This window comes from Schistocerca piceifrons, chromosome 9 (assembly GCF_021461385.2).
Source record: "Schistocerca piceifrons isolate TAMUIC-IGC-003096 chromosome 9, iqSchPice1.1, whole genome shotgun sequence".
NCBI classification, from domain to species: Eukaryota; Metazoa; Arthropoda; class Insecta; order Orthoptera; family Acrididae; genus Schistocerca; species Schistocerca piceifrons.
In genome coordinates this window covers 135569652-135641740 of record NC_060146.1, presented here as the reverse complement: position 1 = coordinate 135641740, position 72089 = coordinate 135569652, and the positions used below count along the sequence as shown (strand labels likewise).

The following is a 72089-nucleotide window of genomic DNA, read 5'->3' as shown; positions in this document are numbered from 1 at the left end:
ATTAAATCTTTAGTGCCGGGCCAGGATTCGATCCCATTCACGCGTAATATGTGAAGGTGTTGAGGAATCTGCAGTTTTGAACAAACAACAAATTGTAGCCGAGCTGTATTGCCACGAAGGGATCAAATTCCGCGTTAAGGGCGGTCTGAGTTGCATTCCCAGTTTAGAACCAATTTTATCGACATACAGAAGCTCAAATAAAAGATGGAATAAGTGTCCTGTGGCCATACATAGCGTTTGTGTCGTCACTTGAAATAAATAACTAGTATAAGAAAGGTTACTGGTGATAGAGTTTCTACATGTCGCCACTCCAGACTTTATTGTGGTTCAACCTACCGCCTACTTGGTAAAGAAGGAATATCATCTTTAATGTGAATTTTCAGACCACGCAGCCATTATATCTCCTCACTTGGTGTAGCCAGGAGAGAATGGAATCTGTCTCTCCCTATCTAAAATCATTGACGGAAGTGGGAATCGAACCCAGACCATAGGTATAACAACCTACCATCCGTCCAACAGACCACGAAATCCTCTTCTCTACGAGTCATTTTTCTATCGTAACGCAGTTGCGCCACACTGGATGAGAATTCTGACACACAGGCTCCCTGTAGTAATTTGCAGCATGCTCAGTAAATTCATTTACTTGGCTGACCGAATCACCATGAACTAGCTGCCTCGGCTACCCAGTGCATACATTCGACTATTTTGTAATCACAGAAATAAAATCACGTAACTGCCACCTACACACAACTGCCAACAGTGTAGGATGCAGAAGTTTAAATAGGAAGAGTTCCTTTCCACTTGAGCTATTCTATTGCGCTATCTGTTACTAGAAATCGTCGTTCAGTCCAAAAGAAAAGCTGTAACTGTTTGTCTCTCAGAAGTCAAGACCTGGCCATATGCATAATCTCACAGTGCTGTGGAATCCAAAAGTTCTGGAGGAATAGTTACCGAGCTATGGAGCTGCTGTAGCTACGTGTCAGCTTGTAGCATAGATAAGATGTCGCGAGTTCGAATACATTCAGTGCTACATTTTTTAAAACGCAATTCTGCTCTCTGCTGAAGGTATCAATCTAATGGAACTTTGAACATAATTCCCTTCACTTCTCAACCCAAAGTAGTCGCATGTGGAAAAAGGGCTAACTACTGTGACATTTTGTTCTATTCAGGTTTAATAGACAGCAGGCAGCAGATGCATCTCGAAGATGTGCAGGGAGAGCGCATCGTGCCATAATATGTCAGAAAAGTATTTTCTATATTAGCCGTCGTGTGGTAGTGATATTTTATTCTTCTTCAAACTTTGTTTGACAGCTTTAACTCAGAACAAGTTTTCTACATGCATGTAATCAATAAACTGCATGTGCATTGTCAGACTGTCATAGGTAACATCTGAGAATTCGCATATATCGTTGATGATTAATTTCTCTCTCATGTTTACTATTGTTTTAACAACACTAAAGGAAACCTTACGAAAATTGTGCACTGTATTATAAGAAATGAAATAAAACTAACCATGGTAACCTTACGACGAAAGTATCTGTAAACAAGCACGCCTCTATCGACACGAGTTAGTAAAATACTACTCACTTAGATTTTGATTGGGTCTGTGTTTAATTGGTATGCTGTGTCATACTCAAGAGGTATGCAAATGTGGCATTTCATAAATATAGTTACGTATTCCTAGAAACCCAAAATTCGCTTGTCAGCAGCGGAAAGAGGCGTTACCTGTTGTGCAGCATTGTAAGTTTTTCAACATTGCACTATGAGCTGAAAGCATTTTCTTGCGATTTCCTTATTGATGTTTGATCTGACTGCTTGTAGCTCTTTCACAGAAGGGATAAAAACGTTACAGTCGGTGAGACTGGAACTGCGAACCGTAACAGACGCTTTTTCACAGCTCAGCACGTTACCACAGAGCTGGCGAGGAGGTATGGGTCTTAGTTTCCTATTACGACGGCAATAGTAACTAGAACTCGTAAACCGCTATTTGAATGTCGAGATTAGTTGCGGTTTCCACCTGCAACGACTTTCCTGGGCTGGAAACCGTAAATTTTCAATCTTTTGTTACCCTGCAAGCGATAATAACTCGGATTATTCAATGGAAATGACAGGTAAAATCAAGTGAACTTTGAGGCTTAATTCCGTGCACACCAGGAAGTAACTCGTCGATCACAGGGTTGCCAAACATACGTTGCCTTGTTGCCAAATCTCAGTTACAGTACCAGCAGGAAGAAGACGAACCGATGTGATCCTACAGCGGTCTGGGAAGTGACCATAGCTGGTGTCTCCAAGTCACGGCTGCTACGGCCTGGAATACGTAATGCGTCTGATTCGCTTTCTGTAACTAGGTTTAGTGACTGGAGCGTAGTTACTGATAATACTCAGAACTGACTGCAAACTGAGCATCATAAATCAGTAACTCTCATTGTTGTTTTTATATTTCTTTCGTAAGTGTACTCAAAACTAAGAAAGTCATTCACAGGCGTTTTCGTGCCTCGCCGATAGTCGAGCACAACATACAAATAAAAATAAAAAAGAATGTGTGTGTGTGTGTGTGTGTGTGTGTGTGTGTGTGTTTGTGAGAGAGAGAGAGAGAGAAATAAAAAGCAATGAGAGAGAGTGTAAAAAATTGTTGTAAAGAAATTGAATCAAGGTATTTAAAGAAATCTTTCATTAAAATGACACGTTCCATATCATTACGAAATGTCGTATTCATGATCTATGGAACAAGAGTTAATCTAATGTAATCTAATCTAATCTAATCACATCATATTGATGATTAGCCATGAAGAGTCATTAATTACCGAAATTTTGGCCAATACCAGTAACCAAATCTATACTTGAAAATAAAAGACGACAATTTTTGTAATAAACCGTGACTCCTATCAAGACCCTTTCGTCCCTGTTATCGAACCACGAAAGATGTCTGATATACCTCCATTCTGAAGTAACAAAGTGTGCATGCATTTAAAGATGAAGTGCATGATGTGAAGTTCTGTGACGGAGATACGAACCCAACACGTAATCCGATTGTTAACTAAGAAAAATCAAATGTTACGTATCGGTTTTTCTTACGAGCCGCTAGGTGTCTGAATCTAAAATAAGGATACAAACTTTTGTGCCTAAGCGACAATCGAACTGCACACCTACCGTGCATCCACGAATATAGCTTAAGTTTCAGTTGCTTACTCATGAACAGTAAGATGTGTGCGTGTTTGACCAGAAATAACGACACCTGTTGCCATTGTTGGAAACACATGAACAGACATTGAAATTGCGCGTTAATTTTCACTAGCAGGTGGGTGTGCACTTGATAAAGCTAGAAATGAAATTATGAATATTGTTGTACTGGATCAGGTTTCACCCACATACTTACCTTTGGAGGAGACCTAGAGAAGATTGCAGTCTTGGGAAAAGGAACGAAATGACTGAACTATACTGTTCCGAGAGATTCAGATCCTCGAAAGAGGAGATACGAATTCGAATCACAGTTCAGCACCAAATTTTTAAACGTCTCTAGTTCAATCAAGTACAAGTAAAATAAGAGCCCTGTCCCTTTAAATGGCTATCGGTTCATCAAATAAAATAAAATTTTCTAATGTAAGTAAGCTTACTGGCGACTGTATTTCTGTTTACCATGACTTCCGCTGTGTCATTTCCCAACGTAAACCGGCTCTGCCCAGTTGGTAATGAAGGAACGTGATGTTTAATGCGGATTCTGGATTATAACGTCTTTCTCTTGAGGTTACCAGAGGTAAAATAAATCTGTTTGTGCCTCTTAAAAGTAAATGCCTGAACCCACGCATTGCACCTGTGATAGCTCGTTCCACCATACCATTGTGGCCACATTACCCAGCCCCAAGAGTGTGCTGTAACGGATGATGTGCTTAGCTTACAAAATTAGTCACGGTGGAAAAAATGCGAGTCTATTAAATGGTCGAGTAGAAGCAAGCTTCTGACGCAGAGATTATGCTATTCTCATGTCATCAGGATGTAAAGACTCTTCTAGGCATCATAGGCTGGATGTGAAGCCATTTTGATTTTTCACAAATTCAGCAAATTTCTTAGTTCGAGAAAATCCACTGTGAAGTGTGAAGTTGCCGGATAATTCGATTATTACTGTTATTATTACTATCATTTTATTCAAACCGCTGCTGGAACACGACCGTAGTCTTCAGGTAAAACGCGAGACCAGCTAATATGACGTCTGGCGACCGAAAGCACATATCGACAAAATATTTATCGCCCCTTTCCTCTCGGTGCTGAAGCTATGAGTGTAATTCAAGCGAATCTACAATATCATATTAGCTGGTCTCGCGTTTTACCTCAAGACTACGGTCGTAGTCAAGAGTAATGTACTAAGACTGGAGTCAAGACTTCCTCTGGGAAGTGCCGCAGTCTACATGTTGCTAGATCGAGCATATTGCCAGACATAGAATTCTGAGAGGAGCACGACTGTGTTGTCCACCTTACGTGAACGACTTGGTGGTCAATTTTTTGGTCTGAGACTGTATCTACAACACATATTGCACGCTTAAGACCCAGAAGAATTTAAAACAAAATGTATTTTTTAAGAGAGCAACGTTAACCATACCGTTCGAAGTATTCATAGTATTGTATACGTGTGTGTAAACGCCTTCCAATGACCACTCAAGAAAGACAAGGATACACAGTCTAGCTCCAATATTATAAATATGCCTCAGTTTGTGGATGAACTCAGACTTAGGTTGATAATAATTGTGAAAATTTAGCAGCACTGTACCCATTGGTGTTAAACTCGTTTTCAACCAATGATTCCCACAGCTACAAGGATACTACTTGTGATACCTCTTAGACAAAATACTTAAGCAGTGTTATCAGACGAAAAGATCAACCTGACACAAACTGTGGGAAGTTTGTTTTACAACCTTCGTACCTGGATATTCAGCTTTTTCCTAATTGAGATATCTGTGATTGTTGCTGCTTAAGACGATTTAAGCAGAAACTAAATTCCCTCAGCTTCGACAATGTTTAAAGAAATCGTCTTATTGGCACTAAATCGTGGTTTGTGAATTGTTTACCGGCCGTACTCTGCCGTATTTTGCCGGTTGGAAGGCAAAAGCTTACTGACGAATTTCACACAGAAATTACTGTTACAGTGTACTTACGGAGCCAAATGAGTGAATTGCGTATTTTCCGGTGAGAAAGAGCACTGGCAAACAGTCTTCACTACATTAGGTTATTTAAACTGGTGTCACTCTGAGCTAGAATTTATGGTCAGCGACTAAGTGTAAGGTCAACGTTTCGGATGCGAGTTTTGCGACTGTGAAATACTTTCCTACATTATAGAAGCGAATATTAAATTTGAAATAATATTGCGAAACTTTGTACTTGGGCAGCTTAGAATGAAAATACTTCTGTTTATTTCAAAGGGAAACAATAGATTTTCTAAAACACTGTCTGTCATACACAACTTGAAACAGGTCATGTCGACCAAATCATGTGGAAGAACTAACAGCAACGTATATCGGAAGGCAGTAAGATCTCTTGCCTTTTGGTTTGTCAGTACTCGATAGCTATTTCTAGGCGAAAGTAAGTGAAGAAAGGCAGTGCGTTTTTGTTACCAAGTAACGTCTTCGTCAATTACTTTAGTTTTAAAGTAATCTACGAGTAATTGCTGGTGTTTGATATTAACATGAAAAGGATTCCGTAGACAGGGAAAGAACCTGTTCATGAGAAACTAGATCTATAGTGACCAAAAGGCATTAAATGATGTTCAAGCACTTGTGTTACAGCAGCGGTATGAATAAAATGATATTAATAATAACAGTAATAATCGAATTATCCGGCAACTTCACACTTCACAGTGGATTTTCTCGAACTAAGAAATTTGCTGAATTTGTGAAAAATCAAAATGGCTTCACATCCAGCCTATGATGCCTAGAAGAGTCTTTACATCCTGATGACATGAGAATAGCATAATCTCTGCGTCAGAAGCTTGCTTCTACTCGACCATTTAATAGACTCGCATTTTTTCCACCGTGACTAATTTTGTAAGCTAAGCACATCATCCGTTACAGCACACTCTTGGGGCTGGGTAATGTGGCCACAATGGTATGGTGGAACGAGCTATCACAGGTGCAATGCGTGGGTTCAGGCATTTACTTTTAAGAGGCACAAACAGATTTATTTTACCTCTGGTAACCTCAAGAGAAAGACGTTATAATCCAGAATCCGCATTAAACATCACGTTCCTTCATTACCAACTGGGCAGAGCCGGTTTACGTTGGGAAATGACACAGCGGAAGTCATGGTAAACAGAAATACAGTCGCCAGTAAGCTTACTTACATTAGAAAATTTTATTTTATTTGATGAACCGATAGCCATTTAAAGGGACAGGGCTCTTATTTTACTTGTACTTGATTGAACTAGAGACGTTTAAAAATTTGGTGCTGAACTGTGATTCGAATTCGTATCTCCTCTTTCGAGGATCTGAATCTCTCGGAACAGTATAGTTCAGTCATTTCGTTCCTTTTCCCAAGACTGCAATCTTCTCTAGGTCTCCTCCAAAGGTAAGTATGTGGGTCTGAAACCTGATCCAGTACAAAAATATTCATAATTTCATTTCTAGCTTTATCAAGTGCACACCCACCTGCGCAATTTCAATGTCTGTTCATGTGTTTCCAACAATGGCAACAGGTGTCGTTATTTCTGGTCAAACACGCACACATCTTACTGTTCATGAGTAAGCAACTGAAACTTAAGCTATATTCGTGGATGCACGGTAGGTGTGCAGTTCGATTGTCGCTTAGGCACAAAAGTTTGTATCCTTATTTTAGATTCAGACACCCAGCGGCTCGTAAGAAAAACCGATACGTAACATTTGATTTTTCTTAGTTAACAATCGGATTACGTGTTGGGTTCGTATCTCCGTCACAGAACTTCACATCATGCACTTCATCTTTAAATGCATGCACACTTTGTTACTTCAGAATGGAGGTATATCAGACATCTTTCGTGGTTCGATAACAGGGACGAAAGGGTCTTGATAGGAGTCACGGTTTATTACAAAAATTGTCGTCTTTTATTTTCAAGTATAGATTTGGTTACTGGTATTGGCCAAAATTTCGGTAATTAATGACTCTTCATGGCTAATCATCAATATGATGTGATTAGATTAGATTAGATTACATTAGATTAACTCTTGTTCCATAGATCATGAATACGACATTTCGTAATGATATGGAACGTGTCATTTTAATGAAAGATTTCTTTAAATACCTTGATTCAATTTCTTTACAACAATTTTTTACACTCTCTCTCATTGCTTTTTATTTCTCTCTCTCTCTCTCTCACAAACACACACACACACACACACACACACACACACACACATTCTTTTTTATTTTTATTTGTATGTTGTGCTCGACTATCGGCGAGGCACGAAAACGCCTGTGAATGACTTTCTTAGTTTTGAGTACACTTACGAAAGAAATATAAAAACAACAATGAGAGTTACTGATTTATGATGCTCAGTTTGCAGTCAGTTCTGAGTATTATCAGTAACTACGCTCCAGTCACTAAACCTAGTTACAGAAAGCGAATCAGACGCATTACGTATTCCAGGCCGTAGCAGCCGTGACTTGGAGACACCAGCTATGGTCACTTCCCAGACCGCTGTAGGATCACATCGGTTCGTCTTCTTCCTGCTGGTACTGTAACTGAGATTTGGCAACAAGGCAACGTATGTTTGGCAACCCTGTGATCGACGAGTTACTTCCTGGTGTGCACGGAATTAAGCCTCAAAGTTCACTTGATTTTACCTGTCATTTCCATTGAATAATCCGAGTTATTATCGCTTGCAGGGTAACAAAAGATTGAAAATTTACGGTTTCCAGCCCAGGAAAGTCGTTGCAGGTGGAAACCGCAACTAATCTCGACATTCAAATAGCGGTTTACGAGTTCTAGTTACTATTGCCGTCGTAATAGGAAACTAAGACCCATACCTCCTCGCCAGCTCTGTGGTAACGTGCTGAGCTGTGAAAAAGCGTCTGTTACGGTTCGCAGTTCCAGTCTCACCGACTGTAACGTTTTTATCCCTTCTGTGAAAGAGCTACAAGCAGTCAGATCAAACATCAATAAGGAAATCGCAAGAAAATGCTTTCAGCTCATAGTGCAATGTTGAAAAACTTACAATGCTGCACAACAGGTAACGCCTCTTTCCGCTGCTGACAAGCGAATTTTGGGTTTCTAGGAATACGTAACTATATTTATGAAATGCCACATTTGCATACCTCTTGAGTATGACACAGCATACCAATTAAACACAGACCCAATCAAAATCTAAGTGAGTAGTATTTTACTAACTCGTGTCGATAGAGGCGTGCTTGTTTACAGATACTTTCGTCGTAAGGTTACCATGGTTAGTTTTATTTCATTTCTTATAATACAGTGCACAATTTTCGTAAGGTTTCCTTTAGTGTTGTTAAAACAATAGTAAACATGAGAGAGAAATTAATCATCAACGATATATGCGAATTCTCAGATGTTACCTATGACAGTCTGACAATGCACATGCAGTTTATTGATTACATGCATGTAGAAAACTTGTTCTGAGTTAAAGCTGTCAAACAAAGTTTGAAGAAGAATAAAATATCACTACCACACGACGGCTAATATAGAAAATACTTTTCTGACATATTATGGCACGATGCGCTCTCCCTGCACATCTTCGAGATGCATCTGCTGCCTGCTGTCTATTAAACCTGAATAGAACAAAATGTCACAGTAGTTAGCCCTTTTTCCACATGCGACTACTTTGGGTTGAGAAGTGAAGGGAATTATGTTCAAAGTTCCATTAGATTGATACCTTCAGCAGAGAGCAGAATTGCGTTTTAAAAAATGTAGCACTGAATGTATTCGAACTCGCGACATCTTATCTATGCTACAAGCTGACACGTAGCTACAGCAGCTCCATAGCTCGGTAACTATTCCTCCAGAACTTTTGGATTCCACAGCACTGTGAGATTATGCATATGGCCAGGTCTTGACTTCTGAGAGACAAACAGTTACAGCTTTTCTTTTGGACTGAACGACGATTTCTAGTAACAGATAGCGCAATAGAATAGCTCAAGTGGAAAGGAACTCTTCCTATTTAAACTTCTGCATCCTACACTGTTGGCAGTTGTGTGTAGGTGGCAGTTACGTGATTTTATTTCTGTGATTACAAAATAGTCGAATGTATGCACTGGGTAGCCGAGGCAGCTAGTTCATGGTGATTCGGTCAGCCAAGTAAATGAATTTACTGAGCATGCTGCAAATTACTACAGGGAGCCTGTGTGTCAGAATTCTCATCCAGTGTGGCGCAACTGCGTTACGATAGAAAAATGACTCGTAGAGAAGAGGATTTCGTGGTCTGTTGGACGGATGGTAGGTTGTTATACCTATGGTCTGGGTTCGATTCCCACTTCCGTCAATGATTTTAGATAGGGAGAGACAGATTCCATTCTCTCCTGGCTACACCAAGTGAGGAGATATAATGGCTGCGTGGTCTGAAAATTCACATTAAAGATGATATTCCTTCTTTACCAAGTAGGCGGTAGGTTGAACCACAATAAAGTCTGGAGTGGCGACATGTAGAAACTCTATCACCAGTAACCTTTCTTATACTAGTTATTTATTTCAAGTGACGACACAAACGCTATGTATGGCCACAGGACACTTATTCCATCTTTTATTTGAGCTTCTGTATGTCGATAAAATTGGTTCTAAACTGGGAATGCAACTCAGACCGCCCTTAACGCGGAATTTGATCCCTTCGTGGCAATACAGCTCGGCTACAATTTGTTGTTTGTTCAAAACTGCAGATTCCTCAACACCTTCACATATTACGCGTGAATGGGATCGAATCCTGGCCCGGCACTAAAGATTTAATTATGTATTATCAAGCTCTATCATGAGAACACCTATCTGCTGGTGGATAATAATTTTGATTTTTAATGTATTTTCATTCGTTGTCAACACTAACGATATCTGACGTTTTTAACTCCCAGTGAGACACAGAACTATTTGCGAGATGACTGTAAGTTCAAGATGCTATTCTGAGCAGCTGGTGGAGAAAAATTCGGTAGCTGACGTCTCTTTGTGTGTAGTCAACAACGATATGTGTGGGGCTCTATTCCCAGTGAGCGCTGAACTCTTCGTCATATTATTTCAGTTCGTCGTGTCATTTAATGTTCATACATATTCTCAACTAGCTGCTCGTGAATAACTTTAATTTTTAATGTCATTTTGTGTTAAATAGTTCAAATGGTTCAAATGGCTCTGAGCACTATGGGACTTAACTTCTAAGGTCATCAGTCCCCTACAACTTAGAACTACTTAAACCAAACTAACCTAAGGACATCACTCACATCCATGCCCGAGGCAGGATTCGAACCTGCGACCGTAGCGGTCACGCGGTTGCAGACTGAAGCGCCTAGAACCGCACGGCCATACCGGCCGGCCCCCACCATCTGGTATCAATGCATTACCCTATCATCCATTATATATAATCATTTTCATAGTACACTTGATATTATAGATGAGTAGGACACAAGACAGGACATAGATAATGTCCGTTTGACGTCAACAGTGTGTAACATTTTACTTTTTTTGAATAGGACAATGTTCCCCTCCAATAATTTTTAGATTAGTTACAATAAGCTTACGCTGCAAGAGAATTCGCTTGTATTTTTCAATATGTGGTCTGTTGTCGGTTTGAAGGCCTTCCATAACATCGGCAACGTAGTACAACTCCACCGAGGGCTGTCTGGAGTAGGGTGGAGATAGCAATGTGAAAGTTGAGAGCTGTCGAAGACGATCTTCATATTCCTAATGCGATTAGGACATCGTATATTCTTGACGACGTTTAGCACCTGTGCAGTCAGTCACCCAATTTCAGAATTCATTTTGAGTAATCCTGCTAAATTCCCTAAATATTGTCTTTTTATATTGATGAGTAATATGGATAGTCGTCACGTTCATGTGCCGTCTACAACGCAAATTTAATGTTACTATCCTAGGAACTAACCTGCAATACGTTTTGTATTTCATAATCGGAACTATCTGCATTAACCGTCATCAGAGCAATGTCAGGGAACAGAATGCAGCAGTGCCTTGCTACCTACTTGAGGACCTGCTTGAGTCGTGTTCTAAGGAAAGGGTAGTTGCTGGTTCACATTATATTACACTAGCGAGAAGTACCGACTTTTCCTTTTCTCTGCAAACATCCAGAACTAAATTCAGTAACTAAATGCTAAGAATATATTTGCATTGTGCCAACTCAAAGATCAATAGATATGGATATAGATATAGATACAGATTTTTATATTTAAAGCCATTCTCGTTCTGCGTTGGAATAAACATCATTCATTATTTGCTTGTTCTTGTTACGATTGTTATTGTCATTCTCTCACTCGCAAGAGTTTTCGCATTCCTATTTGGTATCGATGCACATGAAGAGTGGCTATGAAAGAAGGGAATACTGAATGTTACGTCATGCAGAATACACTCATTTACTTCGGCTCCTCGTGATCTACGCTACAGGAGAAGTGAGATACATAAAGTTGACAGTGTGAGGACAGACCTGGTAGCACAACTGTGCAACTACACAGTGTTACCAGATAAAATGGTGCTGCGGAATCGACAGTGTAGTACGGACTTTGCCACAGTAGCAGACAGCTGGTAATTTAGGACCATGACCGTGGATTACACTTTGGTCAGTGCTGGTTAGAGTGCTGCAACTGTAAATGGAAGGCTTTGTTTGATAGTCTTATGCTGATGCTGTCTGAATAAATTATGCCATTGGATACAAAGCGGTTTAGTTTTGAGACCTAACCCACGAGGGGGGAAGGCACAGTGGTCTGCTTCAGGAATTCCAAGCAATAAAACACAAAAAACAACCCAGGAAGGGAGACATGCATTTGGAATCTGTTCATCGTTACGGGGTCAAACAAGAGGGTAACATTACTGAAACAATGATCGGGCTACTTAGTATATAATAGAGCATACAGATTTCAAGGAGGAAACGATGAAGACGCAGACTTCCTCGTTATCAATATGTGCGGCATATCTTTCGTGTTAACGAAAGTAAATTCCCGCTTTACCTCTTCTTACGTGTCAAATGAAATGAATGCCATGAGGAATAGAATATTTGTTGACTGCGTCTCTTCTTGCTTCCATCCTTACCAACATATTTCTTCATTCTCGTGGTAATCATGACATTCTATGTGTATGTTGCAAAAGATTGCAAGTGGACAAATTCGACATCGAGGTGCAAAGCGTTATATTCAATTCGAATAAGCTTCCGGTGTATTTTTACTTCGTTTGTATTTTTAGATGATTATGAACGTTACGGAAAATTATCTCACATGCTTTATGTTGAATGAGAAACATTGAATGATCCGTTTTGCTTTCCCTACGTTGAAATGATATAATGTCGGCGTCAACAGCCTTCTTCCACGCCGGAAGCTGAAACTTGTATCATTCTGGATTAATGATAATTGAATGTCTCATATGTATACATAGCCCAGAAGGCGACGTCAGAAACCATCAGGGGAGAACGCCGCATAAAAACCAAACGTGCGCGCGCGTCTCCACTCTGAAGTACCGTATCGGAGAATCACGGCAAGCATTTCGCTGAAGAGCTGCCTCGTCAGAGAGCCTAGAAATGGCAGCGTCGTAGCAAGTATTTGTCAACACTCTGATAGTGCATTTACTTCCGGGTGTAGGTCGGCGTTACCTCGCTAAATTCACTTGACATTCGTTTTCCACATCGAAGACTCGTACGATATAATCCACTGCATGATGACACAATTAGAAAGTATATTTAATTTCTGGACTCCAAGAATGGCGTTCTTCACATAAGTAACACCTGTTTGTGTGTGCATTCGGGAGGACGACGGTGCAATCCCGTGCCCGGCCATCCTGATTTAGGTTTTCAATGATTTCCCTAAATCGCTTCAGGCAAATGCCGGGATGGTTCCTTAGGAAGGGCACGGCCGATTTCCTTCCCCATCCTTCCCTAATCCGAGCTTGTGCTCCGTCTCTAATGACATCGTTGTCGACGGGACGTTAAAACAGTAATCTCCACCTCCTCTGTTCGTGTGTTTAAGGTTGCGTTTTGAGGCTCAGGCAACATCGCAGTGACTATATTCCGCCTCTGGCCGCCAGTGTGTCGTTAGCTCAGAGGTTCCCTTGTGCGTTGCAGTGCTTGTACTATAAGACATAGCAGTTCGAATCACGGTAGAAGCCGCTGAGTACAACCTTTTATTTTCCATTTTAATTAATGGAGTTGCAAACTGCTAGTAAAAATTTCTTATGCGAAATCTGAAGAATGCCTTTAAACATCAATCTTCGTCCGATTTCGACTTAGTAAATTAAGTTAATATCATGGATTTCTGCTTTGCGAATTCCAAGGTGCTTCACTGTAAAATAGACCCTGAAAAGATTCAAACCGACTGTCAACGATATAAATTTGAGCTTTGTTCGTCATATAGGTCTAACATGTCAGAAGGTTGTTTATGAAGTGCACATGTTCATTAATGTAGTTCCCTTCTTCTAAATTTTTGCAATAGCATTTAACTGTAGACGTTTTCTAACACCGGCGTTAGCAATTCCTTTCCGTTCTCTGAAACCTTCAAAACGACAAATTTTTCTGGTTTAAATCTGATGACCTTAACTATCACTTCCGATCAACAATAAATACTTCATGAACCCATACATGGAACTCCAAATGTGCAGTGTTCCTGCACTGCTACAGAGCATGCATTGCAAGGTATTCACACAGTTTATCGCATAGACTTACCATAAGGAATGAAACAAGAACTGTAATACACTTTACACCACAGACGCTCACTCTGGCTTGACGAAATCATCCAAACATTGACCAAAAGTTGCACAAATAATTGAGTTTGAAAGGAAAAGAAACGAGGTATGAAGCATTTATAAATTCATCGAATGTAGTGAGGTGGTTTAATTTCGTCCCAGTCTATAAAATTAATTTCGGGCCATACTCAGCTCTTGCCGATTAATGTAATATAATACCCGCCTACTAATCAGGGCGTCTGTCTCCGTTGCTTTTGAGCGTGAATGGAAATTGTAGAAATTTTCTGTGGAGCAACATTTAATAATAAAGCGTTTTAAATCATCAAAAGCGATGAGCGGTAGCAGGCGCTTTCGATAAAGAACGGGGGAGTGCAGCGCCGCTGCTGTCGCCACGGCCGCTGCCAGTAGCCAGCAAATGGATCCCGGAGCTTTGCCGCATACGGCGTCCAGAGGAGGACAGTCTGCAGGAAATCTGCCGCAAAATCGTTACTGGATAAAATTTTGATATCGGTGTGTCACAAAGCGAAATAGATTGAATCTGCGCTACCATTACATTCACGTCTTCAGCATTCAGACAGAAGAGGCTATAAAAGTATTTTATACCACCTGCTCTCGATCCACTGACATTATGAACAGAAACAACGCATGCTACCGCTAGACCAGAGGCGTAATCAGCCTAGCGTTTCTCTATCATGGGACAAGTTTTCCTCCAGGAAGTGCCGCAGTCTACGGTGTTGCCAGATTGTGCAGATAACCGGACTTAGAGAATTTGCGAGTTGGCCAGTTTTTTTGTCCCATGTCGCAATCGGCGCGGACTTAGCCTCTGAAGCGGCCGGCCGCCGTCAAGTTTTATGTCAAAGAGTGTACGTCCTCCCCACAGTCGAGCATATACGACACCGCACATCCCATTGAACTCATCTTGCAGAAACGCTAATAGTTCATCTACCACTGCTTTCTCATTCCTTGGATTCCTTTCTGACGAAATGTCAACTTCGACAACTGTTGTAGACATAACGCAATGTTTGCCTTGTTTGTCTCTGCCCTTGCTGTGCTTCGTATCGACATCACTAGCGCTGTATCACTGATGCGAGTTTCTTCCTGACTAAGCAGTTTATCTACCCGTGTAACCTGAAGCTGTGCTCACCACTGACTACCCACAGTCCCTCCCTCTGCTACCATTAACAATCAATACCTTGGTTGCGTTGTAGACAATATGTGGGGCGTAAACATCATTGGCCTTTAGCGACCTCCCAATCAAGGGGTTCCTTGTTAGACATATGATGTGAGCTCCAGAAGCTCGATTATGTTCCTAGGATTATGGGTTGTATGCTAAAATATACTGGTCGACTCATCTGAATAATTCGTATTCGGTGCTGATCAGTCACCGATTGGTAGTGGAGTATTGGGAAAAATAAGTAAACGCAAGTATTTGTTAATAAAAGGTGTTATATTTGGATTACTGGTAAAAAAATCAGTATCGATATATACAATTTCAATGATTGTAGAACACATGAAAAGTAGATACTGTCTCTGGCAGATTAATTTCAGTTTTTAATAATTCTTCACTTTACAAAATTTCTTTGAAGACTATTTGATCTGTTAAAATGTGATCACCGTTTATTTTTTGGCTGAATGTGTCTCTAGCACAAACATAAATATCACTGTATTTGCGGACTCGTGAAAAACCCACGTATAACGGTCGGTGCGAAATAAACAAATTCTGGTAAATACGATCCTGCTTTTTAAAGGGCCCGACCTCGTGCTTTATTAGATTTTAAAATATAGCGAAGGATACTGTTGCTGGCAATTGCTTTCTCAATATTTTGGAAAGGCATGTTTGTATCAAGAAGAGTGAGGTTAGTGCAGTGTATGGGCACACTTTTACCAGACTCAATGAATTTAGCAATGATGATGTACCACTAATCTTACAACACTGATTAAGCGTCAACGTCTCTAATTAACATAATAATAACATTTTTCTTTAAATTCATAAATTTGTTGTACGGTTTTCACAATAAAGCCCCGAACTTCGAGAAAAAACTACGGAAGCAAAGTTGTAGATCTAGTAGATACACTGATTTTGAAGGACAGATGGAAGCTGAATCTGGTGGTCGGTGTTCAAGCAGACAAGACGTTCGTCTCCAGAGCAACATGGAGAGTCCGGTCAAAATGAGTGCAAACAGTCTCCTCCCAGACAGTCGAGGTCCAGTGTTTTAGAAGATACTGATGACAGCGTACTAGAGAACATTCATAAAGACTGTTGAAGCGTAGATTTAAATTTCTATATCCAACTAATGAGGCACTACAAGTCCTTTAAAAGTAAATCAAATTGCAGATTATTTTTAAATTATGCGTCTAGCAAAAGGCGAGCAGGAGATCGTTTCAAAGGAAACAGACTGTCGCTATTACAAACCGTAAAATAGCGTGTAATATCCAAATTTGATAGAGCAAGATGGTATGCATCTACAATATTGGCATCTGCAAATGTGGGCACTAGAAGCGTCTAAAATGATTGGCTTGGACAATTTCAAAGCTTCAGTATTGTTTTGTCGTCAGCCTTAAAGCTGAATATGGCAATTGATCAGGCATTTTACTACCTTTGGCACCCGCTAGGACATAGAACACAATGATAGCATACGTCAGAAGTCACAACAGTCTGTAGAGGCAGTGATCACGTATCTGCCAGAGCAGAGTGTCGAGAAAGGAAATCTTTGGAATGATGACCCGAGTCATCATTCCAGTACGAAAGATCATCATCAGCACTGTCCCATAGAGGAGGGGAAACTGCAGCTAGTTAGTTGCAGTCTGTGCGTAACTCTGAACACAACTACACAATTGGAGTGATAGAAAAACTGACAGACAAGGCGTACATCTGCTTTCAGGAGGGATAAGGCAATTTGCCCGAATGTTTCAAACAAACTTCAAACAACCTGCCCATGAAACATTCATGTGGCGGCAGGCAAAATTGGAAAAATGAATAAAAAACACAGTAAATGTTTTCTAACTTCATTCCTTGGCAACAATGCCACAAGTGAAAAGAGCCTGTTGTTGTGTGATTCCTGGTCGGATACAAGTTTTACGAACAAACTTGTTACGCTGAAGATACTGCCACCGAAAACAACAAAATATTGCCAACCCTGACGTTTACTTCTTTCGCCAATATGAGTTCTATATCAGGAGGACTGCTGATTTTGTAACGCTACAACGCGCCAAACCACAAGTGAAAATACATGATCGTTATTTCATAATCAAACTTTACTCTCCGATTTACAGTCCATTTTTTTGCAGCAAAGAATTCACAATACGTTTGGCGAAAGGTAGGTAATGACATTGACATACCCGTATCATGATTTGAAAATGTAATTAGTGTGGCTCTTGCTATCGGACCACTTGCTTGCGAAATTGACCTCAAATGTAAAAAATATGGTTTTAGTGAGTTGTGGAAATTGTTCTCTTCCACTTCATCGAAATTCCACATATGCTCCAGTAATGGTACTTGAATTACGTAACCATTACTGCACCTCAACTCAACCTCTCGATACCAGCAATATTCTACTGTTTTTCTGTAAAATAGTTAACATATTTCTGTGACAACATTCAGATTCGATTTCATTAATGTAGAGGTACTTCGATACATCGATATGTATACATTGCCATGGTATTATTCTTACGTGTATTCTTTCTTTTGTCATCTCGGTAAGTGACGTACTTGTAACTCTGATTTTTGGGCACGTAAGCGGTTATTAGAGAGTCGAGTTTTGCTCGTCATGTTAAAAAGACGCAAGTTGTAGTCAGTTTATGAAATGTGAACTTTAACAGTGAGGAAGATATTTTCAAGTATGTTTTATATTGTGAAGTGATGTTTTGGAGCGAGTTACGTGATATTTGCAACAAAAGCAATAAAAAAAGAAGTGTAACTTAAGTTCGGAGTGCTGATTGCTTTTTTACATCACCATTGTCCTAACTTGCAAAAGTTTAATCTTCAAAAATGGTTTATGAAACACATCTATAAAACTTTTGAATATCGCAGAATAGCACCTAGGCCTCTTTGCATCCGAGCTTGGAATCATCACTACCTAGATTTTCGACGATTGAGCCATGAGTTCACAACGAGACCAGCGTGGGAATCACGAAAAGATGAGTGCCTACTTTATCCATTATTTCAAGAAATGACTTTATTAACTGTGCTCTAATGACACCTGCCACATAATATAACTTCGTTGTTGCCCGAAATTGCAATATTTAGCAGCGTGAGCAACACTACAATCTCAATTAATTTTTGACCTTGTAGGGTTGTTAGAAGTTGCAACGTAAAGTTAAAGCAATAAACATCCCTCTGTCGCAAAATGAAGTCTTTTTAACCTAGGTTCCGGCCACTTCTAAGAGTATCTTCATCAGAAATAAAACATTGAAACTGGCCTGTAACATAAGTACGAAGTTCTAGGGAAAAGAATGTTTTTTACAAGTGTAAATACTGACTAGCAGTATAAAAAGAAAAGGCATAGTACTTACATGTCACGTATAACTATCAAGCGATAAAGCTTTAGTCACAGAATTTTAAAATAGAAAACACAGAAGGCAAGGAGCCGCAAATACAAACAGGCTACTTAACAGTTAAAATATAGGCAGGCGAATATTGTGATGAACATTATCTGATACATGAAGTAAGAAGCAATACTTTATCTGTCAGCAGCACATGGTAACAATTTGTCTACATAAGAGCTTACAAGTACTGTTCAAAGGCTGAAATCGCCATTACAGAATTACAAAGGGAGCTGAATAACTCAGCGAGTAGAAATAACGATATAATATGGAATGTAGATAAGATAAACCATTTAATGAACAAGAAATTATAAATCGACTTAGAAAAAACATTTCGGTAACTGCACGAAGGAACACGAAATCAAATATCAAGCAACGGCTTCATACCGTTGAAGAAGCTTCTATTACGTAGTTGTAGCTGCTCATTAAGAAGGAGGCCATCATTTCGAGAAAGATGTTTAAAAATTTTCATTAACTCTCTAAAAGTAAAGGTCTTCAACCGTTTCTCAGCTACAGCGATAGGCATTCTCTCTTATTTCAGATATGTCGATGATATTTTAGTCATCTACAAAGGAGTTTTTGATGGCATCAACCGTATTTTCAATATCTTCAAAGAACTTGAACGAGAAAATATCCTTCACCAGTGAATTCGAAAACGAGGCCCTTCAATTGAATTTTCTTGACTTTACGCTTACGGTAGAAGAAAATAAAATCTCAGTTAATATTTCTCGTAAAGAAACATAAACCAATCGGATCGTACCTGCGTCTTCTATGCACCCACAATCTCATAAGAACGCTTTCTTTGACCCGGCTATTCACGGAGCTGCTTCTGTTCTATTGTCGAAAGAAAAATTCGAGGAAGGAATTAATTTAATCAAAACGATAGGAGTTAATAACGAATACGAACCTGCCATAGTGAATAGCATTCTTAAAAAGAAAACTGTTAAAAGAGTTACTACACTCGGCACCTCTATCATTGAGTCCAGTCTAAAGAAGAAGTTCTCTATCCCTTTCTTGGGGTCCATCTTCTGTCAGATACAACGCCTTCTTCGTAATGAATACAACTGTAATGTTGCCTTTTCAACCAATAATAGTTTGAAAAAAATGTGTTCATAATTTAAAATCGACCCGTTCCCCTTTGAAAGACTCTGGTGTCTACAAAATTCTTTGCGACACCTGCTCTTCTTACTACGTAGGACAAACAATACGTGCTTTTACAGTCAGATACAAATATCTTTAAAGAAAAAATGGTACTAGCACTCAGAATTAGTCTTTTGCCGACCACCTTCTGATTACAGGTCACTCGCCTAAGCATTCTGCACACTGAGAAGAAAGGCGTAGATTAAATGTTCTCGAAGAATTATAAAGTTTTTAAACATCTTTCTCGAAATGGCCACCTTCTTAATGAGCAGCTACAGCTACGTAATAGAAGCTTCTTCAACGGTATAAAGCCGTTGCTTGATATTTGATTTCGTGTTCCTTCGTGCAGTTACCGAAATGTTTTTTCTAAGTCGATTTATAATTTCTTGTTCATTAAATGGTTTATATTATCTACATTCCATATTACATTGTTATTTCTACTCGCTGAGTTATTCAGATCCCTTTGTAATTCTTATGGCGTTTTCAGGCTTTAAACTGTACTTCTAAGCTCTTATGTAGACAAATTGTTACCACGTCTGCTGCTGACAGATAAAATATTGCCTCTTACTTCATATATTAAATAATGCTCCTCACAATATTCGCCTGTCTATATTTCGAATGTTAAGAAGCCTGTTTGTATTTGCGGCTATTGGATGGCACTTTTGGCGTAATGTTCACCTGCCTGGCGCCTAAGTATGATGCTACTGCAGCTCGATAGGTGTGAGCAGCCTACAGTGGGTTGCCTTCTATGTTTTCTACTTTAGAATTCTGTGACTAAAGCTTTATCGCTTAATATTTACTTTATACGTGACATGTAAGTACTGTGCCTTTTCTTTTTATACTACTAGCCAGTACTTAAACTTATAAAGACATGTTTCCCTAAAACTTTGCGCATATGTTATAGGCCAGTTTCAATGTTTTATTTCTGATGAAGGCACTCTTAGAAGGGGCCAAAACCTAGGTCAAATAATTTTGCGACCGAGCGCTGTTTATTGGTTTAATTTTAAGGAGAGGGTTTTTTGCACCGTTGATTGGAAAATGTAATGATACACTGACGTCATTGAGTAACGCATAATTTTCCTCGTCTGGTACTGATATCTTGTTACTTTGTTTCTCTCTGTTAAGATGTCACCCGTGGCAGAAACACAGATCGAGTGTTATTCTGTGGTTTTTGCGAGCTTCCGTTCCGGCTTGCCTAAAGGACGGTGCGGTCTTTGATCGCGTGAGTCTGCCAGTTATCCGCTCCGCAATGAAATAAGTCTGCTGACCTCAGTAGCGGGGTGTGTTATCGCCTCGCGAGAGATGAGATTACAGGTTTTCCTGCTTGACACCGAGTCACCTCGTCGCAGCTGCGAATCGCGGGTGAGGGTCTGCTCCCGCGTATCTACACAACACCCGTCGGTGACGTTTTGTTTCCTTTCCGACGCACACCAGCCGGCGGGCAGCGTATAAATGGACAGAGCTGCCGTTCCCTGGACTGTCGCCGCCGCCACACCGCCAAGATGTTTCTGCCACGGGGTGTTCTCTCTGCGTTCGGTCTCGCCATCTTGTTTCACGCACAAGTAAGTACCTCCCAATGTCTTCCTTCGTTCCTTAGCAGGAAATTCGAGGATCACTGTAAGAGTGATGAGCGCTTGTTTCTCCATACAATTTTATAAAGACAATGAAAAAAAAAATTACAAGATACTTGATGCCTAACAAACGGGTCCTCATGGATTCGCATAATCAAATTTACTTCCTATAGAATTAGATTAGTGCCCATACATCTATTTTCTAATGCAGTATGCAGCAGATCTAAAATGAATAAATACACTACTGGCCATTAAAATTGCTACACCAAGAAGAAATGTAGATGATAAAGGGGTATTCACTGGACAAAAATATTATACTAGAACTGACATGTGATAAGATTTTCACACAATTTGGGTGCGTAGATCCTGAGAAATCAGTACCCAGAACAACCAGCTCTGGCCGTAATAACGGTCTTGATACGCCTGGGCATTGAGTCAAACAGAGCTCGGATGGCGTGTACAGGTACAGCTGTCCATGCAGATTCAACACGATACCACAGTTCATCCAGCACGGCGTTCCGAATTACTCTCCTGATCCCACCGATTCCATATTCTGCTAACAGTCATTGGATCTCGACCAACGCGAACAGCAATGTCGCGATACGATAAACTGCAATCACGATAGGCTACAATCCGACCTTTACCAAAGTCGGAAACTTAATGGTACGCATTTGTCCTCCTTACACCAGGCATCACAACAACGTTTCACTAGGCAACGTCGGTCAACTGCTGTTTGTGTATGAGAAATCGGATGGAAACTTTCCTCATGTCAGCACGTTGTAGGTGTCGCCACCGGATCCAACCTTGTGTGAATGCTCTGAAAAGCTAATCATTTGCATATCACATCATCTTCTTCTTGTCGGTTAAATTTCGTATCTGTAGCACAACTATGTGGTGTAGCAATTTTAATGGCCAGTAGTGAAAAAAAAGGAAGTAAAATGAAAGTACGGAAAAGTCGGAATTGAAGATTAAAAGATTTCCTATCACTGCTAAGTATCCAGCAACCAAAACTGGCGAATGGTTTCTTGATCAGAAATAAAGAAATACGTGTTTTAGCAATTGTGGAAATTTAACTCCTATGGAGGTAAATGGAACCGTCGTGTGACCAGGGCCTCCCGTGGGTAGACCGGTCGCCTGGTGCAAGTCTTTTGAGTTGACGCCGGTTCGGCGATTTGCGCGTCGATGGGGATTAGATGACGATGATAGAGACAACACGACACCCAGTCCCTGAGCCGACAAAATCTCCGAACCAGGCCCCTTGGTATGACAGTCCGTTGCGCTGACCACCCAGCTAACGGGGCGGATGTCGTATGGAGGTCTAACTGTGAATGAAAGCTTTCTTGAAAATAAATCGTTATTAAAGAAGTACTAGAGCAATTTAAATCAATGAAAATTGGAGTTTGACTTGTAAGTTAGAACTAAAAAATAAGTGTTTCTGTCTGTTTCGAAGTTCAACCCCTAAACTTTTATGGGAATATAGCGTGTCACTATGAAAACATTTTCAAAGCTAAAGCTGTGAAAATTTGTATTGCGCTTGTCAGTTGCAAATAACAATATACGTGTTTCAGAATTTTTTTTTTTTTGGAAATACAACCTCTGACACAGGGATGTATGCACTCCGTCTTCAGGGCACAAGTGGCCCATCGGGACCATCCGACCGCCGTGTCATCCGCAGTGGAGGATGCGGATAGGAGGGGCGCGGGTAAGCACAACCCTCTCCCGGTCGTTATGATGGTTTTCTTTGACCGGAGCCGCTACTATTCGGTCGAGTAGCTCCTCAATTGGCATCACGAGGCTGAGTGCAACCCGACAAATGGCAACAGCACATGGCGGCTGGATGGTCACCCATCAAAGTGCCAGCCACGCCCGACAGCGCTTATCTTCGGTGATCTCACGGGATTTGGTGTATCCACTGCGGCAAGGCCGTTGCCGACACAGTGATATAGGGAATGAAATTTTTATGAAAGTATTTCGTCATATAAAAAATTTTCTTTTAATTTAAATTTATGAAAATCGGTTTGTGACTTGTAAGAAAACGTTTGTTAGGGGATGAGACTTTCTATGCAACTGCCACCACGAGAACTCATAAGGCAAGTTTAACAAGGAGCTCCGGCTCCAGCTACCAGAACCGCTTTTTGGTCAGAAGTACATCCGGAAAAGACTCTGCTTCTATGGCCTTAATTAGCGTGGAAAGTTTAGGTGATGTTGCGTTTTGTGAAAAACATAGTTCCATCAAATAAAAAAAAAAAAAAAATGAGACCATGCAGTCTACATAAGCAAAGCAGCGGGTGGTAAGCTAGTTTACTATAAAATAGAAATTTCAACCAAAGATATTGTGTCATAAATGTCTAAATGAAGCCGCACGGAGTGGCCGCGTGGTTTGAGGCGCCGTGTCACGGTTTACACAGCCCCTCCCGGAGGTTCGAGTCCTCCATCGGGCATGGGTGTGTGTGTGTGTGTGTGTGTGTGTGTGTGTGTGTGTGTGTGTGTGTGTGTGTGTTGTTCATAGCATAAGTTAGTTTAAGTAATGTGTAAGTCTAGGGACTAATGACCTCAGCAGTTTGGTCCCTTAGAAATTCACACACATTTGAACATTTTTGTCTAAATGAAAGTAAAATGTTTTTGTTTCCACTCACTAATCGCATGAAAATGAACTACAATTTTCAGAGAGATAAGAAACGATATATCCTGAAAAACGTAGGTACATAAAGAAATAAAAAAAGAATTTTTTCTATTTGATCTTACACATTTTGGTAAGGAATTTTAATTTGTTTTAACGACTTGCATTTTCATACAATTAATAACTGAAATTGACAAAATGTTTTGTTTATTAAAAATGATTCAAGAATATGAAGAAATCGCATTACGTAACAATTTGATCTGCTTTACAGTATGGTCTATTTTGGTCGAAGATCATTTTCCAGCACAGACTCCTACGAACAGTCTAACATTCTGCGTGGTGTCTGTTTGTTCTAAGTCGTGTCTCCCTACTACTTTCGCGCAACGACGCTCTGAGCGTGTTTTTTAGGGAATTGACTAGTTTGAACGTGGGACCTGTTGCTGGTAAGGAGACGCCAGACCACACATGACATGTAGAGTTCAGAAGAGTTCAGTGAGACTAGCGATGATATAATCAAATACTTAATTATTTCAGCGTCAGCTCCACTGCACTCCCTGTAAAAGAATCTTAATACTTGTCGTGTCACCGCCAGACACCACACTTGCTAGGTGGTAGTTTAAATCGGCCGCGGTCCATTTAGTACATGTCGGACCCGCGTGTCGCCACTGAGTGATCGCAGACCTAGCGCCACCACAAGGCAAGTCTCGATATACGATAGAGCTCTCGCCCCAGTTGTACGACGACACTGCTAGCGACAATACGGACGAAGCCTTCCTCTCATTTGCCGAGAGACAGTTAGAATAGCCTTCTGCTAAGTCCATGGCTACGACCTAGCAAGGCGCCAATTGTAACAGTGCATGTATCTTACGAGTCGCATTTGTATAGTCAAGAGAGATGTATCACAAGGAAACAGTAAAGTTAAGTATAAAGCAGCTACGTACTTTTCTTGCTACCATTCAATAGTTATCCTGTTCCAGACCTGACGCAAGTCGGCGTGTGTGTACGCGTGCCTTTCTTCCGGCTACTTCAAGTGGCGTAACAGTCTTGTTACGTCACTACAATACTAATTAAATTTAGTGGAACGGGTTCAAGGCTTTCCTATTTTTAGTTAGCTGGTAAAATAACGTCGAAAAAGCAGTTAAGTTTACCATTGGAAATTTTATTCTACTCACAAAACATTGTTTATAAATTGCACTATTGATAAAAGGAAATATTTTAATACAGGATGATAAAAAGCAACTGCATTCAACAAAAATGTGAACGAATATTCCCTGAATGGGTTTCCAAGTTCTACAATGGATTGAAGGATGACCTATGCCATATCACATCTATAATCTATGTTTAAGTTAAGTTTCATAAAAGAGAAAACTATCAAAACGGTCTACAGTGACCCTCAATTATCTTTAATTACTTATTTAACTTGTCGTAAATTACAGTGGCTGATGTGGCTTCTCAATAATTATATAACAGAAAAATCATCGGGTTTCAGATTTTAACTTCTAGTAGCAAATGTGAATACCATGAGCTTTAATTGACGATCGACACTAGTATTACGCAAAAAAGGGATGTGAGACTTTTGCAGTTCTGAGTGAAGCCTTATGACTCTTATGAGGCATCGCGTGTGTTCATTACCTTGTCGTTGGTTAGGCAGCGTCAGGGTGCGGCGGGCGGCGCAGCTCCACACACCTCGCCGTCTCGGAAGCAACTCTCTCTAACTTCTCCTTACTACAATTTACTGAAATTGGTTTAAGAAAAGCTATCTGTCTGTGTTTTCAACTGACCAATCAGGGTCTCAATGTTAACCTTAAGCTCCGCCTACAAAAGTTCTGTCCATCCAATGAGAAACATTATACTTTTTGTGGTGGGGCAATGCTTTTAATGTTTGCAACGTAACAGAGACGCGTATAGTCTCACGCTAAAACTTTCAGCTAGTGTAGCCCTTTTAGTGTTATAGTAAGATCTATACTGTTCTTCCGGAGGGCTCTATCTTTTAACATGGGCTGGGGGGTGGTCCTGGCGGTCAGCCGCGATGTGGGTGTCCGTCCCTTATCATAGGGCCTTCTAGCTTAACACGGTTCTGCTCTTGGCTTCTGTTCTCGTCTCTTCCCTCGGAACTGCGTCTGTTTCACGGTGGGAAGGTATGACATGCATTTAGGCGTTCTTGTGTTAGTCTGTCGTATTCCATTTGCTCACTCGTTGATCGTATTACTTTGGTTAATTTAATGTCAGGATTTATTCGGAGCTATGTGACATACTGCCAGATTTTCTATCATGTCAGGGTTTTCATGGAAGGTGTTGGATTTGCCTGACACCTTACAACAGTTATGTTGGCGTTTTTCGCAATGTCTAGCAGGAGTCAGCCCAAACAAGTACTGCTCATCATGTTTTTCATGCTGCACCAAACTTTGGTCTGTTTCCCAGTATAAACAGAAATCATTTCTTAAAGCAGAATTTTACGTGCTCACTCGATAGGGCGGCCAAAAATTACTCAAATGCGATATTCGGTTTGGTGACATGCATTAACAGTGACAGTAAAACGAGGAGAGTAGCAGTTACTCCACGACCGACTGAGCAACCGCGCCATCTACCAGCGACACTGAGTGGGGGCCAGGGTGGCGTGCGAAACGACCAAACTGGCCGAGGACTGGAGTGCTGGAGTTGCAGATGTACTGCGTACTTTACAGTCAGCGTTAATAAGTATCGATAGAACACGTGTGACAACAGAACAATTTGAAACCGCTCTGTTGCATGACCACATAAAATTCCGCTTTAAATACAATCTTGTTTCTACCGGGAAACAACTGACGTTTTACATTCACATTGGGCATTGCATGGAGTATGTGAGGAGTAGTAATTACCCGGGCGCACTCTAGCTCCACATTTCGAAAACCAAACTACAACATATAAATCTTGCTCTTGGCAAAAATCTGCGCTGGGTAATGGTTCTTCAAAAATGGTTCAAATGGCTCTGAGCACTATGGGACTTAACACCTAATGTCATCAGTCCCCTAGAACTTAGAATTACCTAAACCTAACCTAAGGACATCACACACATTTTTGCCCGAGGCAGGATTCGAACCTGCGGCCGTAGCGGTCGCGCGGTTTCAGAATGTAACGCCCAGAACCGCTCTACCACTCCGGCCGGCCACCGTCACCAATTTAATCTGCAGCTGACCAGAAGAAGACCTCTACATTCCACGTTTCGTAAAGGAACACAGCGAATCGAGTACGTAACTGCTGCCCACTAGCCATCCAAGAGCACAAGATTTCTCCAGACGCGCGAAATTGAGGAGATTAGCACGCCTTTTCGGTGTGCAGTAGATGTGAAACTGTTGTGATGATATAACAGACGGTTAAGAACAAGAAACGGATATTCTTTATGCATGGTGGAGCTCCAGACGAACGGAGTTTGCAGCCTTTTACGTAAATCATCTGCGGCATCAATTCTAAAATATTATTCTAGTGTATGGGGTCATTATCGAGAAGGTATTAGTAAGAGAGAACATAAATACATGCACTTCTAAGGCTATAAGGTTCTGCATTTAAAACAAGCTATAACGTCAGATTGTTGCGGTATCCGACCTATTACTCGCATGGAATGCAACGCTATTACTATCTCCTTGTAAGAAACGTATTTCCAGCGCATGAGATACGTTCTCCTTGCAGGTTTCTCTACGCTAAACTACGGTGAAAAACTATGAAATGAAAAACTGCTTCCTTAAAACTGAGATTCTTTGTGATACATGTACAATATAGCTTTCCATACTGTATAGCGTCCACTGTTCTCGTCCGATCACGAATCAGAAACTGCACTACGCTCGCCAAAATGTTCAAATGTGTCTAAATTCCTAAGCGACCAAGCTGCTGAGGTCATCGGTCCCTACACTTACACATTACTTAAACTAACTTACGCTAAGAGCAACACACACACCCATGCCCCAGGGAGGACTCGAACCTCCGGCGGGAGATGCCGTGCAATCCGTGACAAAGCGCCTGAGACCGCGTGACCACTCCTCGCGGCTACTGTGCTCGTATAAAATGATCGTTAGTAACGGAGAACACCTCATACAAAGAATGAGATGATGCGCGTTCACGTTACAGCGCGCCAAACGGCAATTTTTCCATAATGGAGTGCTTGCGCCGGCCGGTGTTGCCGAGCGGTTCTAGGCGCTTCAGTGTGGGACCGCGCGACCGCTACTGTGGTGTGCGTACTGTAAGACCTTCAGTACACACACCAGCAGATTATTTGAGATGTTGCTCTATCGAAATAGGCGAATGTAAGCAATATGTCTCGTGGTCTTATCGTGGCGTGTTTATCTTCCGCCGTTAGGTCAGACGATAGGAATGCCACTTGCAGCTTAGAGTAGCAGATTGACGGTGATCAACTTTAAACAGAACTTGATTAATTTGCACACACATTTATTAAAATAATAAAAAGGCATAGATATTACGTAACTTGATTCTGGATGCTGTTTACAATGGACAATCTGAAGTTCCTTTGGTATTGGTACGTTAATCTTATTCTCACATATATCTCTGATACTTGAAAAAAGTGTCTATACATTTATCTTCATGGCTATGTACAGGAATATGGTAATCTTATTAGGTGCAGACTGAAACTTGACTATAGAGTGGTACAGAGAAATGTAGAACTCGTACAGACTGGTACAGACAAATGCAGACTGGTACAGACAAATGCAGACTCACTAATCGGAGGTCTGTACACTCGTTACAATACCTCGTGCATTCATGTATCACTGCGCGAGTGTGATCTGCGAGGAGAAAAGGTTCTACGTTAGCAGCAATATCATTGGCTGCGTTACATATTAGTATGTGCATTGGCGGAAGCAGAATTCGGTCCGTCTCTATGGCAGCGCCATCTCGTAGTGCAGAGACAGACGACCGCTGCGCCTACGCTGTTGTGCTTAGCGGGGCGCGCTCTAGTGGGAAAGTTGTGTACGCGCTGACTACACGGAACTATGTACACAACAGCTACGTTCACAGGTTCGAATCCTGCTCAGTACCTCGTGTCCTGTGAATTCACATCACTGGAAAGATGGAACAACGATTTGTCGCTGATGATGTAATGAAATGAAATGAGCGTATGGCGTCACTGGCCGGGAGGCCCCTTTTGGGGCAGGTCCAGCCGCCTTGGCGCAGGTCTTACTACATTCGACGCCACATTGGGCGATGGGAGAGCAGGATGGGGATGAAATGATGAAGACAGCACGACACCCAGTCCCTGAGCGGAGAAAATCCTTGACCCAGCCGGGGATCAGGTCCGGACCTGTAGGATGGCGATCCGTCACAGTGACCACTCAGCTATTGAGCGGACACTGATGATGTAATAGAAAGGGTCTGACAAACCATCGTTGATGTTGCTCAAAAGCCATGTACAGTAATCTACACGTTTCTGACTCGACCTCCCGTAACTGCTGCACAAGCGTCACAGGAGCTGGCTTCAGATTAAGACTTTTCAACATCTGCTGGTAAACGATCCTAGTTATATGCATCAGTTGGGCCAATTTACGTGTCGACTGCTTTGGACTCTGAACAATTCTTCTGCGAATATCTGCAATAACTTCTGGTGTGCAAACTGAAGGAATTCTTTGTAGTTTTACATTTTGCACAGATCTGTAGGTGCACCAGTTTTTACACAGACTCTGTATTGCTCTCTTTGCTGGTGGTCCTTCATCTGGATAGCATACCATGAAAATTTCGCGAGTTTCCTTAACCGAATTTGTTTTCGCACATGCTTCCACAGTTTCAATTCTTCATTCTATCGAGAAAGTCATTTTGCAGACCACAAAGAGGAATTTCCAGTGTCGCTAATGAAAAAGCTGAAATGCTGACAGAAGCATAGTAACAGTCGATTATTGCATAAAACAGTCCATTGTTGTAGCTCTTTGCTCTGTTTCAGAATTCGAAATGCTGCATTCGCGTCTCATAGCTAATGTCGCTAATGAAAAAGCTGAAATGCTGACACAAGCATAGTAACAGTCGGTTCTTGCATAAAACTGTCCATTGTTGTAGATCTTTGCTCTGTTTAAGAATTCGAAATGCTGCATTCGCGTCTCATACCTAATGTCGCTAATGAAAAAGCTGAAATGCTGACAGAAGAATAGTATTAGTCGATTATTGCATAACACTGTCCATTGTTGTAGCTCTTTGCTCTGTTTAAGAAGTCGAAATGCTGCATTCACATTCAAACGCGAGGAGGACCGCTTTTAACTGCACTGCCCTGTAAATTGGGTGCCGTGTCTTCGGTGACACACCCGGCATGTAATATCACGAAAAATATAAGCCTCTCATCAACACTCCCTTAGGGTGCGTGTGCGTGCGTGTGTGTGTGTGTGTGTGTGTGTGTGTGTGTGTGTGTGTGTGTGTACTGTTCCGCGCGGGATTAGCCGAACGGTTTAAGGCGCTGCAGTCATGGACTGTGGGACTGGTCCCGGTGGAGGTTCGAGTCCTCCCACGGGCATGGGAGTGTGTGTTTGTCCTTAGGATAATTTAGGTTGAGTAGTGTGTCAGCTTAGGGACTGATGACCTTAGCAGTTAAGTCCCATAGTGCTCACAGCCATTTGAAGAACCATTACCCAGCGCAGATGTGTGTGTATTGTGTCTGTTGAACAGGGACCTAGAAACAACGGAGAGGCTCCGTCGCACCATAACCCGCAGTGGTCCACAACCCCACAACAGTCCACCCAACCTACTGCCGCCCTACACCGAACCGAGGGTTATTGTGTGGTTCCGCCTTTGGCCCCCAGTGGACACCCCACTCCTGGGAACGTTTCATACCAGACGAGTGTAGCCCCAAATGTTTGCGTGGTAGTGTACTTATGGTGTGTGCATACGGGGAGACAGTGTTTGCGCAACATCGCCAACATAGTTTAACTGTGGCGGAATAACGGGAACCAGCCCGCATTCGCCGCAGATGGAAAACCGCCTAAAAACAATCCACAGGCTGGAAGGCACACCGGACGTCGACACAAATCCACCGGGCGGATTCGTACCGAGGACCGGCATGCCTTCCCGCACGGCAAGCAGCGCAATAGACCGCGCGGCAAGGTGGGCGGGCTCCCTTAGGGTACTTCCACATCTAATAATTTTACTCCGTTTAGAGCGTCGTACAAAGTTGTATCCGCTAATAAGTCCTGAATCCATAACAAATCTGGCCGACATTCTTATTTTGCTCAATAAGTGACTGCCGTACTCGGCTTTTACCTACGCCAGAGAATTCACAACCAGACCCTTGCATTTGTCCGTCTTCAGTGCGTTTTATCGTGTAAGGCAGCTTCATCATGTATGTGTACTGCCAGTCGTTACGGAAGATATTATGTTACAGGTATTTGCTGATAACACAGCGACAGTTGCCGTCTACTATGAAACGCTGAACCAAACGTGCAAAGGATTCTTCATAGACCAGCTGCTTCCGGCTTATAACCAGGCTCCAGATCGTATCACCGTTAAACTGGTCCCATTTGGCAAAACTGTGGTAAGTAACATTTTCTCTCTACTTTCTACTGTTTAAGACGATTTAAACACAGTAAACTACACGTAAAGCTTTATTTCACACCACTCATCAGTGTTACATTATACGCACACACACACACACACCTGCTGCAGAGGACAGCACATTCTACTCTATACATCTACATCTACATTTACATCTACATACATAGCCTGCCAACCACCCTACGGTGCATGGCGGAAGGTATCTTGTACCACTAGTACTCGTCTCCTTTGCTGTTCCACCCGCAGACAGAGCGCTAGAAAAACGACTGCCTATATGCCTTATAGTATTCACAAAATGAAAAAATTCGACACATTTCAATCTTAGCATCATAGAAAGAGCTCATTCCTTATCAAGATCAAGCTTACGCCTGAAACAGGCATCTTAAATAACAATTGATAGGAAATCAGCTGGAACGTTTTGTATTTACTTTTCCTTTTTAAAAAAATGAAGGTAACATATATCTTCATATCACAGCTTAAAAGGCACTTCCTAAAATACACAGCGAACAGCGCCGCAAGTAAAAGCGTAAGGAATTGCAAAGCATCAAATTGGGTATTACCCACATAATCAGCCATCTTCCCAATACCAAAACACCTGACTAGTCAAGAAATAAATTACTGTCCAAGGCAAAAGTGGATCCAAACCATTTTCCACAGCACAGCGACGCTCCAGGAAGCTCTATGGTGGGACGACCACTAGCCCAGACACAACTCACTTCAGCCTGGAGAATGCCAAATCCAGCTGCCCGGCTGTACGAAGAAGCACTCCCTGTGTCTAACCATTTAGCGTCGAATGGCGTTGCCACAGTGGTAACATCGGTTCCCACCAGATAACCGAAGCTTAGCGCTGTCGGACTTGGCTACCACTTGGGTGGGTGACCATTTGGGGTCTGTCGAACACTGTTGGTAAAACAGTGTGCAATCAGCCTGTGAGGCCAGTGTGGTGTGCCTACTGTAAGACCTTCGGTACACACACCATCAGATTATTTGACTTGTCGCTCTAACGAAGTAGGCGAGTGTCAGCAATATGTCTCGGGTCTTATTGTGGCGCGTTTATCTTCTGCCGTTAGGTCAGACGATAGAAATGCCACTTGCACGCTTAGAGTAGCAGATTGACAGTGACCAACTTTAAACAGAACTTGATTAATTTTCACACACATTTATTAAAATAATAAAAAGCGACAACATTACGTAACTTGATTCTGGATGCTGTTTACAATTGAAAATCTGAAGTTCCTTTGGTCTTGGTACGTTAATCTTATTCTCACATATCTCTGATACTTGACAAAAGTGTCTATTCATTTATCTTCATAGCTATGTACAGGAATATGGGTAATCTTATTAGGCACAGACTGAAACTTGACTATAGACTGGTACAGACTGGTGCAGACAAATGCAGACTGGTACAGACTGACTAATCGGAGGTCTGTACACTCATGTATCACTGCGCGAGTGTGATCCGTGAGGAGAAAAGGTTCTACGTTAGCAGTAATCTCATTGGCTGCGTTAGATATTAATACACGGATCGACGGAAGCAGAATTTGGTCATCTCTAAGGAGGCAGCGCCATCTCGTAGTGCGGAGACGGTCGAGCGCTGCGCCTGCGCTCGCTGTTGTGCTTAGCGGGGCGCGCTCTAGTGGGAAAGTTGTGTACGTGCTGACTACACGGAACTGTGTACACGACAGCCAGTTTAAGAGCTCCTTGACTGAGAAGTAGCGGCTCTCGTCACGAAAGCTCACAACGGCCGGGAGAGCGGTGTGCTGACCAAATGCCGCTCCACATCCGCTTCCAGTAACGCCTAACGTCTGAGGATGACACGGCGGTCGGTTGGTGCTGCTGTGCCTCGAGAGGCATGTTCATACGAAGTTAGAGGTTATTCGCACCCGCCACCCGTACTCGCCATCTTCCTGTATATCAGCAAACAGCTGTTAATTGCTGCTCATCTAGAGGCTTGGATCCCCTCCTTCGAAAGCGTCAGATTGCAAAGCCTGGGCTACTCTCAGGGTGGAATCTCCGTCTTCGAAAATTGTGTGTGTTTGTCTGTCTGTCTGTCTGTCTGCCCGCTGCTGTCGCTGTTCGTTCGTCCGTCCGTCCGTCCGTCCGTCCGCCTGCTGGCTGTCCATCGCCGTCGTCGTAACCGCTGCCGCCGCCGCCGCCGCCGCCGCCTGTTGTTCGTCCGTCTGTTCGCCGCCGACGCCGACGCCGCCTGCTGTTCGTCCGTCTGTTCGCCGCTGCCCATCTCCGACGCCGACGCCGCCTGCTGCACGTCCGTCTGTCCGTCGCCATTCGTCTGCAATGAGTACTCCCCCCTCCACGGTCATCTACACCTCCCCCTCCCCCTCTCCCACAGTCACTTCCTGGAGTGCCGCCTCTGGCCTCCCTCCTTCCACCTCCCCTTCCCTTCCCCCACTTACCCACCCCCCTATCTCCTCCCCTGCTGTATACCAACGCCTCTACACCCTTCCTCCAGCCTCCACACCATCAACAGCTCCCACTACTACCCCCGCCCTCACGTACGCCTCTGTTGCCGCCTCTGCTGCCGCCCCTCAAGTGGTTGGCTTCCCCTCTCTCACCGACCCCATCGCTTCGTTTTCTGCATTTCCCGCACGCATCACGTCGTGCCGAGCCACCATCGCCACCACTGAACCAGCTGCTTGTCCCGGTGCCTCCACTACGCCACAGGGATCTGCCACCCGCCACCTTCCTCTCCTCCCCGTCCCTCTCCCCTCCTCCCAGCCTCCAGTCTCCAAAAAACCCCAAAAGCGCGTCCTTACCGACTCTGCTCCCGCCACTTCCCACAAAAAATCAACACCACCTCCCCCTCCCCCTGCCGTCACCATGGACACCACCCCTCCTCCTGCCACCCCTACCTTGGCCCCCACCCTCCATACCTTTGTTGTGTCAACTCCCGATCCTAAGTTCCTCGACGCTCGTGCCCTCACCAAGGAAATACGAAAGTACTTACCTGGTGCTCCCATCTCGCAACTCATTCCCCGCAGGGACTCAGTCCTTATCATGTCCCCGTCCCCATCCTTTCACACAGACCTCCTGCGAAAACTCCCACGAGTTATGTTTGGCCCTCACGCCTCTCTGACACCCTTCCTTTCTGCTTCCACTCCTCGTCAGCCCCAGCCTCCCCGTCGCCCCCCCACCTACACCGCTGTGATCACCAAGCTCAGCCCGGTGATCACAGAGGATGAAGTGTTGGTAGAACTGAACTCCCACCCGGACTTGGAAATCCGCTCTGCCCGCCGTATTCACAATGCCTCTGGTCCCACCTACCTCATGCGGGTATTCTCAGAGTCCGCCCCATCCATAGACCATCTCCTCACCCAGGGTGCCCTGATATACCACCGTCGCCACCCTGTTGAATCCTCCAAATCCCCTCCCCAATCCTACTGTTGCCAGCGGTGCCTGATGTACAATGACCACCTGACTCCCAACTGCAAAAACCCCCCCACCTGTCCCCATTGCAAGGCCTCCCACTTTCTCAAGAACTGCCCCAACCTCGCTGCTCCTCCTTCCTGTAATACCTGCAATGGCCCCCATCCCACATACTGCCACAAGCGTAAAGCTAAACCCCCTCCAGCCACCCCTGAACTTACAGTCCCAGTTCGTCCCATCGATCCTCCTGTCCATCCTAACAATTCCCTCCGTCCACCCCCCATGGCCGAGGACATCATCCGGTTCATTACCGTTGTACTCCAAAACATTCACCCTTTTCAGCGCCCGCACACCTTCCAACAAATATCCCTTGCTGCTCGCTCTGTTTTCCACCTGAACACCTTCGCCACTTACTCCCACAACCAAGCCCACTTCACCTTCACCCGCCTCGACACCCTAGTTTAAGTCTCTTCCGTTCCCTCTCTTCCCCCCCCCCCCCCCATCCTTCCCGTCATGGCGCGGCACGAGTCTCGCATCCTCTTCCAGAACATTCGCTCCTTCCACTCCAACAAATACCTCCTCATGCACAGCCTCTCCCACCACCAGGTCGACACCTTCCTCTTGAACGAAACCTTTCTCCAGCCCCACCATTCTATCCGCACCTCCCCCTATATCCTCCACCGCACTGATGCTCCTGGTCCTCACGCGCAGGGTGGAGTCGTGATTGGCCACCTTAAGCATATCCCCGTCCGCCCACAACCTCTCCTAAATGACCCCACTCAACACCTTCTCCTTAGCATCTTCTTCCCCTCCCTCACCATTACCTGTGCCACCATCTATGTCCGCTCCACTGCTCCTCTTCCTTATGACTTCATCTCACACATTGACCACACCTTCTCCACCTATGTGATTGCCGCCGACCTCAACATCCATAGCCGCACTCCTGCTGCCCTTCGGCGGTGGCATCAGTTCCTCTCCACAATCCAGGGTGACCTTGTTCCCATTCCCCAGCACACCCGACCCGAAAGTAACACCACCCCCGATGTTGTCATTGCCTCCGCCAACCTCCTTGGGCGTATCACTGTCGCCGTCCTTGACCCCATAGGTAGCGATCACCTCCCTGTCCTTCTCACCATAACGTCTGCAAACCGCCCCCCTCCGGCTCCGCAACCTGCACCCCCTCCCAAGGTCGTCCATGACTATCGCCGTGCCAACTGGGATGCCTACCGGGACTCCATCTCCACCCAGGTCGAAAGCCACTCTCTTACCTATCGCCATCCTGACAACATCATCCGCGCCTCGTCCTTCCTTCAGACGGTAATTACTGACGCCGTGGAGGCCCATGTTCCTACTAAAACCATCCACCCACACCGTCCCACTCTCCCTCCGCGGGCTGTCCTCCTCCTCCGTGAATCCCGCCGACTCTATTGCTCCTTCCTCCGCACTCGTTAAAAGGGTACACTCCAACGCCACCGGCAAATACAGCGACACGTACGGAACCTTATTACAGCAACGAAACGCCGAGACTGGCGCCAGACCTGCACACGACTCAATGCCACCCTCCCTATCAACTCCTCCAAGTACTGGTCCGCCTTCCATCGTCTTACTGGTTCCCTTTCCGCTCCCCACTACCCCCTTCTCCATAACGATCGCCCCCTTCCAGACAACCTCAGTAAGGCCCACCACTTCGCTTCCCACCTTTCCGAGGCCTTCTCCATTCCCGATGATCCCCACTTTGATTATTCTCTTTTCCCCACCGTCATGGAACGTGCTGATACCTCAGTTGCTCCACTTGCTCCTAGTCTCCAGTACTTGGGACAGTTGCCCCCCTCCGACATCAACACTCCCATCACAGCACAAGACATTAAACTTCTCCTCCAGTCCAAACGCAACACGGCCCCTGGTCACGACTGTGTCACCTACCGTCACCTTTGAGGAAGCCCCTATTCCTTCCTAACTGTCCTCGCCCATCTCTATAATGTCATCCTCTCTACTGGCTTCTACCCTGACCTGTGGAAGACCTCCCGCATCCTCCTGTTCCTCAAACCCAACAAACCCCCTTCTGCCGCCTCTTCCTATCGTCCCATCTGCCTCACCTCTGTCTTCAGTAAGGTCTTTGAATCCATCCTCTCCCACCGTATCCATCGGCACCTTGCTCAACACCACCTCCTGCCCCTTACCCAGTGTGGCTTCCGACCCTCCTTCTCTGCTGACGACCAACTCCTCAACCTTGTTCACCTTCTGTCCCTCCAGCTCAACTCCCGTCGCTCCGCCATTTTTGTTTCCCATGACCTCCAAAATGCCTATGACCGTGTATGGCATCCCGGTCTCCTCTTTAAACTCCAAACCTACGCCCTGCCTATCAATTTTGTCCGTCTGGTCGCTTCCTTCCTCTCACACCGTCCTTCCTATGTCACGCTCCACAACACCACCTCCCGTATCTTTTATCCCACGGCTGGCGTCCCCCAGGGTTCTGTCCTCTCCCCTCTCCTTTATCTCTTGTATACAGCTGATATGCCCAAGCCACCCCCACCAGTCCAACTTCTCCAATATGCTGATGACACCGCCATCCTGGCTCTCTATCCTACCCTTCAACGGTCTCAACGTACCCTCCAAACCCACCTTAACCAGTTCACCACTTGGTGTAACCAGTGGCTCCTCCGTCTCAACCCCTCCAAAACCCAGGCAATCATCATAGGCCGCACCACTCGCTCCTTTCGCCTCCATGATTTCTACCTCACCCTTTATGGTCATCCTATCCAACTCACCCCCACCCTGAAATACCTTGGCCTCACCCTTGACCGACACCTCACCTGGACCCCTCATCTCCTGACCATCCAGCAGAAAGCCCATTCCCGCCTCCGCCTGCTGAAACTCCTGTCTGGCCGGACATGGGGATTGCATCCTTCTACCATCCTCCACACCTACAAATCCCTCATCCGTCCTATCCTCTGTTACGCCAGCGTCGCCTGGATCTCCGCCCCCACCCGCTTTTACAAGGCCCTCCAAATCCTTGAACGCCATGCACTCCGCCTTGCCTTCCGTATCCGCCTTCCTTCCCCCACACGGCTCCTGTATGAACTGATCCCCTTCCCCCACCTCCTCTTGTTCCTCCAACATCTCCGCATCCTTTACATTGTTCGCATGGTTGATCCCCCCCACCCTCTGGTTTCCTCCTTCCTCTCCACCCCCCGCCCGTTGCCGCGCCTCTATCGCTGTATCCCTCCCTCTCTCCACCTCCACACCCTCCATCTCCTTCATCAAGGCAATTTCCAACGCCTCCCCCTCCCGGATGACGAACTTCGCCGTGACATATACCCTTCCTTCCAACTATAACCCGGCCTTGTTCCCCCCCCCCCCCCTCCACAGGGCCCCCTTCTCCTCTTTCCTCCTTCTCCCAGACCGGATTTTCCTCCATCCCCCCCTCCCCTGAGACCCTGCACCCCATACTTGCCTCTCTCCTTCCCACATCCCTCTCTACCTGGCCCTCTTCCGCGCGCCCCCCATTCCCCTCCCCCATCTCTTCCCCTCCCTCCCTTCTTCAGGTCTCCCTCATCTCCTTGAACCTGGCAGATCCTCTGTATTGATCATCATCAGTGTGCCACATCAGTGTTGTGTTTAGTGCTGTTTCTCGTGTGTGTCAAGAGGTGTGATTTTAATTGTGTACTGCCTTGAGGTTCGCCGTCAGTGTTACGTTGTGTGCTATGCCATCCATCAACACCTTTATGCTCCAGTCATACTGTGCCTTGTGTTCTTTTAATCATCGCAGTGTGTGGCTTTTTGTGTGTGCTACTTTTAAACAGTTTTTTATCTCCATTTTACAGTCACCCCGTTTTTTTCTTTGTCTATTGCCTTCCATGATGTTCTCCCTTTTTATATCTATGTTCGCCTTCTTCTCTCCTTTGCTGTTTTTAAATGTCTTCTGTTGTTTTGTTCTATGTCTTTCGGCTGAAGAGCCGCGCATTTGCTGCTGCCAGCCCGCCCCGATGGGGAATTGAAATACAATAAAGAAAAAAAAAAATTGCTCCTCACCCTGTTCGTCGGGACGTTTTCGTGTGTGGAGAATAAGAGTGGTCCACCTACTCTTCCATGGGGGACTCCTGACCATACCCTCGTCTCTGACGATTCGAGAAGCTGGACGTTCCTTCTGCGATAGTTCAGCCACTGTACATAATTACTGGCAGCGCTGGTCACGAGAATGTACGACCATGCTCTGGACAGCCACGTGGCACTACCGAGAGGGAAGACCATCGTGTTTGGAGTATGGCTATGGCGCATTGCATCTGCAGCAGAAATCTGAGCAGCAGTTGGCACAACTGTTACAGATCGGTTACTTGAAGGACATCTCCGACCCGCACTGCCTGTAGCGTGCTTTCCAATGACCCCGAACCACCACCATTTGCGACTTCAGTGGTGCCAAGTGAGTACTCATTCGAGGGCAGGGTGGAGGTCTGTTGTGTTTTTCGATGAAAGCTGGTTCTCTCTCTCGGTGCCAGCGATGGCCATTCGTTCGTTAGGAGGAGGCCAATGGAGGACTTTCAACCAGACTGTCTGCGAGCTAGGCACACTTGACATACACCTGGAGTTACGGTCTGGGGTTCGATTTCAAATGACAGCAGGAGCACTCTCGGGGTCATCCCTTCGCACCCTGACTGCAAATTTGTACGCAGCCTGGTGATTCGGCCTGTCATGCTGTCATTAATGAACAGCATTCCAGAGAGTGTTTTCCAACAGGACAACGCTCGCCCACATACCGCTCTTGTAAACAAACATGCTGTACAAAATGTCGACATGTGCCTTGACCTGCTCGAACACCAGATCTGTCTCCAGTCCAGCACAAACGAGACATGACGGGGCAGCAACTCCAGTGTTACCCATAAATAGCATTAAGTGTTCCTATATGGAACGACCAAGTGTAAAACTGGCGTGGAACTCCATCCTACAAACTGACAACCGCACCTATACAACACAATGCATGCATGTTTGCTTACTTGCGTTGAACATTCTTGCAGTTACACCTGTTGTTCATGCACCTGCTTTCACAGTTATAATGGCTTATCTCGCGCTTATATTACCTGTGATCTAGCAATGTTAATCACTTAAATTTTTACCTATACAAATGTGTTCCCGAAATTTCATTACTCTATTTTCATCATTTAAGACTGATTATGCCTTTCAGCGTTCAGTCTGGAGCATAGCCCCCCCTTATAAAATTCCTCCATGATCCCCTATTCAGTGCTAACATTGGTGCCTCTTCTGATGTTAAACCTATTACTTCAAAATCATTCTTAACCGAATCCAGGTACCTTCTCCTTGGTCTGTCCCGACTCCTCCTACCCTCTACTGCTGAACCCATGAGTCTCTTGGGTAACCTTGCTTCTCCCATGCGTGTAACATGACCCCACCATCTAAGCCTGTTCGCCCTGACTGCTCTATAGAGTTCATTCCCAGTTTTTCTTTGATTTCCTCTTTGTGGACACCCTCCTGCCATTGTTCCCATCTACTAGTACCTGCAATCATCCTAGCTACTTTCATATCCGTAACCTCAACCTTGTTGATAAGGTAACCTGAGTCCACCCAGCTTTCGCTCCCATACAACAAAGTTGGTCGAAAGATTGAACGGTGCACAGATAACTTAGTCTCGGTCCTGACTTCCTTCTTGCAGAAGAGAGTAAATCGTAGCTGAGCGCTCACTGCATTAGCTTTGCTACACCTCGCTTCCAGTTCTTTCACTATGTTGCCATCCTGTGAGAATATGCATCCTAAGTACTTGAAACCGTCCACCTGTTCTAACTTTGTTCCTCCTATTTGGCACTCAATCCGTTTATATTTCTTTCCCACTGACATTACTTTCGTTTTGGAGATGCTAATCTTCATACCATATTCCTTACATTTCTGATCTAGCTCTGAAATATTACTCTGCAAACTTTCAATCGAATCTGCCATCACAACTAAGTCATCTGCACATGCAAGACTGCTTATTTTGTGTTCACATATCTTAATCTCACCCAGCCAGTCTATTGTTTTCAACATATGATCCATAAATAATATGAACAACAGTGGAGACAGGTTGCAGCCTTGTCTTACCCCTGAAACTGCTCTGAACCATGAACTCAATTTACTGTCAACTCTAACTGCTGCCTGACTAGCCGTCTAAAGACCTTTAATTGGTTGCAAATACTCTATTTTTTCAGTTCTAATTTTTTTCCGCCAATGTATCGTCGTGGACAGTGGTAGATAAAACTTCACGATCGGTGGAGATTTCTTCTGTCTTTAAAGTCAACTTCACCAAAGATATCCGTGAATATTGATATCCGCTCAGACATCAAATCACTTGTTTGTGACCTGGCGTCTGGTGTTAATCAAATGACTTATAGGAAACTTATAACAGTTACGTAACGGCCTTGCCGCAGCGGATACACCGGTTCACGTGAGATCACCGAAGTTAAGCGCTGCCGGGCGTGGCCAGCACTTGGATGGGTGACCATCCCGGCCGCCATACGCTGTTGCCATTTTTGGGATGCACTCAGCCTCGTGATGCCAATTGAGGCGCTACTCGACCGAACAGTAGCAGCTCCGGTCGGAGAAAACAATCATAACGGTCGGGAGAGCGGTGTGCTGACCACACGCCCCTCCTATCCGCATCCTCACTGAGGATGACACGGCGGTCAGATGGTCCCGATGGGCCACTTGTGACCTGAAGATGGAGTGCTATGCTATAACAGTTACGACAGGCGAAAACTGTTTTCCGTGCATAAATTTACCAATTAATCTTATTAACTTTTTAATTAATTAAGCTGTAGGCCTGTAACTACATAACTGAGATCGTGATTATGTATGCAGTAAGAATCCGCGATTGGGAACAAGGTGTTTATTTTCTTAAACTCTCTTTCTTTGTTAAGTGTCCCGAGTGGAGAGAAGCTGAGGCCTTTCCACGCGGTTTATACGCCTGAGGTATGTCTGCGTTTCACACGCCGACTTCGTTTACTGCATGTAATTCATTACCACATGAGTGGACAAACGCTCTTCCTCTTTTAAAGACAGGAAAGTGGGAAATCAGCTGTCTCAATCCTCATCCCATCTTCCTGCCCAAAATTTTTGACAGATGAATGCATTCTTCTCACTCTTTTAACAAGAACATTGTAAATCATTTAACCCAGTCTCTCTTTGTAGTTAAGCGTTCGTACAAAGCCTCTCCCTCTAACTGCCACTATCCACATATGCCCCTCTCCCACTGTTTCATTTACCTCCCATTGATTTACAGTATATCCCACTATCACTCCTATTTCTCTCTCTCCCTCTTACAATGTCTCCTTCTGTCTTTCTTTCTCACTACTATTGTCTCCACCATAAGTTGGTAGCTTAATAATTCTGAGTAGTCCAGCTCCTGCACATGCATCTTTAAATTTTCGTCCAAAATGCGCCCTCCCCTATTTTACTCCCCAATTTGCCGGTCTGGGAGCGTCCAGACCCCCAAGACTATGGATGATCGACCCATCTGTATTTTTAAGTTCCACTGTCTGTTGTCTCTTTCGGTCCCAGTGCACCTATCTCCATCTATTTCTCGTTCTCTTTCACTGACGTCTTTTTGTCCTCCTTTCCCTTCCTCTCACACTGCCACTGCCACCTCTCTCTGCCACCGCCACCGTCTCTTTGCTGCTGTGTTCCAGCACAAAAAGTTTTGGGAGGAAGACGGAATGGGTACTGACTTACCTGTCAGTCTTTCCGAGAGGAACATATCCGCCATATTTGTGGTCTGATAGGAGTATTTTTCTGCTACTCCCCTTCTTTTCCTTGCTATAGTAGTGTGTGCTGCTTATATAAAACGAATTATGTACGTCACCAAAGTTTTGACTGTTTATGTGCTTGGAAATACTGTATACTTTGATACATTCAAATAACAAATAAGTTCGCATCGTAAGAGAGTAAGACAAAATAGTTTGCTTTGTATTTCTTCCGAATACTTTGCTCGCCGATCGCATTTCATCGAAAATTCGCAGTTAATGATTTGTAAAAATGTTATTAGGAATATTTCACTGAATTTTCAGTCATGCCAATTTTATAAAATCTCTGACATTGATTTTAAGTTCAGTTTGGTATGTTAAGACCTTTTTCAGCACATTTTTTTCCAGCACTACGCTCGGCATATTTGTGAAGGCATGAAGTGTCCACCTTAGAGACAGCAAGTCACAAGGTTTTATTCGTGAGAAGATGCCGACTGAAAACTTAGTTTGGTGACGTCAGAACTATTTCGATGAGCCTATAGTCCCTGCCATGTGTTCACTATGTCAGTTAAAATTACATTTACGCCTAAGACCGAATATCAGGCGCGTTTTTATGTGTGTTAGGTCTGTAACATAGACCTTGATAACGGATAATGATTTCGAAAAAAGTTTCAAGGTCCTCAGAAAATTGTCTTAAGGATTTATGGTACAAATTTCTACGATCTGCTATGAATATAAATCATAAAAGTTACCATTCCCACAATTGGTACTTTTCGTACACAAAAATTATGGTTTTTTTAGTAGTTTCCTCACGGACCGCTGATGAACAAATAGAGCCTAAGGTCGGTGTTAGAGCGCTCCTAACGCAGAAGGATCAACTGATCTGCCCAATTTGGCTGGACCGGAGGACGTATGTAATGTTTAAATTTTGTCCCTGTAATGCAGGACACCTGCAGTATGCCCGTTCTTCAGATATAGATACAAACGGTCGTTAGGCAAAGGGTTCTCCAAAACATATGACCACTTACCTCTGTTATGAATAGGAGCCAAGATATGAGACCTTGAAAAGTCGCATCTTCCCGCACAGACGGATAAGTACACTAGCGGAAAAAAAAAATTAGTACACCCTTTCAGGGATTTCCAATTGACTCAAGATTTATTGTTGCAACACTGTATATGGAGTACACGAAATGATTACATTTACACATCAATAGCACAGGCGGTTCTGAGGTGTGAGGTATCGAGCCATGCTGGAACACCCATATTAGTACGTGGTGCAGTCTACACAGGCGGCAATGCAGGCGCTGAATCTGGCATCCAGTCGATCGTACAAAGGGAAACCTTATGCCACGACTGCTCGGCGTGTTCACGTAGTTCTGTAGTAGTTGTTTGTTGATGAGCCGCACCAGTCACTCCTCGTCCCATCGTAGCCCACACGTGCTCGTTTGGAGACAAGTCCGCAGATCGTAGTGGCCAGGGAAGCTGCGGCGCGTCTTGCACAACACGGGCAGCGTGTGGGCGGGCATTATCCTGTTGGAGCAATACGTTACCTTTCTCTTTCAAAGAAGGCAGAAGAATGGGTATAACAACATACTGCAAGTACCGAGCGCTGATTAACGTCCCCTCCAAAAACAGCACATGTGAGCGACAGTTGTAGCTTAGTGCACGCCACACCATAAGGCCTGGGTTTGGGTCAGTATATCTTGGACGAATGCACTCTAAGAGACAGCACTGACCAGGTCTACGTCGTACGCGCAAGCGACCATCACTTGCGTGCAGGTAGAACGTCAACATCTACGTATATACTCCGCTAGCCACCAAGCGGTGTGTGGCAGAGGGCACAATTCGCGCCAAAGTCATATTCCGCCCTCTCTGTTCCACTCGCGCATCGCGCGGGGGAAAAACGACTGTCTGAACGCCTCAGTACGAGCTCTAGTTTTCCTTATCTTTGAATGGTGATCATTGTGCGATTTGAAAGTTGGTGGTAATAATATATGCTCTACATACTCGGTGAAGATCGGATTTCGGAATTTAGTGGGCAGCCCCTTCCGTTTAGCGCGCCTTCTATCTGCAAGTGTGTCCTACTTCAAAGTTTCTATGATATCTGTAACGTTCTCGCGATAGATAAATGTACCAGTAACGAATCTTGCCGCTCTTCTTTGAACCTTCTCAATCTCTTGAATCAGATCCCACTGGTAAGGGTCCCATACAGACAAATAATACTCTAAGACTGGACGAACTAACGCATTGTCCTTGTTGAAGGACTTCGTCGCTTCAGGATTCTACCAATAAACCGCAAACTAGAGTTCGCCTTACCCGTTACTTGTGTAATCTGATCATTCCATTTGAGATCATTTCGAATAGTCACACCCAGATACTTGACGGATGTTACCGCTTCCAAAGACTGGGCATTTATTTTGTACCCGTACATTAATGGGGATTTTCGCCTTGTTATACGCAGTAGGTTACACGTACTAATATTGAGAGATAACTGCCAGTCATTACACCACGCATTTAGTTTCTGCAAATCCTCATTGATACGTTCACAACTTTCGTTTGATACTACTTTCCTGTAGACTACAGCATCATCGGCAAACAGTCAATACCATCAACAAGATCATTTATGTAAATCGCAAAAAGCAGCGAACCTATTACGCAGCCCTGGGGCATAGTTGAAGTTACCCTTGTTTCTGTTGAAGTCTCCCCGATCAGGACGATATACTGCTCCCTGTCTGTTAGAAAACGTTCTATCCAATCTCATATCTCGTCGGATAAACCGTAAGCGCGCACTTTTTGGAGGAAGCGACAGTGCGGAACTGAGTAGAACGCCTTTTGAAAGTCGAGAAATATGGTATCAACCTGGGAGCCGGTATCTAGAGCCTGTTGTATATCACGCACAAAGAGGTCCAGCTGTGTCTCGTATGACCGCTTTTTCCTAAAACCGTGCTGGTTTCTGCAGATCAGCTTCTCAGAGTCTATAAAGGTCACTATGTCTGAACACAACAAATCGATGTCAGGGAAATGGGCCATTAATTATGTGCATCCGATTTTCTACCCTTTCTTATAGATTGCTATGACTGGGCCTTCTTCCAGTCCCATGGAACTTTCATTGCTCAAGACCACGGCGCACAATTTCCTCTCCAGAGCGATCTTCTGACGACACCACGCGAATCGTGTACCGTCCCCACTGCTAATAAACAGTTCGCAACAGTTCTTGTTGACACGTCTCGGCTCACAAGCTTTCTCATGAGCCACTTGGTGGCTGTACCATTTGCCTCTGCTGCCCTTGCAATACCACGATCCTGGTGGGCGTCTGCGCTGCGTCAACGTCCAGAACGTCACCTACGGTTTATGAGAACGTTCACGTGACTGCTGATCTCAGCATCGTTACACAACTGACTCAGCACGTCCAACGTGTGTGGTAATTCTCCAAAAGAACCATCCCGCCACAATCTGATCCCTGTCACTCGCGCTCATTTGGCTGTAGGTGGCACGAGTGCCTGTCCGTGGCAAGGTTGCCTGCCTGCTTCACACTTTTGCACCATACTGAGCCTTCTGGGTGGGAGCATTCCCGATTAAAGTGTAGACACAGACGGCGCTCTCGTAGCTGCGCCACTTGCTGTGGAATAACATTCAGTGTCAGTACATCTACACTCACGCTCATAAATTAAGGATAACTGAAGAATATGATGCCATACAACGTGGCACTACGCAAAACTGGCGCTGATAGCATAGGCACATAGGGAATACACACCACACAGATCTGTAAGTCCACGGTATGATAAGTTGAGAAAACTGTCCAGAAACACATGTGCTACAAAACGCCACTGTTTCCTGCGCATGTACCCCGACATCAATATGGGATATGACCACCATGCACACTACACGGGCCGCACAACGGGTTGACGTACTCTGGAGCGGGTGGTCGAGCAACTGCTGGGGTGTAGCCTCCCATTCTTGCACCAGTGCCTGTCGGGACTCCTGAAGCGTCGTAGGGGTTTGAAGACGTGCAGCGATACGTCGACCGAGAGCATCCCAGACGTGCTCGATGGGGTTTAGAACAGGCAGGCCACTCCATTCGCCTGATATCTTCTGTTTCAAGGTATTCCTCCACGATGGCAGCTCCGTGGGGCCGTGCGTTATCATCCATCAGGAGGAAGGTGGGACCCACTGCACTCCTGAAAAGGCGGACATACTGGTGCAAAATGACGTCCCTATACACCTGACCTGCCACAGCTTCTCTGTCAAAGACATGCAGGGGTGTACGTGCACCAATCATAATCCCACACCACACCATCAAACCACGACCTCCATAAAGGTCCCTTTCAAGGACATTAAGGGGTTGGTATTTAGTTCCTGGTTCACGCCAGATGAAAAGCCAGCGAGAATCACTGTTCAGACTATACCTGATCTCGTCCGTGACCATAACCTGGGACCACTGCTCCAGTGACCTTGTACGGTGTTCTTGACACCAGGGGACAGTGGAATGCACCTTGTAGGTCTCTGGGCGAATAAATTATGTCTGTTCAGTCTTCTGTAGACTGTGTGTCTGGAGACAACTGTTCCAGTGGCTGCGGTAAGGTTCCGAGCAAGGCTACCTGCAGTTCTCCGTGGCCGTCTGCGTGCACTGATGGTGAGATATTGGTCTTCTTGTACACTGTGGACGTGTTTCCTGTCTGCTGGAATCGTTGCCATAATCTTGACATCACACTTTGTGGCACACGGACGGCCTGTGCTACGACCTGCTGTGTTTGACCCCTCCTAACGTCATCAATATGTGCTCTTTGAGCCATTTTCAGCACACAGTCACCATTAGCACGTCTGAAAACGTCTGCACACTTATTCGCTGCACCGTACTCTGACATGCACCAACACACCTCTGCGTATGTGGACTACTGCCAGAGCCACCGTGCGACGACCGCAGGTCAAATGCACCGCATGGTCTTATCCGGAGGTGATTTAAACCCGCAAAGCGCCCACCAGAGCGTTGTTTCATCATGTATCAGCATTATCTTCAATTTATGAGCATGAGTGTATCCCAGGTCTCATATGCCGTCATGGATGGAAATCGACGTCGTCTTTCCAGGTGTGTGAATTTTTTTCTTTTTTGTTTTTTTTAGCAGTGTACAGAAACTCAGCTACAGATTCGATGACTTGTTACTAATTAATGAAAAGCACCAAGAAATGACGGAAGATTCTCTTAACTTTGTTACTAACTTATACAGTTTTTACTTGCTTGTGTTTATTACAGACTGTGTGTGTCAATTGCTTTTACTTTCACAGGTCAATAGCACGGATCCTCTCACTTTCACATGCGAGCACGGTCAAAGGGAGTGTGAAGGACTCAAAATCCACTCGTGTGCCATAGCCCACGTCCAAGACCAGACCTCGCTGCTAAACCTGGCGGAGTGCACCATCCGCAACCAGACAGACCCAGAAGCAAGACTGATTGAGGTAAGCCAGCCGTGAATTCTGACTGAGGTAAGCCAGCCGTGAATTCTGACTGAGGTAAGCCAGCCGTGAATTCCTATCGATTATCGTTCAGTCGACTCAGATTAGCTGAGCTCGGGCGGTGAGAACGACTTAACCAAGCGCTCCCCGCCTTTGTAGCCTTGCAGATATTGCTTCTTATTTTTATAGTTTTTTATCTTCTTATTAACCAGCTGTGGACACGTAATAAATTCAGACCCTCTCCTTTCCTTGTATTCTGTTATTGCAGTAGTCCTTCACCTTCTCCCTATGTTGCCTTCTCCTTTCTTCTTTCCATGTTGTTCCGAATTTCTTATTTTATCTCCACTGAAAGCCTTCTGAATGTAGTATTTTATTGTTAAAAAGATTTCGTTCTGCTATTTCCGATTTTTTATTCTAATTTTTTTCTACTCCTTTCCTTATTTCTATAATTCATGCTGTTGTGATTTCTTCTTCTAGAAATACAGAAACATTTACTTCGCGAGCCTGTTCTCATTTATTCGGTAGAGGTGTCCAAAAAAGATTAATCTTCTTGTAACCATTGCTTCTGATATTTCCTTTGTGTTTTTGTCTATCTTCTCACTATTTACCATTTTCCAGGTATCTGTAGTTTGTATTGCGTCCATCATTTTTTTTCAACAATGCATCTTCCAGGGACCTCTATCCTATCCAGCTTATAGCTCATTGTTAGGCATTCAGATCCATATAATATTCTGGTAGTATTATTGTCGTAATGTATTTTAGTTTTGTTTATCTAGATATTTATTTCTTGTTGTAAGTATTCTTTGTCAGATCATATGCTCCCTCCTTATCGTTACCTCTTACATATATTTAAAAATTTTCTAGTCTCTTCTGTTGTATAGCTTCTCCAAGATATTTAAATTTACTAACTCGCTCTATTTTACCTACCTGTTTTTCTATGAATTTTGGTGCATTTTTTTTATATTTGTCATGAATTTGGGTTTTTTTTTTCAGCTAAAATTTTGAGACCAGATTTTTCACTATTTCTTCCAGATGATTTATTTGAATAACTGCGTCTTTCGTGTTCCAAATTGGGCTCCAAAAGCCAGGCAGTTTACCTTAATACCATTTGTTTTCCTTTGTGGAATTATTGATTCAATTTTGTGATCTTTCTAGCTCCAAATTCCAGATCCTTACTACACTACTGGCCATTAAAATCGCTACACCAAGAAGAAATGCAGATGATAAACGGGTATTCGTTGGACAAATATGTTACACTAGAACTGACATGTGATTATATTTTCACGCAATTTGGGTTCATAGATCCTGAGAAATCAGTACCCAGAACAACCACCTCTGGCCTTAATAACGGCCTTGATACGCCTGGGCATCGAGTAAAACATAGCTTGGATGGCGTGTACAGGTACAGCTGCCCATGCAGCTTCAACACGATACCACAGTTCATCAAGAGTAGTGACTGGCGTATTGTGACGAGCCAGTTGCTCGGTCACCATTGACCGGACGTTTTCAATTGGTGAGAGATCTGAAGAATGTACTGGCTAGGGCAGCAGTCGAACATTTTCTGTATCCAGAAAGGCGCGTGCAGGACCTGCAACATGCGGTCGTGCATTATCCTGCTGAAATGTAGGGTTTCGCAGTGATCGAATTAAGGGTAGAGTCACGGGTCGTAACACATCTGAAATGTAACGTGCACTGTTCAAAGTGCCGTCAGTGCGAACAAGAGGTGAGCGAGACGTGTAACCAATCGCACCCCATACCATCACGCCGGCTGATACGCCAGTATGGCGATGACGAATACACGCTTCCAGTGTGCGTTCACCGCGATGTCGCCAAACGCGGATGCAACCATCATGATACTGTAAACAGAACCTGGATTCATCCGAAAAAAATGACGTTTAGCCATTTGTGCACCCAGGTTCGTCATTGAGTACACCATCGCAGGCGCTCCTGTTTGTGATGCAGCGTCAAGGGTAGCCGCAGCCATGGTCTCCGAGGTAATGGTACACGCTGCTGCAAACGTCGTCGAACTGTTCGTGCAGATGGTTGTTGTCTTACAAAAGTCCCCATCTGTTGACTCAGGGATCGAGACGTGGCTGCACGATCCGTTACAGCCATGCAGATAAGATGCCTGTCATCTCGAGTGCTAGTGATACGAGTCCGTTGGGATCCAGCACGGCGTTCCGAATTTCTTTCCTGCCCCCACCGATTCCATATTCTGCTAACAGTCATTTGATCTCGACCAACGCGAGCAGCAATGTCGCGATACGATAAACCGCAATCGCGATAGGCTACAATGCGACCTTTATCAAAGTTGGAAACGTGATGGTACGCGTTTCTCCTCCTCACACGAGGCATCACGACAACGTTTCACCAGGCAACGCCGGTCAACTGCTGTTTGTGTATGAGAAATCGGTTGGAAACGTTCCTCATGTCAGCACGATGTAGGTGTCGCCACCGGCGCCAACCTTGTGTGAATGCTCTGAAAAGTTAATCATTTGCAAATCACAGCATCTCCTTCCTGTCGGTTAAATTTCGCGTCTGTAGCACGTCATCTTAGTGGTGTAGCAATATTAATCGTCAGTAGTGTATTTTTTCTAGAACGCAGTGAAACAGTAAACGAGATGAACCGTCCCCTTGTCTAACAGCAACTTTTATTTCAAATGGCCGAGGTAGTGCTCCTACAAATTTATCTTTAGATATCGTCAGTGTTAGTGTTTTGAACAATTGTGTTTGCTGATTTTGCCTTATAGTTTGTTCACTTAATTTTCTGAAAACTCAATTTCTTGATTAATGTAATCATTTGAAGGATGGTTTGATAGTGAAAAGTTTGTATCAACAGTTGTATAACATCGTAGTTCATTGTATTTTAGTGCAATAAAAGAATCGGGGAAAAAATAACTCGCTAACGCACAGCAGTTGGGCGGCACTCCGCTCGGAAGAAAGCCGATTCAAATCCTAGAGGTGGATGAAATATTAACTGCCAGTATCTGGTGGGCAGTAAAGGGGAGGACAGGTCGTCGCGTAAATTTTCTGATCATCAGAGTTTGCGCGCCAATGTCCGATATTAAATTCCAAAACCGTATGTAGTGTCTTATCAAGTGAGGGCATGTCACACTGTTCATGGTTCAAAGACTTCATTTCGTTGTGTAACCATAACTGTATACGCCCATTTTCTCAAAATGGAGTAAAATCGCAACAGTTGGTGAACCAGTAATATTTTGTTGTTTATTGTGAACAATAAAATAATACTGGGTTAGATAGAGCAGCAGTCAGTTGTAGAATTAAGTTGTTTTAATACGACATTTACAGTCACAACGCAGATCAGACTTCGAACTGTGTCAGGTCATTATCAATGCTAAAAACAAATACAAGAGTATATATTACAAAGCGATTTACAAAAGTTACAAGTCCATCACATGGTTGACTTTTAATGTTAACATTACATACCAGTGCGGAATTGTAGCAGTTGTTCGTGCTCAAGTGAATGCTTACGCAGTTCAACCATTACTGTCGTAAAATTATATGTTGGTTTCACAGTACACATCGGTTTTGCGTATGGCGCCCTCTATCAGCTGCGCCTGAAGTTTACAGTTTTGACGACGTTTCTTGTAATATTTATGTTGTATAATAACTAAGTAGTAACATGAAATTGTTATGAGTAAAACTATGTAAAATTACAATTCTTACTTTTTCTCATGTCTGTAATGTGCTAGATGTTCAAAATTACTATAGCATGTAACAGCGACATTTCACGCCTCATGGGCTAAACTTAATTATAAAACTGATATGGCTACGTAAAGTACGTTATAGGAAGTATTGCATATTTTGTCGTGTTGGGACCTGTCTTAACTGAATTAGGTGTTACTTAACGAAAGATATAACCTGAACTTATTTACAAAATGCAGTTTGTTGGCGCTAGGAGCGCTTGTAAGCTTCATTTCAATACGTCGCACTTAGTGGCCGAGAAATAAAAACAATATGATAAAGCGTGATCTTTTGAACACTTATTTTGAAAAGTGACAGTTTTACATATTAATTGTTACTAATAGTTACCTCTATCTAACCCAATATAACGACAGTCGTTGCGTGCACCCACCCCATGGAGGGCAACCTGATGAAAATAATACTGGTTTAACAACTGTTATGGTTTTCGCTGTTGAATATGATCCGCCCCTGAGACAACGACGTCAACACTTCTGCTACCGGGATTATTTTACACCATAGGGATACCAAGGGGGTAATATACTAAAGTGACAAAAGTCACACTGTACCTCCTAATATTGTGTCGGACCTCTTTCGCCCGGCGTATTACAGCAACTCGATGTGGTATGTACTAAACAAGTCGTTGGAAGACACCTGCAGAAATAATGAGCAATGCTGCGTCTGTAGCAGTCCATACTTCCTCAAGTGTTGCCGGTGCAGGATACTGTGCACGAACTGACATCTCGATTGTGCCCCATAAATGTGCGATGGGATTCACGTTGGGAGATCTAGGTGGCCAAACCGCTCGCTCGAATTTTCCAGAATTTTCTCCACACCAATTGCTAACATTTGTGGCCCAGTGACAGGGCGCATTATCACGGAAACATGAAGTCCGTGTATGGCTACAAAGGGTTTCCAAGTAGCCGAACCTGCCCATTTACACTCAACGATTGGTTCAGTTGGACCGGAGGACCCAGTTCATTCTATGTAAATACAGTGCAAGACATTGTGGAGCCAACACCAGCTTGCACAGTTCCTTGTTTTGTCGAACAAAACAAGGCCCATGGCTTTGTGGGGTCTGCGCTACACTCGAACCCTGTCATCAGCTCTCAGAAACTGAAATCAGAACTTACCAGACAGGGCCACGGTTTCCTAGTCGTCTAGGATCCAACTGATATTATCACAAGGCCTGGAGAGGCACTGTAGGCGATGTCGTGCTGTTAGCAAAGGCACTCGTGTGTGTGTGTGTGCGTGTGCGTGTGTGTGTGTGTGTGTGTGTGTGTGTGTGTGTGTGTGTGTATGGTTTGAGGTTTTCGGTCGCTAAACAGCATGGTCATCAGCGACCAAACGCATAGAAACAGGAACACATGCGGGGAAGGGACGAAGACGGACATCGGACAAGGAGAACGGCTAAAAGACACAGACCTGACGCAGTTCCAAATCCTCACATACAGAGGCAAAACAAGAGGAGAAGAAACGCACTAAAAAAGGAAAGGAAACACAAGGAAAAGAGAACAGAAACCGAAGGGAAACAAGTAGATAATCGTGACTGGCGGACCTCTTACCTAAAACCTGGGTGAGCCAGTCACCCAGCAGCACATTAAAATCCTCTCCCTAAAATCCGAGGCAACAAATTGGACAGGACACAAAACCGTAAGACCTTAACCACAGTCGTTGCGTCGTCTTGCAAAATAGAGGGCAAATCCGGTGGCAAGGAAACCACCACCCTTTGGTCAGAGAATAAAGGACAGTCAAGTAAAATGTGGCGGACAGTAATCTGAACGTCACAAGCACTGCAGATTGGGGGGTCCTCTCGCCAGAGTAAAAAACCATGCGTTAAGGGACTGTGCCAGATGCGGAGGCGAGTGAGGAGAACCTCATCCCGCAGGCATGACTGGTAGGACGTACGCCATGGCCGCGTGGTAGCCTTGACCAGACGCAGCTTATTTTCACCGACTGCCAGCCACTTCTCTTCCCACTGACGCATAACACGAAAACTCAAAACGGAGGTAACAGCATGGAGGGGGACGACACATTCAACAACGTGAGGGAGGGAACATGCATCTTTGGCAGCCACATCCGCCAGTTCTTTTCCCATAATACCCACGTGCCCCGGCACCCAGCAGAAGGAAACCTCCTTCCCCTGCCGTTGCAGGTAAAGTAGGGCATCATGGATGTTCTGGACGACCGTATCCGCTGGGTACAAATGTTGCATAGTCTGAAGGGCACTCAGGGAGTCAGAACAGATGAGAAACTTAAGACTGGGAACACATCTCATCTGCTCCAATGTCCGCAAGATCGCAAACAATTTGGCATCAAAGATGGTAAACGCCGCAGGAAGCCGTAACTTGACGACTCGATCACGGAAAACAACAGCACAACCAACAGAGTCCCCCAGTTTAGAGCCATCCGTAAATACTGGTACATGGTCGGGACGCTGGTGTAAAATATCGTAAAATAAGGAGGTAAAAACAAACGCAGGAGTGCAGCTCATCCGGTACTCTGACAAGTCTAGAAGGACGCTGGGCCTCTGGAGCAACCAGAGAGACAGGCGGGTAAAACCCTGGAGTTGGGGTGCCACACGCTCCACACCAAGGGAGTCAAGCAAATGTTTGGCACGAATCCCAAATGGTATCGTTGAGCTGGGGCGACTGGAAAAGAGACGTTCCATAGGCGGTCGGGCAACGGTAGGGTACGCAGGGGAAGTAGGACAGGCGAGGAATTGGCACACCCGTCGCAACATGAGGAGGCTTACGCAGGCAAGGCACTCACGTTCGTCGCCTGCTGCCATAGCCCATTAACGCCAAATTTCACTAGAGGCGGGATTCGTGACTCCCTGTCCGACGAGAATGATGATGGCGTAGTGGTCTGCCTAGTGAGCAGCAGACCTGGATTAGAATCCAAGTCTTGGTATAAAATTTTCATTCGTCGCTTCAGTCTGCGTATCTGAGGTGGATATCAAGAAGGGACCTCTTATCGGAGAAGCAAAATTCTCGGCGCGAGCGAAAACGTTCTACAATGTCTAAAAAATCCGCTTCTGTAATTTTGTGTTTTACAATAATTCACTTCATTCTGCACATGCTCGTGTCGACTTGAATGTTGTTCGTATCCTACAGGAGTGAACAACAGCATTGAATGCAATAGATATGAATCTTCTGAAAACAGATCTTCCGTCGTTATGTGGAAATAACACCGGAAGAAGACACTTTATTTTTTTTTAAATCTCGTAGCTGGGTATGTAATGCCTCACAAAGGCATTTTAAGGAACTCAGAGTAGCTTTGTATAAAAAAGAACGTATTGTGATTACACTGGCGCCAAAGAAGAGAAATAGTTCCTTGTTATATGAGAGTTATCAGTGCCTACAGATGTTGCCAGTTTATAGTTGGTCATAACACAGAATAATAACATGAAAATTTTGTCAAAAAAGGCAGCATAGCATTGACTAATTTCTCTTATCTGGAACCAGTTTACTTGGTTTTAAAATTATGTATAGTGTAATTTGCTATAGGTCTGAATGGGCTGACCACATAATGTGTAACGTTATCTTAAAAACTCCTTACCATATGCCAAAGGACGTTTCAAGGGTAATATATGTGCAGAAGTTGTTTCTTAAGTATGTCAAACAATGGTAATAAAGTGATACTTTAAAACTCGTTAGCTCAAAACACCTATTGCCGCAACAAACATTCAACCTGTCACAACTCACTCCATATTTCTTACAAATTGTTCAGAATTTGATTAACTTCTCATGGTTGGGATTCACAGTCATATAATATTTCTTAAAAGACATCATAGTCGCCATTGAGTGTATAAAATATTTATTGTTACTATTGCAATTTTGGCCTTATGGCCATTTCCAAGTAACACTGCAAAGTCACCTAAACTCAAAAATACAAAAGTGAAGCACAGGGTGTATATACATAATTAAGCAAACATTTCATTAATAAAGTAGCTCAATTACAAAAATTGGAGAGAGATATACATTACTTACATTATGTCAGAATGTCGTCGTTTTTTTTCCTTCTTTATCGTCATTTCATTACCCTGCCCCATATCGGCAGGGGAGTGCTGTCAGCGGCACAATCTGCCGCTCTTCAGCCGAGTAACATGACAACTTAAAATAAGAATAAAATGTTATGTACATAAGGCAATAAAGGGGAAAATAGAATAATGGGATAAAATGAAGGTAAAAAATAAACACGGAGATGTTCATGGAGGACAGTTAAAAAACAGTCACCAGAAAGTTAAAAAACACTATTGGCGATTCTTCAAAACTCAGAGAAGACACTGAATGGACATGCACACGTTAAAAGTCGGCCGCAGTAGTAAAAACACTCTGGAATAACACACTTAAAACCCATTTGGAGCACACACGATGAAGAATAAAACTGCCAGGCAGGACCTGCCGAGGGAAAGGGCAGAGAGGATGGAAAAGGAGGGGAGAGCAAGGGGCAGCAGGGGAAGCGGCGGGATGAAGAGAGGAGGGGCATCAGTGGGTACACAAAGAGGCAGGAGACACGTGGGGCAGGAGATGAAGAGGGAAGACAGGGCAGGAGAGATTGCAGAGACACTGAAAGGAGGCAGAAGAGATGGAGGAGAAGTAGGAGGGGCAAGCCGCTCATGAGGAGGGAGGGGGAGGAGAGGGAGCCCTGAGGAGGAGGCAGGAAGTTAGTTGGTAGGAGAGTAGATGTTAGGGCGAAGCTTATCATCCGGGAGGGGGAGATGGTGGAAATTGCGTTGGGAAAGGAGATGAAGGGTGTGGAGATGGAGAGAGTGAGGGGCACAATGGGAAAGGAGCGGCAACTGGATGGGGGTGGAGAGGAAGGGAGACACCAGGGGGTGAGGGGGATCAAGGCGGCGGACAGTATATAGTGTGCGGATGTGTTCAAGGAGAAGGAGAAGGTAGGGGAAGGGGATGAGGTCGTGGGGGACGGAAGGCAGATGCGGAAGGCGAGGTGGAGCGCATGGCATTCGAGAATTTGGAGGGCTTTGTAGAACTGGGGCGGAAATCCAAGCTACGCTGGCATAACAGAGGATGGGGCAGATCAAGGATTTGTAGGTGTGAAGGATGGTGGAAGGATGCAGACCCCACATCCGGCTGGACAGGAGTTTCAGGAGGCGGAGGCGGTTGCCAGCTTTGTTTTGGATGGTAAGGAGGTGGGGGTCCAGGTGAGGTGGCGGTCGAGTGTGAGGCCAAGGTATTTGAGGGTAGGAGTGCGGTGGATACGGCAGCCATAAATGGTGAGGTAGAAATTACGGAGGCGGAAGGAGCGGGTGGTGTGACCTATGATGATCGCCTTGGTCTTGGAGGGATTAACACGGAGGAACCACTGGTTGCACCAAGCGGTGAATTGGTCAAGGTAGGTTTGGAGGGTACGTTGGGACCGTTGAAGGGTAGGATAAAGGGCTAGGAAGGCATTGTCATCAGCGAATTGGAGAAGATGAACAGGAGGGGGAGGTTTGGGCATATCAGCAGTGGACAGGAGATAGAGGAGAGGGAAAAGGACAGAACCTTGGGGCACGCCGGCAGAGGGAAAGAAAGTACGGGAGTTGGAATTGTGGATAGTCACATAGGAGGGACGATGGGAGAGGAAGGAAGCAAAGAGATGGACAAAGTTGATGGGGAGAGCATAGGTCTGGAGTTTGAAGAGAAGCCCGGGATGCCAGACACGGTCATAGGCGTTCTGGAGATCAAGGGAAACAAAGACACCAGAGCGACGGGAGTTAAGTTGGAGGGAAAGACATGTCGTCAAAATGAAGCCTATTGATTGAGAGTCCCACAAAGTCCGATGAGTACGACACTTATTACATCGTAATATGTTGTTAAATATATACTGAACTGTCTATGTTACCATCGTTCTAATAATCTAACACACATACAAGTTCCGGTGCACTGACAACATGTGGAGCTAAGTCAGTTGGCGCGAAAATACATTTACTAAAGATACTGCCTGTGCACGTAGCAAAGATAGTGCACACCAAGGATACAACTTATAAGCTTTATATCGTAAAGTCTTTTCATCTGTCGACATCATACAGCTTACTAAATAGTGCTATGATTGTAATGGGCAGTAGGATAGGATGGGAATATTTATTTATAACATAATAGAGGATAATACATGTGTTATCTGTTAATACGCTCTCACATTGACTTAAGTGCCCGTAAATGAGATGAAGACAAAGCTCTGATATACAGGGTGTTACAAAAAGGTACGACCAAACTTCCAGGAAACATTCCTCACACACAAATAAAGAAAATATGTTATGTGAACATGTGTCCGGAAACGCTTAATTTCCATGTTAGAGCTCATTTTAGTTTCGTCAGTATGTACTGTACTTCCTCGATTCACCGCCAGTTGGCCCAATTGAAGGAAGGTAATGTTCACTTCGGTGCTTGTGTTGACATGCGACTCATTGCTCTACAGTACTAGCATCAAGCACATCAGTACGTATCATCAACAGGTTAGTGTTCATCACGAATGTGGTTTTGCAGTCAGTGCAATGTTTACAAATTCTGAGTTGGCAGATGCCCATTTGATGTATGGATTAGCACGGGGCAATAGCCGTGGCGCGGTACGTTTGTATCGAGACAGATTTCCAGAACGAAGGTGTCCCGACAGGAAGACGTTCGAAGCAATTGATCGGCGTCTTAGGGAGCACGGAACATTCCAGCCTATGACTCGCGACTGGGGAAGACCTAGAATGACGAGGACACCTGCAATGGACGAGGCAATTCTTCGTGCGGTTGACGATAACCCTAATGTCAGCGTCAGAGAAGTTGCTACTGTACAATGTAACGTTGACCACGTCACTGTATGGCGAGTCATACGGGAGAACCAGTTGTTTCCGTACCATGTACAGCGTGTGCAGGCACTATCAGCAGCTGATTGGCCTCCACGGGTACACTTCTGCGAATGGTTCAGCCAACAACGTGTCAATCCTCATTTCAGTGCAAATGTTCTCTTTACGGATGAGGGTTCATTCCAACGTGATCAAATTGTAAATTTTCACAATCAACATGTGTGGGCTGACGAGAATCCGCATGCAATTGTGCAATCTCGTCATCAACACAGATTTTCTGTGAACGTTTACCAGGTATTGTTCATGATGTCTTGATTGGGCCCCATGTTCTTCCACCTACGCTCAATGGAGCACATTATCATGATTTGATAGGGATACTGTGCTGCTAGAACATGTACCTTTACAAGTACGACACAACATGTGGTTCATGCACGATGGAGCTCCTGCACATTGCAGTCGAAGTGTTCGTACGCTTCTCAACAACAGATTCGGTGACCGATGGATTGGTAGAGGCGAACCAATTCCATGGCCTCCACGTTCTCCTGACTTCAACCCTCCTGACTTTCATTTATGGGAGCATTTGAAAGCTCTTGTCTACGCAACCCTGGTACCAAATGTAGAGACTCTTCGTGCTCGTATTGTGGACGGCTGTGATACAACACCCCATTCTCCAGGGCTGCATCAGCGCATCAGGGATTCCATGCGACGGAGGGTGGATGCATATATTCTCGCTAACGGAGGACATTTTGATCATTTGCTGTAACAAAGTGTTTGAAGTCACGCTGGTACGTTCTGTTGCTGTGTGTTTCCATTCCATGATTAATGTGATTTGAAGAGAAGTAATAAAATGAGCTCTAACATGGAAAGTAAGCGTTTCCGGACACATGTCCGCATAACATATTTTCTTTCTTTGTGTGTGAGAAATGTTTCCTGAAAGTTTGGCCGTACCTTTTTGTAACACCCTGTATAATACTTTGTATGCGTATAAATTCATCACGAGTTATACTTTGTAAATCCATGTGGATTTGTACATAAACGCTTTTACCCCTCAAAAAAATTTATTGTTGTTTATTGTTGGGCTTGTTTTCAGTGTGCCACGGACCTGGGGATCGAAGTGAGTCCGATAGAGGACTGCGCCAAGTCGACGAATGGCAGCCGACTGTTGAAACTCAACGGAGACAAAACTAAAGAGCTGAATCCGCCACTTACGGACTTACCCACCATCACGTTGAACGGGGTGAGTGGGTGACCGACCTAGACGGAAATTATCCTTTTTATTAGCCTATTTGAACGAGGTTTTACTTTCGGTGAAATTGCTTGGTTACGATGATTACAACGATCATGTGTTCTGCTAATTAGGCAGGTCTATCACCGCACAACACAGCATTCTTTAAGGTTGAAACACCTGTTTGGGGAGATAATACTGCGGAAAGAGACTTCCGCCGGAAATGGGGCTCTTGTCCCATAAGCGGCTTTTCGCAGATGGCACGTTATTGTCAGGATCTTCAGTCCCAAGAATGATCTGATGCAGCTCTCCAAGCTTCTCCATCCTATGCAAGCATCTTCATTTCCAAATAACTGCTGCAACCTACATCCTTCTGAATCTGCTTACTGTATTCACCTTTTGTCTCCCTCTACGATATTTACGCCCCCTCCCCAATTCCCCCCCCCCCCCCCCACACACACACACACACAAACACATTCCCCTCCAGTACAAAATTCGTAATCGATTAATGTCTCATAATGTTCCCTATCAATTCATCCCTTCTTCCAGTCAAGCTGTGCCAAAAATTTCTTGTCTCCCCAATTCTATTCAATACCTCCACATCAGTTACATGATGTCCGCCCCGCTAGCTGATTGGTCAGGGTGACGGATTGCCGTCCTACGGGCCAGGGCTCGATTCCCGGCTGGGTAGGAGATTTTCTCCGCTCGGGGACTGGGTGTTGTGTTGTCTCATCATAATTCATCCCCATGTGAACATGTTTACTGATTCTGCTGTAACACCAAATTCGATTGTGATTTTATCTGTTGTTTCTCTATCTTGAAATGGTTTCTAGAAATTATTTATTATAAAGTCATTTCTCATGCAGTGGCCTAGCCAATTCCTTTTGGTCCTCTAAACTGTTTCCAATATTTGTCTTTTCTCGTTCAGCTTTTGTAACACAATAACACTCTTTGCTACATCTGCCCACTGCACACCGCCCATTCATCTCCACTTCTACATGTCACAAGCTTCTACGTATTTCTACTCTCTTCACCGTATTGTTCATTTTTCGTCACAATAGACGATAGCACTCCATCTAAACCAAATATCTTTTCTTTAAGTGTTTATTTAAAGGACCATGGAAAATACACCTCCTTGTGTAAGACACAATTCTGCAATAGCAATCCTTAATTTTATTTCTTGATTAAACATCATGTTTCTAGCAATTTTGTAACCTATGTACCGAAGTTATGAACTTGTTCCACTACCTCATCACTAATTTTTACTTTTAATTTTCGTTGATTGCCTTGTAAAAATCATTGCCTTAGTCTTCTTCACATTAATCTTCATCCATATTCCACACAGCTGGTGCCTAGCCTTTCTACTGCTCCAGAGCTGGCGCTGACTGTTGTGGACACCCTGCACATTAAAAACCGGTCATATTACTGATTTTCATAACTGTCTTAAACTCCTGTTATCTTTCTATCCACCAGCTGTGTAAATAATTAAAGTGGAATGCATTAAATTTTATATATCATCCAGTGGAGCGGTGCCTTCATTGAAAATACGGAAGCGTCCGATCCCGACCGTCTGCTTTGACCCATGACGTCACAAATATGGCGGAAACTACCATAAACCACGAGTCCAATATGGCGCATATAAAGTCGTTACGTACACATTATGAGGACGAAAATACATCGAAAAACAAACACACACACGTTCCACAAAACGACGACACTAACGGAACAAGCGCAAATAGGGGGTTTTAGGGTGGGGACATACTAAATATAAACAAATTTAGACACCCACCCCCACGCAAAACGACGAAAAAAACCGACATCACAAAACTCCCCAAATACCACTAAACACATCATCATCTGGAATCGGACACTTCCCTTGATCTATATAGCTCAACAGCAGCTCCCGATACCAATACCAACATTCGCAGCCACACATTGGGATCGAACACTTCCCTTGACCTGTTATCCTTACGTCATCTCCACATACCGCCGCCCCTTGTCCGAGACGCCGGAACTTTAAGTAAGCCCCATTTCTTCACGACAAACTGAACACGACTTCATCCAAAAATTCGAATAGTTGACGAAATTTTATTAGAGACAACGCACTGTCCCCCATCATAGCGGACAACCGAAAACTGTTGACCCTGTCAGTCATATCCATACCTACCATAGACATAAAAAGAATCAATTTACCAAAATTCACACACGACACCACAGTCGCAAACTAAACCAAAAACATCACCTAACACACCACCAGAGAGAACCACCGATCGTATCAAAACGACACCTACAAACACGCCACTCTCACAAACTAAATTCCACGCCGTCGTGACGTCACACACCACAACAGCCTTACGTTACTGCTCAAAGCCGACAGGTGGGATCGGACGCTTCGGTCGACCCCCTTCATTTTACAGCGTCTTTAAAGTTCGATCTAACATACCTTCTTACATGCATGCATTTCTAGAGGAGCAGCCATATTAAACTATGAAATGCATTCGCCAATGGAGAACACGAATGTACAATGGCTATACGATTTTCTAGTAACATGTGAAATTTTGTACCAGACAGAAACATGAACCCCGATCTCCCACTACACGCAAGCGGTCACCTTAACCACCTACGCTGTCTGAGGACATCTACAGGACCGAAATAACTTCCATGTGTCTTGGTGTCTACGTCCCTTGGTGCTCGCACACAAATCGTGTGATTCCCACACAGGGAGAGAATCTGTTTTTCGTCAGGCTGCTTGCTTTGCCATGAAATACAGTAGGTCAGTGTCTGTATTTTACATTGTCTGTATATTTTGACGCAATTTTACCAGTTCCATAGTGATATTACGAAATACAAAAATAACTCTGTCTTTTGTTTTCACGACTAAACTGCTGATCTAGTTCGATGAAATTTGATATCTTGATAGCATACAACAGTCTAATCCTAAGAGGGTGAAGTAGGCAATGGAATATCTTTCTTCTATTAGTGAAGGTAAACCATGTTAAAAATTATTACATTTGTTGTATAGTCTAAGCGCTGTGTACTCCGTAGCTACTTCAATAGCACAATGCATAGACGTGCATTCCTGCCCCTAACCCCCTGCATACACTGGTCGGCAGCGACGACGTACGTGCTACCACGCCACGTGTTGGATCAGTTGACTGGGCGGGAGTGCGGGTGGGGGGGATGCACAGGACAAGCCATGTTCACCTGAGCAGGGAGACACTTGAGGACAGCTGACGTCATTGCACGTACAACTGCCCACTTACTCACCATCACTCGCCATAACGAAACTGCTAATGTGGGAGTGCAGCTATAGGTGACAGCTGGTTCCAAATTTGTTTCATTGCAGACAGCTGATGGTGTTTTATATGAATAAAACTAAATGCAAATTTTGTTTTAATTACACACACAGAATTTAAACAACTTTAGTAAGGTTGTTCCCCCCCCCCCTCCCCGCCACCCTTGAACCACAGACCTTGCTGTTGGTGGGGAGGCTTGCGTGCCTCCTCGATACAGATAGCCGTACCGTAGGTGCAACCACAACGGAGGGGTATCTGTTGAGAGGCCAGACAAACGTGTGGTTCCTGAAGAGGGGCAGCAGCCTTTTCAATAGTTGCAGGGGCAACAGTCTGGATGGTTGACTGATCTGGCCTTGTAACACTAAACAAAACGGCCTTGCTGTGCTGGTACTGCGAACGGCTGAAAGCAAGGGGAAATTACAGCCGTAATTTTTCCCGAGGGCATGCAGCTTTACTGTATGGTTAAATAATGATGGCGCCTCTTGGGTAAAATACTCCGGAGGTAAAATAGTTCCCCACTGGGATCTCCGGGCGGGGACTACTCAAGAGGACGTCGTTATCAGGAGAAAGAAAACTGGCGTTCTACGGATCGGAGCGTGGAATGTCAGATCACTTAACCGGACAAGTAGGTTAGAAAATTTAAAAAGGGAAATGGATAGGTTAAAGTTGGATATAGTGGGAATTAATGAAGTTCGGTGGCAGGAGGAACAAGACTTTTGGTCAGGTGAATACAGGGTTATAGATACAAAATCAAATTGGGGTAATGCAGGAGTAGGTTTAATAATGAATAAAAAAACAGGAGTGCGGGTAAGCTACTACAAACAGCATAGTGAACGCATTATTGTGGCCAAGATAGACACGAAGCCCACGCCTACTACAGTAGTACAAGTTTATATGCCAACTAGGTCTGCAGATGACGAAGAAGTTGAAGAAATATACGATCAGATAACAGAAATTATTCGGACGGTGAAGGGAGACGAAAATTTAATAGTCATGGGTGACTGGAATTCGATAGTAGGAAAAGCAAGAGAAGTAAATGTAGTGAGTGTATATGGATTGGGGGTAAGAAACGAAGCCGCCTGGTAGAACTTTGCACACAGCATAACTTAATCATAGCCAACACTTGGTTCAAGAATCATAAAAGAAGGTTGTATACATAGAAGAAGCCTGGAGATACTGACAGGTTTCAGATAGATTACATAATGGTAAGACAGAGATTTAGGAACTAGGTTTTAAATTGTAAGACATTTCCAGGGGCAGATGCCGATTCTCACCACAATCTATTGGTTATGAACTGTAGATTAAAACTGAAGAAACTGCAAAAAGGTGGGAATTTGAGGAGATTGGACCTGGATAAACTGAAAGAACCAGATGTAGAGAGCTTCAGGGAGAGCATTAAGGAACGATTGACACGAATGTGGGAAAGAAATACAGTAGAAGAAGAATGACTACCTTTAAGAAATGACATAGTGAAAGTAGCAGAGGATCAAGTAGGTAAAAAGACGAGGGCTAATAGCAATCCTTGGATAACAGAAGAGATATTGAATTTCACTGATGAAAGGAGAAATATAAAAACGCAGTAAATGAAGCAGGCAAAAAGGAATACAAACGTCTCAGTTATGAGATCGACAGGAAGTGCAAAATGGCTAAGCAGGGATGGCTAGATGACAAATGTAAGGATGTAGAGGCGCAAATCACTAGGGGTAAGATAGATACTGCCTACAGGAAAATTAAAGAGACCTTTGGAGAAAAGAGAACCACTTGTATGAATATCAAGAGCTCAGATGGAAACCCAGTTCTAAGCAAAGAAGGGAAAGCAGAAAGGTGGAAAGGGTATATAGAGGGTCTATACAAGGGCAATGTTCTTGAGCACAATATTATAGAAGTGGAAGGGAATGTAGATGAAGATGAAATAGGAGATATGACACAGCGTGAAGAATTCGACAGAGCACTGAAAGACCTCAGTCGAAACAAGGCCCCGGGAGTAGACAACATTCCATTAGAACTATTGACAGCCTTGGGAGAGCCAGGCCTAACAGAACTCTACCATCTAGATAGCAAGATATACGAGACAGGCGAAATACCCTCAGACTTCAAGTAGAATATAATAATTCCAATCCCAAAGAAAGCAGGGGTTGACAGATGTGAAAATTACCGAACTATCAGTCTAATAAGTCGCGGCTGCAAAATACTAACGCGAATTCTTTACAGGCGTATGGAAAAACTGGTAGAAGCCGACCTCGGGGAAGATCAGTTTGGATTCCGTAGAAATATTGGAACACGTGAGGCGATACTGACCCTACGACTTATCTTAGAAGCTAGATTAAGAAAAGGCAAACCTATGTTTCTAGCATTTGTAGACTTAGAGAAAGCTTTCTACAATGTTGACTGGAGTACTCTCAAATTCTGAAGGTGGCAGGGCTAAACTACAGGTAGCGAAAGGCTATTTACAATTTGTACAGAAACCAGATGGCAGTTATAAGAGTCGAGGGACATGAATGGGAAACAGTGGTTGGGAATGGAGTGAGATAGGGTTGTAGCCTCTGCCAGATGTTCTTCAATCTGTATATTGGGCAAGCAATAAAGGAAACAAAAGAAAAGTTCGGAGTAGGTATTAAAATCCATGGAGAAGAAATAAAAACTTTGAGGTTCGCCGATGATATTGTAATTCTGTCAGATACAGCAAAGGACTTGGAAGAGCAGTTGAACGGAATGGACAGTGTCTTGAAAGGAGGATATAAGATGAACATCAACAAAAGCAAAACGAGGATAATGGAATGTAGTCAAGTTAACTCGGGTGATGCTGACGGAATTAGATTGGGGAATGAGATATTTAAAGTAGTAACGTAGATTTCCTACTTGGGGAGAAAAATAACTGATGATGGTCGAAGTAGAGAGGATATAAAATGTAGACTGGCAATGGCAAGGAAAGCGTTTCTGAAGAAGAGAAATCTGTTAACATCAAGTATAGATTTAAGTGTCAGGAAGTCGTTACTGAGAGTATTTGTATGGAGTGTAGCCATGTATGGAAATGAAACATGGACGATAAATAGTTCGTACAAGAAGAGAATAGAAGGTTTCGAAATGTGGTGCTACAGACGAATGCTGACGATTAGATGGGTAGATCACATAACTAATGAGGAGGTACTGAATAGAATTGGGGAGAAGAGGAGTTTGTGGCACAACTTGACTAGAAGAAGGGATCGGTTGGTAGGACATGTTCTGAGGCATCAAAGGATCACCAATTTAGTATTGGAGGGCAGCGTGGAGGGTAAAATCGAAGAGGGAGACCAAGAGATTAATACACTGAGCAGATTCAGAAGGATGTAGGCTGCAGTACGTACTGGGAGATGAAGTAGCTTGCACAGGATGGAGTAGCATGGAGAGCTGCATCAAACCAGTCTCAGGACTGAAGACCACAACAACAACAATAAGGTTGTTCCACACAGCTCATTCTACTGGTGTGTGAAATGTCATTTCTAATATCGTGGCCGGCCGTTGTGGACGAGCGGTTCTAGGCGCTTCAGTCCGGACGTGCGCTGCTGCTACGGTCGCACGTTCGAATCCTGCCTCAGGATGTCCTTAGGTTAGTTAGCTTTAAGTAGTTCTTAGTTGTAGGGGACTGATGACCTCAGATGTTAAGTCCTATAGTGCTTGGAGCCATTTGAACCATCAAATATCGTATTTGAAGTTTCCCCTACTTCAGTATTTGTCATTCTTTCGATTTTAGCCCGACACTATGCTTTCGTGGCCAAAACCCTGTTTCACTTCTGTGAAGCATATACAGCACATATTTTCACATTATGAAAATTATTCATTCCCTTTCTTTCAATTTATTCTTTTTTAAATTAGAAATTGCTGATTTTTGACGGTCGTATATATTTAAATGTAGATTATTAGCTCGACACTAGCGGTGTTTGTAATCATCTTCAACTGACTTCCTGTTTATCTGCTTTCAGCGCCAGGACGAACAACAACAATTACTCACAAACCTCTGGAATGAGATTTGTAAAGTGTTGGTAAGTACTATATAAGAAATAATATCAGTGAACACTTGTTTCATAACCAAGGTAGATTTCATTTGCTTAAGTTTATATTAGACTTACGTTATATTGCTGAGAATATTTAACTGAAATAGACAAATAACTGTAATAAGTCGATTTTATTGATATTCCCATTATCAAGTGGACTTATTTCGATCAAAATACCAGTATACACACACGCACGCACGCACGCACACACACACACACACACACACACACACACACATCCTCTTCTTACCCTCTTATCTGCATTAGGGACCAGAAGGTTGTCCTCCAGCGTCAGTGTCAACAAACAGGGAGGATATTCGGATCTGCCTGGTGCAATTGGTGTCATGTAAAGTGGGGTAGGTGGGTGCTGCCACAGAGCTCTGTTCTCGCTAGGGTTTAGTGTGAGCACATCGCTTTCGAAGAAAGGATCAAGTCTTAACAGCCACAAAATGCAGTGCACGCATTTTCTGGCACATAGCTCCTGTAAAAGAAAAAAATTATTGTTCCAAGGTGACCAAATAGTCAGTGAAATCTACCATTTTAAATTCTTAGGACTGTGAATAGATCAAAAATTTACTTGGGACCTTAGGTTCAAGACCTTGCGCAGGTGCCGAATGCTGCAATCTCCACTATGTCTCACACTGAAGCATTCGAGCTCCTTTGCTTAATTTTATTATCATACTATTATTTTCTGTGGTATCAAATGTTCGAACAACTCTGTGCACCCATCAAGACTATTCTTCGGGAAAAAAAATGGTATTCAGATTGGTCTAGTGCGTCAGTTCACGAACTTCATGTAAGGCATCGTTCGGGTGCCTCTGAATTATAACTCTACCATCTCTGTACACATATTCCATCACAGGGTTTGTTGTTCACAGTACTGACTTAACTGGGTGAAACTGCAACATGCATTCAGTGAACTCCAGGCACTCAGACAACACTTGCATTTAGATACTTCTTTAAGTACTGTACAGAATGCTTTCAGTTTCAATAGCCTTCCAACACAACTGAAAAAATTGAAAAAATTTAATAGTACATCCTAAGCCTTCAGATGTAAGCTGTAAAACTTCCTTGTGAATAACTTCTTCTATTCTGTAGAGGAGTTCCTTCTGGTAGATATGAACTTTCCTTTGTAATGTCTTGTTTATTTCTCCACTCTCACAATTTTTCTCTGTTTTTCAAATTCTTTAATTTTATGAATATTGATATTTGTAAATTTTCAAATCAATATTCTATCGTATACATACTGTTTCATTCCATAACGGTGTGTCATGGTTCACATTGTCCAAGCCACTTTAAAAAAAGGGTCACAAAATAAGTACATAACGTAATATAACTAACAGACCCAGCAAACGCAGTTGCTACAGATGTAGGAGAATTCGATACACGTCCTATTCTCCTTCTTCTCCTCTTTCTGTACACCTCTCGCTCCCCCTCTCTCTTTACATTTCCGACTTCCTCCTATTTGTGTCCATTTCCTCCCCCTGCCCTCTCTCTCCACCTCCTATTAACACCTGTCATAGACTCTGAGTCTTGTTTATTGTTATTGAAAGTTCAGATTCCGTAGTAGTATTCTAATCATATGCCGATAAGACATCAATACAAGTTTCCTGTTGTTTGTGAAAACCTAATGTGAGGAGGAAAACAAAACAACAAGTTGTTGTGGGCACAAGTTTTGCTTAAAATATGTATAGCGAGAAAATATATGAACGGGATAAACATTTTGTTTGATGGTTGAAGCGCCTGCTTTTGTAGTTAAAACTAACTGCTAAAAATAAAACAAAACCACACGTTTTCACAGCAGAGCAGAACACTGCACAACATTCTCTTTCTTGCAGTCGCTTTTAATAGAGTGCCTGTGCATTGTTGTTTCAAAAAATGTATTCTATGTTCGACTGAATGATTATTACAGTATCGTGTCAAAATTTTCAGTAAGTCGGTCAAGAACTTCTCGAGAATTTCGGTAGCAACACCTCTGTATAGTTGTATATATTTCATATATATATTTGTATGCCATATACATTTAAAAATATTTAGCTTAGGTCTACCTGAACACTTATTAGACTATTGCGTTAAAATTTGAAGTAAAGCGGTCAAGAACTTTTCGAAATTTTTCATAAAAACATTTCTCCTCTGTGTAGTGCGTTTAAATTTATACACCACATATATTTTAAAATGTGTGAGCTATGTCTGTCCGAACATTTATTAAAATATCATGTAAAAATTTGATGTATATCACTCAAGAACTTTTCCAGATACTTGCTAACAACTTTAAACAACGACTTGTCTTTGCATGGTATTATACATAACAATATTAAGAAACGATTAAAATTGTTTCATATATTTATCAGATTTCTGCCATTGTTACGGAATTGAAGGGTAGATTAGACTGTTAACTCATTAGACTGAATGAATATGTTAACTCCACCAGAATCAGGCAAAGAATCTTGATGTATACACCAAATTTCATTATGTGTTGTTATTGTTTGAGAGAACTCTAATGTGTGAAGTACGACTAATTGACAATGTACAAATTGTTCCAGCAACCGAAGCCTTCATCTTGTCCATTACTTGAATCACACTCCAGTGGCTAACACTAAGGAATAGAAGACGATGGCAGAGCACGGATTCTGATTGTCAGCCCACATTACATTACTGTATAAAATAAAATGTTATTATGAACATATATAGTCACTGTTTCATTCGTTGCTAAATACAGAATTATTCATAAGACCCAAAAACATTTTGTGACCATTCAAATTTTAAATATGATACAAGTAACTGCTTACAATGATCTTAACCAGGACTGAGGGAAGATACCAAACTATAAAAGAACACTCAGAGTATGACAAGTGAGCAGTACACCATACAATCCTTTGAAAATGTTACACTGAAATCATTATCAATAGACTAGTTCGACTCAATGGAGCTAAGCCTTAAGTCTCCCTTCACAATTATTATCCTCCCCACTTGCCCAGTGGCACCCACTACCAAACTGTCACATTTTAAAACGCTCCTTCACACCTCAGTATGTGCCCTATCTCTTTGTTTCCCCTTACATTTTAATTTAAGGCCACCCATTCATTATTTTCGAGAAGCACGTGTGAAAACTGCATGCACGCTTAATATACTGAAACTTGTTGAAAAACCTTGAGCATAATACCATGTAACATCACATCCATAACGTCTTGGGAAGTAGCGTCATAAAATTCTTTCTCACTATTTAGATCAGTAGATCTTCTATTGTTTCTCAATGTACATGTATAATCTTCAGTAGCCATATTTAAAACGCTTATGTTGTCATTTTGTTCGTCCTATTTGCTGTCCACATTTTACTTAACACGTTAGACTACATTTGTTATTAAAATTACACCTTTAACAAAACATTTTTCATTTATTATTGATGTATACATGTTTGGACACCTATGTGTCATCTTCAGTGGGTCTAGCTTTATTCCTCTAAAATACTTCACAAAAGATTTGACCTTAAAATATGACTTGTGCATTCCTATCCGAGCAAGATGACATGAGTCTACACACGTGTTACATACATTCAAAAGAGACTTCGTAACACACAAACCACACTGCAGTTGTAAGAGTCGAAATACCTTAATGGAAATCAGTGGCTGAGATGGGAGTGAGTCACGGCTGTGGCCTACCCCTGATGTTATTCACTTTGAACACTGAGCAAGCTGTTCAGGAAACAAAGGAGAAAACTTGGAAACCGAATTAATTTTCTGGCAGAAGTAACAGTGACTTGCAGATTTGCTGATGACATTGCAATTCTGCCAGAGACGCAAAAAGAATTGGAGGAGCGGTTTCACGCAATGGATAGTGTGTAGCAACGGAATGGATAGTGTGTAGCACAGAAAGTTTCCCGCTGCCACGTTTCACGTCCGCTTGAGCCATGGGCTGTTCTCACCGATACACCTGTTGGTTGATTCGGCCTTATGTCACTGCAACACGGAGGAGGACATCGACTGTCTTACTGCGACACCACGGGCAGCAGACATCATCTCCGTATCAGTGTGACGTCACTAATCGCACTGCATCGAGATAAATTTCACTTTTTGGCAGATGAACGCATCATCGTTTAATTGTTCTGATAAACCATTGTAAACATTTTGTATGAGTCTTACTACTGGCCATTAAAATAGCTACACCACGAAGATGACGTGCTACAGACGCGAAATTTAACCGACAGGAAGGAGATGCTGTGATATGCAAATGATTAGATTTTCAGAGCATTCACACAAGGTTGGCGCCGGTGGCGACACCTAAAACTTGCTGACATGAGGAAAGTTTCCAACCAGTTTCTCATACACAAACAGCAGTTGACCGGCGTTGCCTGGTGAAACGTTGTGATGCCTCGTGTAAGGAGGAGAAATGCGTACCATCGCGTTTCCGACTTTGATAAATGTCGGATTGTAGCCTATCGTGATTGCGGTTTATCGTACAGCGACATTGCTGCTCGCATTGGTCGAGATCCGATGACTGTTAGCAGAATATGGAATCGGTGGGTTCAGGAGGGTAAAGCGGAACGCCGTACTGGATCCCAAAGGCCTCGTATCACTAGCAGTCGAGATGACAGGCATCCTATCCGCATGGCTGTAACGGATCGTGCAGCCACGTCTCGATCCCGGAGTCTACAGATGGGGACGTTTGCAAGACAACAACCATCTGCACTAACAGTTCGACGACATTTACAGCAGCATGGACTATCAGCTCGGAGACCATGGCTGCGGTTACCCGTGACGCTGCATCACAGACAGGTGCGCCTGTGATGGTGTACTCAGCGACGAACCTGGGTGTACAAATGGCAAAACGTAATTTTTTCGGATGAATCCAGGTTCTGTTTACAGCATCACGATGGTCGCATCCGTGTTTGGCAACAACGCGGTGAACGCACATTGGAAGCGTGTATTCGTCAGCGCCATACTGACGTGTCAGCCGGTGTGATGGTATGGGGTGCCGTTGGTTACACGTCTCGGTCACCTCTTATTCGCATTGACGGCACGTTCAACAGTGGACGTTACATTTCAGATGTGTTACGAGCCGTGGCTCTATCCCTCATTCGATCCCTGCGAAACCCTACATTTCAGCAGGATAATGCACGACCGCATGTTGCAGGTCCTGTACGGGCCTTTCGGGCAGATCTCTCACCAACTGAAAACGTCTGGTCAATGGTGGTCGACTAACTGGCTCGTCACATTACGTCAGTCACTACTCTTGATGAACTG

The 72089-nt window shown here is 43.7% G+C and overlaps 1 protein-coding gene across 1 annotated transcript; it reads left to right on the top strand.

The window, feature by feature from the left end:
• Positions 1 to 20935: 20935 nt before the first annotated feature.
• On the top strand, positions 20936 to 69535 carry LOC124716916 (GILT-like protein 1). Its single transcript, XM_047243485.1, has 6 exons — positions 20936 to 21090; positions 31065 to 31214; positions 47626 to 47796; positions 59388 to 59534; positions 66778 to 66837; positions 69393 to 69535. Exons 1-6 carry the CDS (start codon positions 21031 to 21033, stop codon positions 69441 to 69443), a joined length of 639 nt encoding a protein of 212 aa, XP_047099441.1. The 5' UTR covers positions 20936 to 21030; the 3' UTR covers positions 69444 to 69535.
• Positions 69536 to 72089: the final 2554 nt, after the last annotated feature.

Excerpts from the sequence above, each read along its gene's own strand:
- LOC124716916 (XM_047243485.1), top strand. The coding sequence starts at position 21,031 with ATGTTTCTGCCACGGGGTGTTCTCTCTGCGTTCGGTCTCGCCATCTTG. Across the intron at positions 31,215-47,625 it reads TCCCATTTGGCAAAACTGTG|GTCAATAGCACGGATCCTCT; the intron begins GTAAGTAACATT and ends TTACTTTCACAG. Across the intron at positions 47,797-59,387 it reads CAGAAGCAAGACTGATTGAG|TGTGCCACGGACCTGGGGAT; the intron begins GTAAGCCAGCCG and ends GCTTGTTTTCAG.